At 39.8% G+C, this 72,089-nt stretch overlaps 1 protein-coding gene across 2 annotated transcripts; it reads left to right on the plus strand.

Moving 5' to 3' along the window:
• Positions 1 to 5,988: 5,988 nt before the first annotated feature.
• On the plus strand, positions 5,989 to 28,325 carry olfm1b (olfactomedin 1b). 2 transcript variants are annotated; one of them, XM_061263629.1, is made up of 6 exons: positions 5,989 to 6,435; positions 18,682 to 18,831; positions 19,600 to 19,755; positions 21,694 to 21,913; positions 25,815 to 25,921; positions 27,230 to 28,325. In XM_061263629.1, exons 1-6 carry the CDS (start codon positions 6,370 to 6,372, stop codon positions 27,902 to 27,904), a joined length of 1,374 nt encoding a protein of 457 aa, XP_061119613.1. In that variant the 5' UTR covers positions 5,989 to 6,369; the 3' UTR covers positions 27,905 to 28,325. The 2 variants fall into 2 exon arrangements, with proteins under 2 accessions (XP_061119613.1, XP_061119612.1); XM_061263628.1 differs by lacking the exon at positions 5,989 to 6,435 and adding an exon at positions 15,111 to 15,714.
• Positions 28,326 to 72,089: the final 43,764 nt, after the last annotated feature.

Here is a 72,089-nt window from a genome sequence, read left to right on the forward strand (position 1 = left end):
GCACGCCCGTAAGAGGAAAAATATGTGGTTCAGAGATAATGAGCAGCCATACTTGTCAGCGGAGGAGTCTGAAGTCAGGGGACTTAGATTTAGGGTTTTAAGGAGCAAGGTTAAAGTTCTGACTGAGAATACCCCAACCCTACAGGGGAGGGGCACAATGCCTGGCTAAAGAAAAAAAAAAAAAGGAAAACGGAAGGGATGTCAATACCGAAAGAAGATTAAGAGGCTTCAAGGGCCTTCCTGATTATAGCAACAGTTTGCACACATTAGCTTCTGGGATGGTGTGAGTGTTACTGTTCGACGCATACATAATCAGGTTGAGGTAAAGGCTGAATAAGCGGGTCTTTCCATGGCAGGTGAGGTGAGACTCTCTGATGATCTGACTTTGCTGCACTGCTCATTGAGCCCCTGTGGAGCCCGCTGAGATCCATCAACAGTGGAGAAATGGGTCAGCTGTGCCGAGCTTCGGTGTCCAGGGGTTCTGCTTCTACAGCAGGGGCTCAGACACGAGACGGAGGGTGAAGTCTGGGATCGGGAAGACTGCTGGATATTGATTGACACATGGGCCGGGTCTCGTTTCAATCGATGTGAAAAGAAAACACACTGGAACTGGAACTGGGGGGATAATGCTGTTATTCCGACCGTCTAATTGTATAATGGACGCCCAGCCATGAAGAATGAAAGGGAGAAAACTGCTAATACTATGTGGGGCCTGCAAACCAATTGAAAGCACTGTCAAAATTGGGAAATGTATTTTTAATCCCAGGATGACAATAAGGCCCCTAAAAGCATCCTCTGGAGCCATTTACAGTTCTACACATTTCCGGTATGCAATGTCCGTTCTCATCTCTCTACTGGAACTGAACAAATGTGATTTGTTATTTTTGTGTTTTCACTAAACAGAGCATTATGACAAATGTAAATCGTTGAAATATGCAACAAAACTACGTCAGCAGTTATCACTGATTACATCATGAAGCAATTGCTCAAATCATAATAAAACTTTGCGAAATAAAATTTGAAAACATTCACTGAGGTGGCTGTTTTATTCATCGAGAGGCAGCCCAATTGCTTTGAGTGCTCTGAATTGAATTTTCTGTCACATCCTATTGCAAACACAGCAACAGTAGGCTATTGTTTGTATTTGTAAAGCCTTATTGAACAAATTATCAGATGCAATCTATTCAGTGGCAGTCTTAGATGGCTACAGAGTGATATTCATGGAAGCATGTTTATTCATGTAGGTAAAGAGCCAGGCCTCATCACTGATGCATGGGAAAGGAGAACTTGCAACGTTTTGAAGCCTGCCTCTGTGTGTATCCATGTGACAATTGTAACATTTCCTTACAATCCCGCTCAACTAGCCCACTGAGCCCTTGTTACTGCTGAAGCTCGCATAGGCCACTGCGGCAATGTCAAGTATGAGTTAATGTCCGAGTTAGTGCTTTATTTGTCAAAACTTGCTTGACGAGTGAATTATGAGTTTGCAGTATTTCCATGGTGAGGAGCTGAGCAAGGACTCCAAGACATCCATTATATAAAACAATCCATCCATCCATCCATTATCTGAACCCGCTTATCCTGATCAGGGTCGCGGGCGGGGCTGGAGCCTATCCCAGCATACATTGGGCGAAAGGCAGGAATACACCCTGGACAGGTCGCCAGTCTATCGCAGGGTACACACACCATTCACTCACACACTCATACCTACGGGCAATTTAGACTCTCCAATCAGCCTAACGTGCATGTCTTTGGACTGTGGGAGGAAACCGGAGTACCCGGAGGAAACCCACGCAGACACGGGGAGAACATGCAAACTCCACACAGAGAGGCCCCGGCCGACGGGGATTCGAACCCAGGACCTCCTTGCTGTGAGGCGGCAGTGCTACCCACTGCACCATCCGTGCCGCCCTATATAAAACAATGAAGAAAGAAAATGCAGAAGATGAAGATGACCAAGGAAGTAGTGTCAGTCTGACACTTATTTTAAATACTTATTTTTAATAAGTAATTTTTATGAGGATCTTTGCCGTTATTTTTATTAGGAGAATCCTTATTTACAATTGTACCATATATTCATCTTTTTGCTCGTTGTAAGCCATTAAGGTTATAGTAGCCACCACAATTATTCGGTGGGCCTTGAAGTCCTCTGAGATGCCATCACTGCATTGCATGAACTGAGAATTGGAAGGTTCTAACTGACGCAAAAATTAGTTTGTGTCATAAATATGTTGTCTATAGAACCTTCTCGTTCTCAGCTCACGGTTATGGCACGGCCTCCACAGGGATAGCACACGAATTTGAAAAACATACGCACCCCTTTATCCTGCAGAGAATAGCTGCTGCCAGCACGCTTGCTCATTACGCATAGATCCTCTTTGATCCTTTCTAATGTAATGAAGTTCCTCTCCAATCGCTAGTTTATATCCGTGCACAATTCTGTCTCGTCAGAAAATATACAAGTAGTTTGCAATGCTCCATATTCTGCCCTTCCTTGGAGCTAGTGATAGTGATGGTCATAGCATAACCCTACTTTCAATTACAGTAGAGATTATAGTATCCACGTATTCAAGCAAGGCCCTGCGAATGTTGAATTTTCAACAACTTTATGATTTGCATGTAGGGTTAACTGGAAAGCCCTCCTGTTGATTAGTTTAGATTGCAATGCATAAGGAGATACTGCAGTACGCAGGGACCAAATTGCAAATTACTGAAAACTATTGTCTGTGTGTTTTCTTTCTAGAATTTCTGTTCTTTTGCCTCTGTACTTCAACACATTGGATTTGAACTGAAACAATGAATATGAGTCACCGAAGTACACACTGTCATCTTTAATTTGACTATCTTTTAACCTTACTTCTATAGCGAGTGATCCGTTTAGGAATGACATGTTGACAAAAGGCAATCAAAAGCCTAGACTCAAGACTGAAAACGTTCTCATACCTGCACACTTCATTTTGATCCCCTAAAATGCCCTCAAATTAAAGTTGACAGTCTATACTTAAGCTAACTCATATTCCTTATTTAATTACAAATCCGATGCTGGACCAAAAATAGTCCCACTGTCCAAATACTTATGGACTGCACTGTATAAAATATTTTTAGCAGATCAATAATCAATACTTTTATACAACTTATAGGTTATCCCTTACAGCATGATTGTTGCTCTCTGGTATAACATTGTGAAGAAAACAGACCAAGAAAACAGTGTTCTATGTTATAGACCAAGGACTATTACCAAAGGCCTATGGCATGATTGCCTAGGAAGATAAAATAAAATGAGCTTGTTAACAATAGCCTCGATGTATAATAAATGTATGTTACCATCTATTATACATCGAAACCATTTTCTCCAATGAATACATAAGGGAAATGTATGTTATGTTGAAGTTTCAACCCTTACTTTTGTAACAAACTGGGGGGGGGGGGGGGTTAAGTAACAATACAACAATGGTTACTTAATTTTTTTATGTGCTTATAGAACTGTCCACTTACAGGATTAATAGAGCAAAAACTGCACTATAGTGACTTGGCTAGAGGCAGCCAAGGAACTTTCATCCCAATCTTTTTCATAAACATAACCTTCAGCATTGTGTTGTAAATATAACTGCTGTGTTATCATATACTACTGTGCATTGTAACTATAAAGAAATGTTCAGTTGCCATATAGGTACTGAAGAGGGTTTATAGAATTTCATATTTTCATTTCAATATTGAAATTAGTCCATATACCAAAAACATAGATATGAAAAGGTTGGACAGTCAGTGAATAAACAATATTCAATAATGGCCACATGCATTAGTGCTGGATCTAATCTGGCACTGGCTAGTTATAAATCCAGCCAGTGAGGGCCATTCTGAGGCAAAAACCAAAACAACAACATTGCTCAATATTGGCAAGATCATGAAATTGTCACCGCTGAACAGAGTAAATTAATTTTGCGTAACTTTCATTGAAAATGAACAATATAAAAACAGAAGCATGCCTCTGCTGTTTCATGTTGCTTGGTAACCAGAGTTGATTAATATGCCTTTTGCGAGCTCCCATTTTAGAGTTACAGGGAGTACATGAGGCCATGAGCCTCCGAGCTGTTAATGCTTGATGGAATTGAGGCCGGGCATAGGCCCTCTGAAATATAACTGCACCAAAGCTGGGCTTGCAATCACTTGACAGGACCATTACATTTCTTCTAAATATAAAAATCCATGACATGGGCGATGAGTGGGGCTCGTAGTAATAAAGAATGCTCAGTGGGGTCGAGGTGAAAGTACAGGCGCTGCCTTGAAAACACACACGCAAGCATGTATGCACACCCACACACACACCCACACATGCACGCACGCATGCGCGCACGCACACGCACGCACGCACACACACACGCACAAGCATGCATGCACACCCACACATGCACGCACGCACGCACACACACGCACGCACGCACACACACACGCACAAGCATGCATGCACACCCACACATGCACGCATGCGCACACACACACACACATGCAAGCACGCACACCCTCACATTGTTAAAGGTCTTTTTAAGGTCTAAAAAGATCAGAGAAATTTAGAAAATCTACCAATCTAGTATTTATTCTTTGTTTGTTCATGCATTCATTCACTCATTCATTCTATAATTTAGTTTTGACAACTATGCAAATTAGCCAGGCATTGTGATGAAAAGATAAAAATGCTAATTAAATGTCATGGTCTTAATCTTGCCTCCACGTAGGTTTAAAAACATTTAGTGTTTCTAGTTTTTGCTTTTCATGGAGATTGTTGGGAAGCCTGAGGAACATACTTTCAAACCTCCAGTCATAAAATGTACCATGTCCCATTTACATTACATTATCACGTTTTTTTTAATTGGATCTAAGCAGAAAATAGGTATAATCAATTTCACTTGTACCTGCCCCTGTCTAGCGGTGTATAATTGATGTGCTCTTTTTGAGCCGTGATTGGAATTGGTTCTTAGTTACAGCAAGGTTAAGGGATAGGACTCCTTTAGCTGCCTTCTTTCCTTCAGAAGGTCTACCCTAACATTGGCTGTCACTTGCTTATTGTATGAGCCGGGTCACTTTCAGCACAGACTACTCTGTAGCTCTTATAAGGACATTCACATTACAACTGAAAGCATATCATACTGCCTCACTGTATAGAGTCTCCAGACAGAATAATGTGCATATTCCATTTGGTCAGCAATGGGAGGTAATTACCCAGGTCAATGTTTGACTCCTTGCATGTTTCTCTGGTTTTAGTCTGGGTATTCATTCCAGTCCATGTGTGCTGGGGTGACATCGACTCAGAAGGTAAGAGTCTGGCAGTCGGAGGGTTGCCGGTTTTATCCCCCGCCAGGGCTGTGTCAAAATGTCCCTGAGCAAGACACCAAACCCCTAAATGCTCCTGACGGGCTGGTCGGTGCCTTGCATGGGAGCCAATCACCGATGGTGTGTAAGTGTGTGAATGGGTGAATGAGAAGCATCAGTTGTACAGCGCTTTGGATAAAGGCAATATATAAATGCCAGCCATTTACCATTTACCATTCATATGGTAAACTGATGCTGCTGTTGATTTCATAGACCTGTGGATCTGTATTCCGTTTCAGCTTTATTGGCCATTCTCTCATGTCTTCTGGGGAAGTAAAAGAACTATTACTGCAAGTAGAATTGCATGTAAAATAACATCCTGGTAAGCATGTTGTTAAACATTAGCAAAACTAGTTAGAAGATTGCATTCTGGCAGGTTGGTAGGAGTTAGAACTGTAATAGTTTGCAATTTCACAATTGCAGAATTTAATATGCATGTAAAATAATTAGGGCTTAAACATTTGTAAAATTGTTGATTAAATAATAATAGCCTACCACTCATTTTGTCTCTCTGTCTCTTTCACTCTCTTCCCCCCCTCTCTCGCTCTCTCTCTCTCTCTTTTCCCTCTCTCTCTCTCTCGTTTGACCTGCTTGAATTTCCCACGCTTGCTCGATGTCACATCCGGTTTCAGAACCGTGGCTAGCTCCTGCTTTCCCAATTTTCCTCTCGCTTGTCTGTCTGCCCCCTTTGTGTAGCAAACTTTCGGTAATAGTAGAATAAACATTACGTGTTCCGTTCAATCGCAATCCTTTGCAAATGCCTATTGAAGTCCCGGTTTGTTGAAAGAGGAGAAACAGGCAAGACCAACGACGAAACTGAGATGCAATAAATATGCAAAGTGACGGCTCCGTAAAACAGATTTCTTGCTATCCTTTATTTGGTTGCTGAAGGCTGCAGAGTGGACTGCAACAAGACGAGGGTTCTCTGAACTGAAGAATATTGAGAGGGAGAAAGGGACAATCTGCATGTAAGAGTGTTGGTGAACACACCGGAGGCAAGAAATGCAGCCCGCAAGCAAGCTTTTGAGTCTTGTCCTCCTCGTCTTGATGGGAACAGAACTCACCCAAGTAGGTTTGCAATCGCCATTTTCCTCCCTTTAAAGCTACACCACCACTTATTAGCCTGCTATTAAAAAGATACGTGTGTGCAACGTTTAACATAGTCTTGGAATTGGCTAGATCCATATTTTAATCAGATCAGTGGCTACTACGTTATACACCGGTTGTATGTACTTGTAGTTGGATATTCGACGGGTGGAAAGAAAAACATCGAAGGAAACTGAATTATATAAATGCAGCATTTGCACAATTTAAAGCTATTTCGTAAGAACTTAAGGAATGGTAATGGATGTGTCTGATTGTAGCAATCTTGTCATACGTTTCTAAGATTTCAGATTGTAGGCGACACATGTTCATTAATCGAAAACCTAAGTTTGGTGTGTGCTGCTAAATTGATACGGTCAAAACACGGAATATATCAATTGATTATTTGCTGACAGCCTTGCATCGTTCGAGTGTAGCATTCGGTCTTTCTTTCTTAAACGCATTGACTACAATAATGTGTAGAGTAAAAATAAGTTACTGTCCTAGTACAGACCGACCACCATGGCATGCATACCTTTATGTTTAGCTATTGGAGTAAAACTTCATGTGGTGTGAAGAACTGAGTCAATATATATTTAGGTGAAAGTATTTTTAGCATCAATGTTTCACTCTTTTTTGATAAATATTTGTATAATTTGCCTCTTACATACAACTTGTGTCTCATTCTTTAAAGTAGGCATTTCACAACATGGTATAAAAAAAGTATATCATCTGAACAGTGTTAGAGTGACTTTGAGTACATAGCATATCTGTGCATGTCTCACTTCTGTGAAAATGGCACTAAAATGTCTATCTACGCACTCTCCCGCGCACACACACACACATGCACACACACACACACATGCACGCGCACATGTACACACACACATGCACACACACAGTCTTTGAAACATATTAGCTGAACTGTGTTGTTTTCAATATACTCATTAATATGGCTCCCTTTTTGATTTATTCTTTTTATATTTTTGATAATACTTCAGTAATTTTTACATGCTTTCATCTGCTGAGTTAAAATGTACTACTCCATGGGAATGGTTTGAGCAAATTCAATTGATTCAAAATAGAAAACATACATAGTTACCTACAGTACAACTGTTCTGACTGATGGTACACGTGTATTTTCCCAAGTGTCTCAAAGAAAGCAAGTCACTCAAGAGAAAGTGGGAGAAGTACTGCACGATTGCAGACAATACCAATGCTGGAGCTTTGGCATAGTTAAAGTAAAACAGGCTGTGTATTCATATTGAACATTTTCAGCACAGTAAATACAGCATATTCAGTTATGAAATGTATTTCATTTTCATTGGTTCTATTATTAATTTTGATCAACTTAAAACCTACAAAAATGCTCCACACAGTTGCCTGATGATTGAGCAAGAACAAATGCACACATCCCCCTTCTCAACCTACATAGCATAAGGTGCCAGAATCAAAGCTCCCACCTATTTTAACAACTTACAATGCCAACAAACTTAGATGGACTATGAAACAGCACAATACAGTTTAGGATTCTAGTTTCATATTTCTTCTCTAAAATATTCCTCTTTTTCCTGTTTCCAAATTCCTTGTATTGTGGCTTTCTTTACACAAAGTGTTGGGTGTGGTGTAAAAATATAAATAAATGTTAGAAGCATCAGTTTTCCACACATACTGCAGAGAGAAAAACAGATATTGGCAGAATGAATATAACAAAGAGTGGACAGATGTAGTGCAATATATACATAACCACAATACACAACTATGGTATAGAGATACTGTATGTATATGTGAATGCTTTTTTTATGTTTGCACTGCAATACAATCGTATTTGGATTTGAAGAAAACTTTTCAATCCAAATCTGTCTCCATTTCCGTCCTTGAGAAATGGTTGCCCTTCATTGGAAACTGCTTTGATGGTAAATATGAAATCGCAGCCACATTGATGGATTATGTGTTATGTTGCCCAGCTTTCATTGCATCATTATTTCATCGCATCATTATTTTATGTTTAATTTTAAGAGGAGATTTATAGCATGCTGGAGAAGCCACGGGGAAAGAGAAGCGAACTGAAAAGTAGTGCCTGATTATTTCACCGTATTTCAGCAGATGTCATTGTCATGCTTTCATCTCCAAAAAAGCAATAAATAACTCATGGCAAGCTCCAGAGAAGTCATGTGATTTGCATCCACGGCGTGTGCGTTTTAGAGCACTGCAGCCCAAAAGAAGTGCCGAGGCTGGATCCTCCACAATCGGAGAAATTGATACAAGCTGCTGTAGTGTTTTAGCTCAGTGTGGAGCTTCTTTGAGTATGCAGGTTTTGCAAGCGCTCACAAGTGTTGTCTAATTGAGTGTAGAGGAGCAGACCTTTCAAAAAAACAAGAATTTTAATGAGGCATCTGCACTGATGGACTTCAGAAGAGAAGCGGTCTGAGATGAATATTAATGGTTTTGGAATGGAGGGTTTTGGCAGAAGCGTCCTAAAGAGACTAAAGCCCACTGAATCATAGTCTTCAATCAAGACCTTGATAAGTAGAATTAGGTGTCATAGTGCACACACACCGGGCCTTTTTGGATAAGATTGGGCACCCCTGCTCTAGAGCTTACTTAATTAGAGAGAAATATGTTTGATCGATTTATGGCAGTTCAATTTCAGAGAGACAGGGTGCACACCAGTAAGATTCTTAAATTAGTTTGACATACTGAGGAATTTAATACTGTATGAAATGAAGTAATTTGCAGATGGAATTACATCAACATCTCCTGTTGCACATAGAATATGTGCATGTTATTCATGCCATGTTAGTACAAGGCAGATTCAGGCTGAGATATCATAGAAGTTATAAAATTGCACTATTCATCCATTTAATGACAGCAGTTTTGTAAATATTAGCCAGAAGAGATTAAATGTGCTTTCGTATTTACTGGAACTTGTGTCAGTGTCAGGCCAATTTATACCAGGGAGAGCTTAGGTGAAAGTCAATACACATTAAGTACTGCTGGGTTTGGGCTTGTGTTTTCTGTAGGTGTATCGTGTGATTAGGTTGACAATGCATCCTCCACGGGTCATCCTTTGACGGTTTTGATCATTATCAGTGTGCAGATTCATATATTTACATACAAAATTAATTCAGTTGAAATAACTCATTTATTTTAAGCCAGTAAATTCTTATTTGGGCCTTGCTGTTTCTGTTTCAAAAGAACATGTCACGTGTTAACCATGTAAGGGCTGATGTCCATCTAGCTGGATTATGAATAGGGATGGTCTTTCAAGTAATGATAATAACAACAATAATAATAATGTGTTGTTTAGCTGTGCCTTTTATCCAAAGTGACTTACAATTTATTTGACGAAGCAGAGAACAATCCCCCCTGGAGCAATTTGGGGTTAAGGGCCTTGCTCAAGGGCCCAACAGCTCCACAGATCTTATCATGGCTACATCGGCGCTCGAGCCACCACCCTTTCAGGTCCCAGTCAAGCACATTAGCCGCTAGGCTACATGCTGCCCCCCTTTCACTGGTGCAACAGAGCGAATCTCTGTGTTCAGAAATTGCATTCACAAACTTATTCATAATAATTCTATGACAATGACAGTCAGCCAGAAAAGAATGGTAGGGAAGACCTGTTTGTTAAAAATAATGCTTACATCTCAAACCAGGTGAACCCGGCCATGATCCCATGCAAGATCAGTTTGTAACCATTCTGAACTAATCTTGCCTCTAGAACACAGAAGTCATTCACACAGTGTCATTTGGACAGGCATTACATTTATCTCTACCATTACACTCCACCCCCCCCCCCCCACCCCCCCACCCCCACCCCCACACACACACACACACATACACATGCACATACTGTGCAAACACACACAAACACACACACACACAGAAGTAAAATCTAGGCATGCCCGTGCCACGTTCATCTACAAAAAGCTCAGTAATTCCTCATTCCTCTGCCTGCTGTGCAGCCTTCTACACTGCATCTGGTATACTGCATCTCCAGCCCTGCTTACATCTACTCACAGCAATTCATAAAACAACTGAAAACCACACATGTACATGCTTAAATATTGTTTATAATTTGCTTTGTTTGTTTCCAGTCAGTGTTGCTCAGTTGCTGGTGTTGGCCCCTGTAGCACCCCAAGGGCTCTCCCTCTGTGCACATTTCAGAGGGATCTGAGCAGAGCTGTTTAAAAATTTAACACCCCACTCTCTACTATACATCACACGCAGACCCAGGAAGGCACGCACACACGCACACACACGCACACACACAGCTTCTCCCACCTAGCCCCTTGATTTCCCCATTGCAGTAAATCAGTGACCATTCCTAGAAAATAAAAATAAATGTTTTCTGCGCAAGGACACGGGAAAGGATGCGGATTCATGCAAATGATCTCCTGTAATTCATCACATTTTGGAGGAGAAGGAAGAATAAACCCCCCCATGACACCATGACACCCTGTATTGTATGTAAGGATTTATATGTGCCACAAATAAAATAATTGGTTGGTCACCCTTCCGAAGATGGTGGAGGAGAAAATCTAGCAAGAATCTGTTACTTTTACTACAGAAAAGAGAACAGATTGGTGTATGTAGGCTTTCATGGGAATAAACTGTCAAAATCTGTACGTTAATCATTTCTCCCTACCCGATTCTAATAGCATCCTGTCACTTTATAAGGGCCACAATTGTGTATAGTTTTACAACAAAATAGCAAATATGACTGTGATCTTGCACAGATTGGTTGAGTAATCAAGTGGATATATATTGACCTTCCCCTCACTTCCCCCAAAGACAGATTGAAACCACTCTGCATAAGCACATTAAAGCACACACAGTTCTCTGTGTGTTTCTGCCCGTTGAGAATCCCGTTTGAGTCCACATATAAAATGCACATGGGAGAGGTGGTCATTGTGAGTGAGCTCTGCTGTCTGGGTCAGACAGTTTTCTGCACTCACAGTGGTGATGTGTGACCTTAGCAAAGGCCATTTCTAGACTAATAAATATAGCTCCCAGCTTCCAGTCCAAAAGGTCAGTGAGAGATAACAGAAATGAAAGGTTCGGTAACCGTGGGATCAAGCAGAGAGGTCAGAATATGAAGAAAGTAAGTACAGGGCTTTATCTTTTTATTTGATCGTGATTGAGTTCAAAATAGGCACATACACATTACACATCATTATTGGGAGAATTTGTATGGGAGAATTATGTGCGTACGGATGTTTAATATCAGATATTCATTCGGATACTGCCTGTTGGTATGCCCGTATGGTTGTTTTGATTGTATTGGATGTACAGTGGGCCCCAGAATTATTAGCTCTCTTGATAAAAATTAAGAGAAAAGGCTGTATTTAGTAGATAATAATCTGTTTATTATGTTAAAACATAGAGGCAAATGATATTCTTTTTTTTCAATACATTTATTCTCCTTTTTTTTATTAAGTAATCTCATCATGCGAAATCCCTTTGTTATCCATCGGCATGGGAAAAGATAAATAACTGTCAATTCAAGAGAGACAGATGGTAATTGACCATTACAAGTCTGGTAATAGGTTCAAAAGAAAAGATAAACTTACCACTTACCACTGTAAGGGCAATAATAAAGACATTTACAGTAAAACATGTGGAATGGTTACAAACTTGCCAGGAAATGGACACAGGGATGATGAGGAAGATGGTGAGGGAGGCCATAAACAACCCAAGGATCACGGTTTAAGAATTGTAGAGATTGGCTGCATCTTTGGATCACCAAGTCTCAACAGCCATAAGGAGCAACCTCCATGTCAAGAAACACTTTGGATGGGTTGCACAAAGAAAGCCCTTTCTGATCACAAGAAACAAAACCAAGCATCTGGAGTTTGCAAAATTTCATTGGAATTATGACTGGAGGAGAAACAGCATCAGTTTCTATCATTATCACCATCAGATGTTTTGCCACCAGTGGTACAGGGATACTAGTTAAGACGGCACAATGAATTCCACAAAGTACCAGGACATTTTGGCTGGAAACAAAGCACAATACACTGTTGGGAAATAAAGGCTATTTCAATAATGGTACTATTCTTTAGTTTACAGTATTTTTTGTGCATATTTATCAATAATTCTGGAGCCCACTGTATGTAGGCACTGTCTTCCTCTTATGGTCATGAGTTTACCAGCAGTCATTTCTCTCATTTGAAATAATAGAGGCAATTGTGTGTGTGTGTGCTTTTAAAAAAATGTTTAATTTGGTGATTATCAAATACTCAGGGAACATTCCATAAAACTGGTATTCTCCTGTGTCATAAATTTTATTGAGATTCTGAAAATGATATATATTGTCACTGGTCACTGAAATAAAAAAGAAATGAAGGGTAATAAATAATTTAAATGGTAATACTTGCTTCAGCTCATTACTTAGTTATGAGCAAACCTCCACAGTTCCACGACTGGTCAGGGTGAATGTACAACACAGAATGTGGCCTTATATTGCGATTGTCCTTTACTTCATTACCAAGGAAGAGGCAAAACTGTTGTTGAATTTATACCATGTATTTGCTAAAGCTGTGTAAGTTCAATATCACTTAATCAAGATATTAGGTTACGATGGTGAATCCAATTACCGTGGATAATTAGCCCTGCAGCGCATTAAATCCTCACAATCAGCTTTCCTGAAGGTACTGAGACTGATACTAACATGCTTGCACAGTACTATGCTGAGATTAATATTCATCCAAAAACAATGTCTTGTGGTTGAGTCCCTGTCTTGTCCTGTGCTCCATCCCACTGGAATTTTGTCACATGGGCGATGCAATAGTTATCTTATTATTGTATCACTATGTTGGCATATCGTGCCTCCAAACAACCCTGCTTCAGTGATGGCACTGTCCCTATTCTATTCGTGGCTGTATCTGCAGTTTCAATGTTAGTGTTAGCGCTACACAGTGGTTCCAGTAGCACCTACAGGCCAGACTGTCAGTTGCAGGAATGGTGCAGCTCAGCATGACTTTCTTACCTTACTTTGCTGCCTCACACGTGCATGAGCAATTAGACATTGACAGTCAAAGGCAAACAAACCTGACAGACACAATACACATGTAATAGGCACACACGTGTACATGGGCATATTCAACCCGCAGGGCTGAACGTGTGTTTGCATGGAAACACGGCTAAATTCTAGTATCAACTGCTCACATTGCAAATACCGAAAATTAGCTATACTTCAGACTCTGTGGAAAAAAACAACATAGTCCTTAACATTACCCATCTCTATACTGAAAGGATTTATTTTAACCCAGCTAGAGAAACAATGTAAAACACCGAGATGCTTTGTAAAATCCTACAGTTTTTGATATACTCTTTTAACAGTAACTTACCTAGTCCAGATCATTACATGATCATGCACGCGACTCTTTATTTAGTGCGATTATTTAAAACGGACTTTCGGAAGGCCCACTAATCGTAGCCTATTACAAGAAACGGTATGCGAAAATTGCTTGCGTGAACGGCTCTTTTATAGCAATAATAATAATAATAATAATCATCATCATCATCATCATCATCATCATACAAATAATACATTAATTCATACATAATAATGATACTCTAATATGCATGAAGAAACTACTGAGTAGGCCTCGATAGGAATATAACCGGAAGATAGCAGTAGGAAAGCGGGGAATATGATAGGCCTACTACTAGCTATACGTACACCAAATTTGACATTCAAGATTCAAGAGGTTTTTTTGTTACAGTACACCCATTCAATATAAGGCGTGTCGACGTATTTTACTGTGTTGCTAATAGATCGCACTATAACCAATCGCACTATATGCCTACTTATATGCATAGTATACTTGCAATACAAATTAATACGTTGATCTGCCGCCTATATGAAAATAATTCCAGGCTTCTTAATGAAAAAAAAATGTCAAGGGAAACGCGAAGCAAAGCAACAAATTGTAAAGTGCTTATACTTTCGGTGTGATTTTCCTCAGTTAATTAAAGTAGAACATATACATACAGTCTACGTTAAACTCATCGAATTAGATGGCCAGCGTGAACGTTTGACCACATTAGAATACAGCAATGGATTTTCAAGAGCAATACCACCAGTAGCGACACGGTGGCGATCGAGTCATTCTGTTAATCTTTAACACTCCTGCGGTAACAGCAGCCTCTGTTTACTAAGAACTGGCTCTTCCCTGACTTTTTCAATAAATCTCATCTTCAAGCTACAGATTGTGTCGGTTCTGTTGTAATTAGTGCTTACGTCTTAACATAATTGGAAGGATTAAAATATAGGTGATTTTTTCTTTTTCAAACACCATGTTTGTTTGCAAAATAAATAGGCCTAAATAGCATATTTCCCATAGCCTATTTATGTCGTCGTATTGATAGTCAGATTAAGGTTATTTTACAAACAGCGAATGATATGTATAGGTGGATACATCATAACCACGCGCAAATTTGTCAGGTATATAGACTCGTTTAATAATGACCAACAGTTCGCACGGGTTGTGACATGTCAGATGGCAATTAAGCACTCAGCTTCCAGAACGACCTTCGCAAACCTCCCCACCATTACACAAGGGATGAATCCGGGACAATAAAACGCAATTTAAGACTCACAGGCAACAGATCCCAAGCGGCACAGGAAGGGCGTCTCGTAAGCAAAGCGAACCTGACATCACATTGCGCTTCGTTACATAGATCCATAGAACCACCTCCCCCTATCTATTCCAAACAGCATTTCTACTGTCTCGCACTTTCTCGGTGAGCAAGAGAGGCGGATCTAGGGATTTCGCGAAATAGAAAAGACTGCCGCCAGATCCAGCAGAGCACAGCAGAACAGGGGATAGTAGACATTGAGCTAATACCCCCTCATACCCACTTCTCGTATACAGCTGCAGGGAAGCGTCACAGCTTCTCCAGACAACCACATCGGGATACTTTTGCTCTCCGTTACGAGACAGAATAAAAGCTCCTTCGGTCATATGCCAGAAATGCCCAACGCCAGACCGTCCGAACTGGGTGCACGGGTGCCGCAACAAGCTTTTCCCGGCAACATGGATTGCCATGAGTGTTCTCGGCTGGAATCTGTAGAATGAAGGTTTTTGACAGACGTAGAGCGCAGAGATGTCGGTGCCTTTACTCAAGATCGGGGTTGTGCTTAGCACAATGGCTATGATCACCAACTGGATGTCGCAGACGTTGCCCTCCTTGGTGGGACTCAACACCACCAAGCTCGCGGCAGCACCTGGAGGGATACCAGATCGAAGTACCGGAGTAAGTTTAGCTCTGTTGGGGTTTTGAACTATCGCGGATTTAAATCCACGCTATTTTCCTTTCGAATAATACTTTTACATTTGAGAATGTTATTATGTTATATCTATTTACAATTGTGTACCATCATCATCACCTCCTCCATGACCACTAGCCTACTACTACTACTAGGCTGCTACTACTAGGCTACTGACAGCAACAGTAATACTATAAGACCACCATCATTACCATCATCACCGTTACCATACGTTCACAAATTTTACGACCATGCGTAGTATTTTCAACTTCTAAAGTAATGCGGATTTTTTTCGATTGTTTCATTGAAAAAAAACGGTGACTTCGCTGTAGTTGTGCTGAGTAGGTTATTAAAATGGAAACACGGCTCAGTCCCATTGATCAGTCACAGAACGATATATTTCCCCTTGTTAGACCTGTACAGGAAGCATCCAGCTGTTCATCAAAGAAAAGAGGGCGGAAGAGCCCATTGTAATTGTAATTGTTGATCGATAGAAAAGGAAGGTATCGGCATCACATTATTTCTTCCTTTGTGAAATGTACTATATATAAGTATCAATGCATGCATTAGACTACAGCGGAGAATTATCCTTACTACACTTTCCATAAACATAATCCATGGGCATTTATGTTTTGGATCACATCGGCAGAGCTTTATAAGTCCGTGATTTCAAAGCATTGTAGTACCATATTTCAATTTGAAAATGTGCCCCACAAATTTATAGCATGCCCCTTGCAGCTTTTATATGTTTATAACCCACTTCATTGGTTTGGCTATGACTGCATAATAAAAAGTGTGCTATTTAAACTGTGGCATATGATAATTTTGGACATATACTGGGGAAAAAAAGAGTTAAGAGAAAATATGGCTGAGGCCAGTTCAGAATTGTGATAGATCACACAAACAAATACTCAATTATGAATTCTAGCATTTATTTTGTCATATTAGATCCAGTTCCATATTTGTCATAGCAAAGCCCACCTGGACTTTAGATTGGCCAGAATTAACAGATTTGTATAAGTGTCATTACATCTGATGTTGATATTTTAAAATGCTATTCTTAACAAAGTGCAAGTCTTCTGAGATAAATATAGAAGCCATGCTATACAATGGATGCATTCATCACAAATGTCAAAGTAGCTAGCCATTCTAATAATGGCATTATTTGGGATGAAGGGCAGAAAAGACACATAACAAAGAGATCTCGATAAAGAAGGACACTAATACACCGTTTTAGATACATTTCAGCAGGGGTTACTTGAAAATCAACACAAAGCGATTGAAAGGCAGCTTGTTTCCAATTATTTTTCTTTATGTGGTTAAAGACATCAATGTTGGGAATTCATCTGAAATGGCTGGGTATTTTTGAGAGCTCCTCTACACTGTGAGAGTGTGTCAAAGCTTTATTGCTTTGTAAATTCTATGCACTTATCAAGCAATCAATATGTATTAAGAAAATGGTCAAGATCCATTAAAGGCACACACATGTTATGGTAAGCCCCCATTATACCCTAATGCCTTAAAAGGATCCTCAGAGTGGTTTCTGCTTAGCATTTGTGGATGTTGCATTGGTGTCTAATATAAGGCCAGTACTTTTTTATGGATTACACTGGGTATACTTTGTTGCCATTCCTTCTTATGACAATTAAATTGTTAATTGTTTTGCGTATTAAATATTATTTTCAAAATGAATTCTTCATGCTTCTGTAAATACTATCACCATTGAATTAGTTTGAAAAGCAGTGATGTCATTGGGTCTCAGGGAGAGCTGGTAGTTACCCAGCAGAGTCAGACAGTCATAAAGTGGTTTGATTTGTTTTGAATCCAGATATATTTTCTGATTACATATTACAGGCTGTAATCACCATTCTACTTCATTCTATTTCACTTAATTACACAATGATGACTAAGGACATTTGTTGCTTGACTAAGGACTCTTTATTATTTTGAGTGGGTATTTCATGCTTAAGTCTCATGGAAGTCATTCTCTTTAATCCTACTGGCTGAAGGGTGTGGATGGGCCCTGACCTCAGAGCAAAGTCACCTTGTGACAGGAGACACAGGAATGGTACTATTACAGGGTTCAGCTGGTGTGGTGGTGAACTGAGCCATAAAACTGTTCATTTGTAAGGGCCACATAAATAATTATTTAACAGCACGGACAGCACATAGTGGTCCCTCGTGAGGATTGTGCAGCGGGGAGTAGAAGTATCCGTCCAGATTAACGGAAGCTCACAGCATCCCTGTCTGTCATCATTCATCCAATAGCTGACACCTGACGCCTGGCTGCCTGAATTATGGGACAATCAATATCACCCAGGAACAATAATCAAATTAATGGCAAGCATGACAATGTTCTCAAATCTGCCGAGACTCTGTTGGAGTATTTGGGGGTATCCACAGTCTAGATCTTGTGATTTTATCCAATTCAAAATGGCTTGAATAGCAATATCATATTCTATAGTTTATCTATTTATTTAGTTTGTAATGTGCTTTCCTGAAAAATCAATGGGAAAAAGTGGACTGTAATTGTTGCTGTGAAGGTGTACAGCAGGATATCAGGCACAGCTCAGAAGATATTAGATTCGACAAGCTGAGCCCTCAATACAATTATTTGGGGCAGAAATTGATTACTGGAGCTTGAACATACTGCAGTCTCAGCGGAGAGCCACAGTCCAGATGGCACTTTACGTAATCATACGTAATCGCCACGTAGACGTGACTCAAAGAAAAAAAAAAAATCATAAACAAATGGATTGTGCTTCACGCCAGCACAGCCTGAACTGCTGGTTAATACTTAACAAAATTTGATTCAATATCTTTTTTTTTTTTTAAACTAAATTGCTGTAGCATCCACAATTTTATTTTGGTTTCCTAGATTGGACGAGAGTAATGACTGTGTCTTGTGTCCCCCCACCTCCCTCCCCCTCTCCCTGTGATTCGCTCCCGCCCAGGTGCTGCCGGCCAACCCGGAGGAGTCCTGGCAGGTGTACAGCTCGGCCCAGGACAGTGAGGGCAGGTGTATCTGCACAGTGGTGGCACCGCAGCAGACCATGTGCTCACGAGACGCCAGGACCAAACAGCTGCGGCAGCTGCTGGAAAAAGTAACCACGACGACGGTCGCTACAGATACCGCCCTTCACAGTCCTCTGCGTCACTCGCCCCCGACACCAGCCTTGCACGCACCATGCGCCCGATTAAAGCCTGCAAGACACGCTCTTACAGTCCAACGCTTAGCCTGGCCCCTCCCCCTCACCCAACCATGCGTAATCGCCCTGGGAGAAGGAGAGGAATCACGCACTAATAGATTCCCATGATAATGGCTTCCAGAGGGGAACAGTTCAATCAGGCTGTTCACCGCATGTGTGACAGTATTAAGAAACTAAGGAAAATAAGCTCAGTTAGGAAGGCCCTTTCTCCTCATTGCCCTAGTTCAAACTACCTCGCTGTCCGCAGCGTGCCTGCAGTACCCACATTAAGGTGTTCCCAGTGATCACGTGCTCTCCATAAGATACAATACTTGGTGAAATGCAATCTGAAGACTAATTTTGACTAAGTATTATTCACCAAAGTGGCTACAACTTGATTTATAGTGTGTATCTATTCAATTTCCAATTCCATGAAGGTCAATGAGTGCACAGCACATTGTTGTACAATACCTTAACCAGCATATACAAGACTGCAAGTATGTAATATAATACATTATTCAACCCAAGAAAAGGGTTTGTGTTACTTGGTTGTAAAATACTGAAGGGCTGATAATTGCGGTGCTGATAAAAGCCATATTGTTTAGCTCAATTTGAGTTGAGGTAAATATACTGAAGCACATTTCAACACTTAAGTGACACACACCGCCCTGCTGTCTGCTCCAGGTCCAGAACATGACACAGTCCATCCAGGTTCTGGACCAGCGGACCCAGAGGGACCTACAGTATGTGGAGAAAATGGAGATTCAGCTGCGGGGTCTGGAGACCAAGTTCCGCCAGGTGGAGGAAAGCCACAAGCAGAACACTGCCAAACAATACAAGGTAAGCTCCTCTCGCCTCCATTCCTTCTCCCGAAGCCATTGACAGCAAGAATGCATGGAGTGGCTGGGCTTGGCTCTCATCAGCGTACCGTACTGTACTTAATATTCCCTTCCCCCCCAAATTCACCAAAAGGCAAATTGTGAGCCTTTTGTGCAGTAATCATATCAATGGCACAGTATAAAGAGCTAATGTCAACATTATGTAAGAATTACAGCCTTTAATCTGAGCTGCTTGACATTGTATATATCTGAAAAAAGAATTAACCATACTATATTATTATTACTATTATTATTATTATTATTATTAGATGAGTGGCAAAAATGTGCCAGTTCTGCATGAATCTGAATGTAAGAGTATTTAGGTGAATAACACTGGGAGCCTATGCGTTGTGAAGCTTGTTATTTCAAAGCTTTACCTGACTATAGGTTTGTTTGGCTCCCATTTAGTCCATTTAAATAGGTCATTCAACTAGAAATATTTCAGTCATTTACAAAGTTGGCCATTTTTGCCTCTTTGACTTAATCCTATTATGCTATACTATACTCTACCGTGCCATCCAGTTGCAGTAAAACAGCTTGGAATGGCTATTCCTACCATGTCATGTTGTACCCTCCTAAATCATCCTTCCTGGTAAAATAAATAGCAGTCTATTCATATTTATCCATGATTATATGGATACATATAGCAGGTTTTTATTATTGGTGTTTAGTGCTGACGTAGCATGAAAAATGTGCATTATATTGTGTGCAGAAATGTGCAAACCTGTTACAGTTTTGATTATAATACCTGTTCCAGTTTCTTTGGAACAGACACAGTACTCTACCATTAGAGCATTGGGACTGATATGTAATCCGTTGACTGCACCATAGCAGCCTTGCAATTTGGTCAACGTGTATGACACATTGGAAAATTCTAGATCTGGAGCTATGAGATAAACATATAACAGCAATTTTGTTTTTAGTAATGGGTTGGGTCCTGGCAGAGAGACTGAATATAACCGCATGTCTGAATCCCACAGCCTGAACTGTATACATTGAAACAGAACAACCGTATCAGATATAGTTGTATGATTTTGTAGGTCTGCCTTTGTTGATTATCGATTACTGATTGCTGGATGGTTTTGCACATCTTAACGTCTCAACACAATATAGAGCCTGTGTGTCCGTGGATATCTGTGCATGTCGTGAGACTCACCCAGCTTGTGCTTCTGGTATGTCACGCGGGCAGTGCATCCGGGGCTGTGGAGACTTGTTTATTCTGTGTGTGTATTAGATAGGCTAGTGAGCTAGATCCCTCAACAGTATCTCATTTTCTTGCTTGCAGGGCTAACTTTAAGAAATTTTATCAATGCTGCAGAGACTGAAGAGGCAGTTCTATCCAATGTTACCCTGAACTGGGCTACAGATTTTTACTTTTCGTCTTTCTTTCTTTTTTTCTTTTTTTTTTGGTTTGTTTTTTAGCATCATGCAATTTATTTGAATTTAGCACCTTAATCACTAAGGACCCAGCCCATCACTGCTCTCTTCCTGCATGTTAACCGTAGCGCCATTCCATAAATAGCTTTTAAAGCTTTTATTATTATTATTATTATTATTATTATTATTATTATTTTGTTTTGTCAGTGCATATTTGGTTACTAAAGAAAAACTACTAAAATGACAACAAAAGAAACACTTTGTTGTATGTGACATGAAGCATGTAACCCTAAGATGTTGCATTTTAAAAGATGAAAATAAAGAGATTTCCCAATTGTTTTTTGTGTACCGAGGACTCGTTTCATACTGCTTGTATTGTTTTGGATATCTGCTCTTGGGGCTGCGTAAGTTCTTAGGCACACCTGCATTCACTGTAGGGAGACAGTCAGTGTAGGGCAAGGAAGGTGTTTGGACAGCAATTTGCAACGCATGACACTGAACCAAGCTTATTTTAACCTTTCAGGCAATAAAAGCGAAAATGGAGGAACTTAGGCCATTGATACCAGTGTTGGAGGAGTACAAAGCCGATGCAAAATTGGTATTGCAGTTTAAAGAGGAAGTCCAGAATCTGACGTCAGTTCTAAACGAACTTCAGGAGGAGATGGGAGCCTATGACTACGAGGAGCTACAGAACAGAGTGTCAAATCTTGAGGAGAGGCTCCGTGCATGCATGCAAAAATTAGGTAGGCGCAGAGAACACCCTCATCCTATCCCAGACGGAGGGGCCAGACTGGAGCGAAAATCGCTCCCACCTCCAGACTCCTGCTGTCTCACACCTGCCGAACACCCGCAATCGAGCCACTGCATGCCACCTCACACACACAAAACACCTGTGATATATGTCACCCACCATCTGAGCTCATGATCATGTCACCTATCACACCTTTCTTCATTCACACCTGACCTGAAAATATCAATCACACCTTCCCATCACTCTTTTATTATATATGTATTTCAGTCAACATATATGCCTCCTCCATATTATTTACTTTATTTGTATTATGCTCTTTTGGCCTCACAATACCTGCATGACCATATTATTCAGCTTTCATCTTAAATTTCACAACAACATTTTTATTTTGTCTTTGTTTGATTTTCATGCATAAAACATCAATGTTTATCATGTACTGCTCTCCTTTGACTCAGACATCAATATGTTACATCCAGACAAATTCAATATCTAGGTATTGCATACGGAGACTTTGTCGAGCAAAGCAGGAGCTGTGATTTTAATATTTGTCACTTTATCTGCCCACATTGTATATTATTTTTAGGTAAATTCTCAGTAAGCTTACACTTCCTTTGCTTTTCTCACACTTGTGATACAACAGTAGCATAGAAAAGGACATTGAACAGTTTAATTAGAGGAATATGAAGAAGAATGAGGTACGTGCCATGTTCTCACTGGTTTTAAATTATGGCCACAGTTGCGTTTAATCCTCGTTTGAGGACATTTCACCGAGTCCTGCACAGGTATAGAGAGACACACACAGTGACATTCATATTTCTGTCCTGTACAGTACAGTAAGGTTACATCTTCTGTATGAAAAATTAAGGTAACTCAGGGAACATAACTGGAAAAGCTAAGAATCTGGTTCTCTAAATTGGCAATATTGTTCAGGATGAACTCTGCCTTTTCTTCATGTTGCAGTAAAAACAAATACGGCTGACAATGAGGACCATAGCCCAGCTCCACCTCAGAAAAATCACAAATCAACAATTGCTCTCATTTGACATATCTCCTGTTACACCCTTTATGGATCCCGAGCCCTTCAGCAGTGACTGATGTCCTCAGAACCTTTATTCCTCACCCGGGGCATCAATACAGGGAGATTGATGGCAGGAATCAAGCCAAGGTGTGCTCAGTTAGAGGAGACAGAGAGAGGTCAGTCTGCATTGGGGCGTCTCATTTCTGGGACATTTTTCCTCTCAAACAGCCCCACTCCTGGCACTCCGCTCCCCGCTGCGATTGGCTCAGTCCCCGTCGGGCCAAGCTGATTTCACAGCCTGGCTCTACCGAGGCACTGATTGAATAGCGGAGAGAGGCGTTTGGCTCGCACTCGTGTGTGAGGGGAGAGTGATGGCATGTGACGCACGCACAAAGGCCATTTATCAGCAGGGAGCGCGGCAGCTTGCTGTACAATAATCAAATAAATAAATAGCACTGGGCTTGCACAGCGATGGGCTTTCTGTGGAGACTGGCCAATCTGGGAGCCTGTGGCCAGGACAGACTGCTCTTCCTTCATGAATGATGGAGGAAAGGCAGAAATGGCCATCCATTATCCGGCCCTCTCTCCCATTGTTTCTGCAAGAGAAACCCTCCTGAAAGCCCAGCGCATTGAATTGACCCATCGACTGCTACACAGCTGCCCTAGTGGCTGATCAACATGGATGGATTAAAAAGAGAGTTTTCAGTATACGTGTAGTACAGCATTTTAATTTCAGGACAAGCTGGTATTTTATAAACTGGTGGGGGGGGGGGGGGGATTCAACAAATTATATTTGCAAATTTAAGAAATTCTATTTTGACAGAAAAATCAGGAGCAATTAAAATGTCCTATTTTATATGCTTTATCTACATTGGAAAATGCCCTCCGTTTAGGAGTAAATCCCCTCGCATTTGTAAAATGGCAGGGGCTGAAAAGCTTTGGCCATGTGCACAAAATGACATTTTTTTAAAGCTATTTTTGGTCAAATGTAATCCTGCTTAATTTTAGAATATGTGAATTGGTTTGTAAAGCCCTTACAAATTTGTTCAATTAATGCCAACACAAGATTACAGCTTCTGTCCTCTTCTAGGTCTAAAGAGTAGTCGCAATACAGTGATATAAAAATAGGACAGATTACTGCTTTCGGTAATCCCTGGGCTGCATGTGTAGTCTAGATACGCAACGTAAAGGGTCTAGCTTAATATCATTACAAACACAGTGCTGTTTTTCTGTTAACTTGCACTGTGCTTGATATGTTCTTATTGAGAGGTGTAACATAAATCACAGCACTTCATGTATCTCTACTCAAACACACCAGAGATGCTAAACTGTGCACTTAATTATTCTGAACTGCCTACAGTGAGCAAACCAGCTCCTCCAGTTGGGTAACAGTCCATGAGTGTTAAAAGAAAATGCAGAAAATATTCAAAATGTACAATTAATGCTATCCAACAAGAAGCAGAAAGAAACGCTGCATTCCCTTCCACTGTAGCAGTGAGTGGTCCTCTCTGGGCCATGGCACAGTTTTGGTGGAAAACCATATTTAATTTACTACTATCCTCAGAAGCAGTTTAGATACAAACAATGGTCTCAACGTCTGAGAATGAAGCATTGCTATAAGAGACAGATGCTCTGATCTATATCTGTGCCTGAAGATGGCACAGCCACTGCTGTTCACTGTGGTATGACTAAGACTCAGTTCTCAGTTCAGCAGCTCAGTTAAAAATACAAAAGAGGTGTAAAATCTATCAGCTTTTTTGTCACAATGAGGCATTTATAGGGGAATTGAAGGAGTTTGAAAGCAAGCAGGAGTTAAGGGGAGAAATCTAAAAAACAATTTAATTTACTGTCCCTGACTATCTGCCCTTTGTCAGTCAGCCATAGTGATACAGTGGTGATAGACTGCATGGAAAAATGGTGATGGTGGTGGTGGTGACTACAGACACACAGGCTGTGACTGAACGCACCTGACACATGGGTGGTAGGGATTCTCACCTCAACTCTCAAAGTGAACAATATGTTTTTTCTCTGAAAAACAGTGACCAACAATGCAGAACCTTGCAACAGCTCATCTCTTCAAGGTTAATGATTCACATACACCTCCCACGCAGATAGCCACCTTTAATAGCAGCCTATTAAAGTGCAATAGGGTAATTGTCCTCTTCGCACACCTATTAAAATTGCAATTAAGTAGCCATATTAGAGGTGTAGTTATGTGTTACACAATGTCTCAGGACAGTTAACACCTTGGAAAAGAGGACATTTTGTTTGCCCTACTAAACTTTACATCTTGTTAAGCTAATTGAGTGATAACTCACATTGTTTACCCAACTTCAGTGGTGGAAGACCTTATCAATTAGCAGCTCTGTGCACACGTTCTTTTGATTCGGTGGAATCTGCAGTTAGTGCAGAGGAGAGTAACTAATTATTGTCATAAAGGTGCTGTATGTGCGAAGGAGAGAAAGCTCCGTGTGCAAATCAGCACTTGACTGTCTTATTAAAAAGCACTGACATATTCCACAAATCTGCTCTTGTTCTGCCTCATCACTTCAAGCCTCCAAAATGGCGGCATCAAAACCTGAGAGGTTTTCTTCAGCAATGTCGAGCACTCTCTCCGGCACACCCATCTGTCCTTCATTCTGTCATTGTCCATGTCACATTAAATATTCATATACAGCATCTATACACTGGGCAGTACATCAATCATGAAATGTTTAAAGACATATATAAAACATACACAGTTAACACTTTTTTTTTGTCATAAAATTCATTGTGTGTGTGTGTGTCTGTTTGTGTGTGTGTATTTGAATGAGTATATGAACCCTCAACTGTATATTTTTGGAAAAGGAACATTTCCTATATTTAACCCTTGCAGCTTGCGGCAAGCTAACAGGGATAAGTGACCCTATCACTATTAAGACGTCTGGGTCGAGGTTTGGATCTTGGATGACCGACCCCCTGGCCCCAGAGGGAGATACCCGGGTAAGTCCTGGTTGCACACACATTTGCTCACTGCTCACATTCATCCTCAGGAGTGCATTACGCTTGCCACAAAATGCAAGATATCAATGCTTCGCATTTATCCATCAGTTGTTATAATTAAGCATGTGTGTCTTTAACCTAGATTTAGTGGTGTGGGAGGTAGATGTATGAATTTGAGGGTTATCCAGACAGGTCAATTGAGCAATGAGCACAATTAAAATGCCAAACATTTGCAAGACTGGATATCAACATAAGTGGGCACATCAGCAAAATGGTTCAGGTTGCATTCCCAGGTGCAGTGATGTGAAGCATTGTGCATCATTTAACCTGAATTCCTTATATGAAAATCTCAGCTGTATCAATGGATAAATATGTAAAATGAAATGTGATGCAAGTCACCCTGGATATCGGCATCTGCTATAGCATATCATGTAAAGTATTAGCAATGTTAATTGGGAAACTGTTAATCAAATGAATGGCACAGATTTAATTACGGCAACACATTAAAATGCAAATAGTGGGGGTAAATCTCTTTGGTGTCAGGCAGTCAAGCCATTAATGAAGGAACCAGAGTCTGGAAGGACATTAATATCACTGCATAGTCTGCAGTCTGCAGTTTGAGTGCTATAAGTTACATTGTGCAAATTAGCGTGCATACAATTCCAGTGAGCAGAACTGCACTTTTTATTGTCCATCCAATAGAAAGTTACATCACGTAAATTATGTACATGGACTGGAAAGTACTTATCCTACTATTTCACATACATAATCAAATAACTATCCATATCATTGTGATTTTATGTTTATATTGATTATTTTGTTTGACAGGCCCTTGCTCCCATTACGCGTAACAGAGCATGTTACAGGTTATTAGAAAGGTAGATTAAAGTTAAGTAAGTACAAAACTGCGGTCTCTCATGATCGTTCTTTTCCCATCCACCTAAAATATGGCTTCTGGTTAATTCTTCATCAAAGAAGTACTCAGAAGTGATCTTGAAAAGGAAAGACGAGGGACTATTTCAGGTTATCTGGAGGTCCCACTTACACCACAGGAAGTAAAGCGGACTGCCTTGAAGTAGCTGAACAAAAAGGCTTTTATCTTGAAAGGTCTTTATTGTGATCATGGCTCCCAGACAGCAGTGAAATGATCGCTGCCACCACCTTCTCTGTAAATTTACCATGAGTGGAAGGAACAATTTTCTGCAAGCTTAAAATCTTGGTCATCGCTATTATTGTTGTATTGTCATAAGGATTTTTTTTTTTTTACCATTCCCACTGACTTGCTTTTCCCTTGTGTACGTGCTCTAGGTGTGGTACATGGACGGCTACCATAACAATCGCTTTGTGCGTGAGTACAAATCCATGGGAGATTTCATGAACACGGACAATTTCACGTCGCACCGTCTCCCTCACCCCTGGTCTGGCACCGGTCAGGTGGTCTACAACGGCTCCATCTACTTCAACAAGTTCCAGAGCCACATCATCATCAAGTTCGACTTCAAGACCTCCTCTATCAGCAAGTCTCGCCAGCTGGACTACGCCGGCTTCAACAACATGTACCACTACGCCTGGGGCGGCCACTCAGACATCGACCTGATGGTGGACGAAGGTGGCTTATGGGCCGTGTACGCAACCAATCAGAACGCGGGGAATATCGTCATCAGCAAGCTGAACCCAAACACCCTGCAGATCATCAAGAGCTGGACCACTAACCACCCCAAGAGGAGTGCCGGGGAGGCCTTCATGATCTGCGGCACGCTGTATGTCACCAACGGCTACGCCGGGGGGACCAAGGTGTACTACGCCTTCCATACCAACTCCTCCACCTATGAGTACATAGACATTGCCTTCCAGAACAAGTACTCTCACATCTCCATGTTAGACTACAACCCCAAGGATAGAGCCCTGTACGCATGGAACAACGGTCACCAGGTGCTGTACAACGTCACGTTGTTCCACGTTATCCGCTCTGAAGAGCTCTAAGCACCCACTCAGAGACCTTCTGTGTATCACACAACACTTAAATGTAGTGGGATGATGCTCCAGAGAAGTGTAATAATGGAAAATAAATATCAGTCTTCAAAAACTATACGTGATGTACAAAAAAAAGAAAAAAGAATCACAAATATGGACCGATGCTGAAACGTCACACCTTTGTTTTTGTTTTTTTAAAGGAACACTAACAAACAGGATTGTTACAGCTACAGTGTGTACCGGGTATAACCTTCTCCTGGTGGTTGATCATTCACCGGCTTTGAGAGCGTATTGATAAACTCACATACTTTGTTTGCAGAGAGTGAAAGGGGGAAATGCGCTCTGGAATACACAATGAAGAACATAATCCAATCATATCCTTTTTATCGGTAGCAAATAAAAACAGGTCTTGAAAAAAAAAAAAAAAAAACGCCAACTCAAGAATTGAAGGCAATGACTGTTTGGAAGCACCCTGTTTATGATTCTTGTCTCTGTGGTTGTACGTGAAGCTCTTCTTTTTACTTGCTTTCTTTTGCATGGGCTTTTTATATGACCATAGTCTGCTCTTATGGATGTTTTTGCTGTAGGATGCTATAAAATCAAATGGGGCTAGTTAACGACTTGTGGGGCAAAGCTTTTTCTTGATTTAGTTGTCCTTTCAGTTTCTATGTTTTGTATCACCTTCCTGTTGGTACTGACTGTGCTGCTCTGTCTTTGTTAGATTGGCCTGTACAGAAAGAATCTATCTAGCTCATACGTATCTTTTGATCTGACAAAAAAAATGTATAAAACGGAGAACGTATCAAGCAAATTATCTTCGGGGCAATGATGTATCCGTTGGCTCCTCTTTCATAAATTAACTCACGAGTCTGCAATTTGTGTTCCTTAGCAGAGATAAATGGCTTACACTTTTGCGCTTACTTGGATGTGTGTTGTACCTGCCATGAGATAGTTCATGTTAATAAACAAAGGATCTTTCTTCGGAGCTCATCTGGAGTAAACTGGATCTTCTCCCACTGTGAACATGACAGGGTTTAGCACTCAATTTTATCATTATTCAGCGTGGAGTTGTCTGCCGTGGCTTGGCACAACTCTTATATCTACAGCCGTACATCTACAGTCAACACTTCCAGCCCTCTACAATAGGTAATTTATCAAATGGATGACAATGCCTGGCTGATGCAAAAATACAGCCTGTTTCACTCCAGCACAGGTTGAAAAGATAACTTTTCAACCTGAGACATTATCTTCAGTGCACATAACATTGAAATTTGAAAGAACTGACCAGTACATTATCCTTAACAAGAATGATGATGAAGATGATGATGATGGTAGATCATGTCATTCTATAAAACAATAATTCCATTGCTTTATAATCAAGTAATAGATTAAAGTCGTATTTATTTCGAATTCTATCACAAAGTAGCCAGAGGTGGCATTAGAGTAAATGGTCACTAAGTGGGTCATCTGTAATATGTTTGCCATTCTCCAATACCACAGCCAATAGTACACAGACTGCAATTGACAAGGTTAATCAAACACAACAGAGGACACGATGTTTCGAAGAGAGGATATATTTAACAGTCACCACAAGACTAATGATTTACTCTGATCTGGATTCATCTGAGGCCCTGGCCTCTCTGTTCAGATAAAAGACGGCTAACAGAGCCTATGTGTTATGCTGCTAACGGACACCGTCTCCTCCCTGGCATCTTCCTCTCAGCTAACGCCGTCCTTTTCTCGCTATCTGATGTTTCAATCAATGAATAAATGATGGCTTCTATTTTCAGTCAAAGCACAAAGCGTCCTCTGCGAGAAATCTTATCTCGGGCCTCGGTTGTGGGGGTGAGAGCGCTGCCCGGCGTCTGCGGCTGTGAATCACGAGCAGCACGGGGAACCTGGGAGCACCTGAGTCTCGGTGTCACACCAGGGCTCCGTGAAACAATGTTCCGCCGAACAGGGCTGGGTTCAATTTGCACAACGTGCTGTTTTTTTTTTTCTCTCCCCCGAAGCCACGCTTTGTTCCAAGGAGCTGAGTTGCCCTCAGTATCTTTATTAATTTATTTTTTTTGATCCTTGCCGTGCATCTTGGATCTGATTCTCGCAGAGTACGACTGAACTAAAACCACTAATGTAGGCGGGCGAGATAATGTAATTCCTCGCCCTGTTTACCAGCCACACAGTCCTGTAAGAACAGAGCTGTGAGCTGCGGTGTTTATAGCAGTAGAGGCTGTGAAGTAGGCATTAAATGTATAAAATCAATCAGTGGGCTCTTTTGGCACCAATTATTTAACAGCAGTAATTTCCTGAGAAAGCGAATTGGTGTTAATTGTTCTTTTTTATGGCAGGAGGATGTTAATGAATTCCCTAAATCGTATTTTTCAGGCCTGACAGTCGAGGGAAGAGGCCATTTTCTTTTAACCTTCCACCTGCGCCCCACCTCATAGCACAGCCTACATCTTTAATTGATGGAATGGACTTCCAGGATTTAATTGGAAAATCTAATCTAACTGAAAGCACAGTTACTTAAGGCATTTCAAATGGGGCAAGAGCTGGCATTGCAGCTCATGGATAAAATGAACTGAAAACTACAGTGCCCTTCACTTCCTCACACACACACTGACAAATACACTGACAAAAAGATTAGAAATATTGTCATTAGAATAGAGCTGTGATTTCATAGCAGCCACAATGCATAAGCTGTCCAGTTCACGGTTGTCAACAGCTAAACCATTGTTCATCTATGTCCATTTAAATAATGTTCATAGTTTTTTTAGTCCAGCTTGTGCATTCCAATTGGCCATTTGTATATTTAGCAGTGGTTACTTCTGCAAAGTTCCTCTGTGAACTCCAAAGGGAGACATACGGTGCAGTATACTATTATAATTTTTTTTTCAATGGTGAATACTACATTATGAATATTAGTATGAATATTAACTTCGGATTGAATATCTGAATATCAGGAGGGGAAGATGGATCGCCATCAATACTCTAAATCTCTCTGATCTCAGATGCATTCTTATGCAGGTTTGACTGAACAATGTGATAAATCACAATATACGGTTAGCAGGTGACAATATGGTGAGTCTAACTGTCACCCTGCCCCTCTCTGAGTTTGCAGAGCTTGACTTCTCATGACTTTCAATATATTGAAGTATAGGCAGTAACAAACATGAATAACTAAGGGGGTAATAATTTTGGTGAGAGGTTGGCGGGTAAATTCGTATCACTACCATTAATATGTACAATACAGGCTCTGTGGTGTATCTGGTCAGTGTTACCGCACAGCATATTTCATTTATTTCGCTAGGTTTTAAACGTGAAAGAGGTCTGATTACAATGATGATTACAGAAGTGTGTAATCATTGCACAGCGGTCAGTGACAGGCGTTGAGGCTAGCTATTGACACAGTTCAGTGGGCTGCACAATGCTTAGCACTGGACATACTGAAATACTATGAACAGCATTGACGGGCCAGTACGGGTTATGTACTTGAAGAAGATTTTCCAAACAGGCCAATGGGAATGTAATATACACTCATTGGACATTGTATTCGGTAGACCTGTACACCAGCTTCTTAATGCAAGTATTTAATCAGCCAATAATGTAGCAGCAAGTAAATGCATAAAAGCATGCAGACATGGTCAAGAGGTTCAGCTGTTCTTCAGAGCAAATGTCAGAATGTGGAAGAAATGTGATCTAAGTGACTTTGACCGTGGAATGATTATTTGTGCCAGACAGGGTGGTTTGAGTATCTCAGAAACTGCTCACCTCCTGAGATTTTCACACACAGCAGTCTCTAGAGTTTATCTAGAATTGTTCGAAAAGGAAAAAAACATCCAGTGAGCAGCAGTTCTGCAGGCAGAAATGTGTTAATGAGAGAGGTCAGAGGAGAAGGGCCAGAGCTGAGAGGAAGATGACATCGCTGCCTCAAACCTGGGTGTAGGCTAAAAAAAAAAGTCTAAGAAAAATACTGCAAATGTAATTTGTTCATTATTTAGTGGTACTGCACATGGGTGGTTCAATAATCAAGTATAATAATAAAGTATAATAATAATAATAATAATAATAATAATAATAATAATAATAGTCATTAATTAATTAATTAATTCATTCATTCATTCATTATCTTAACCCGCTTATCCTGAACAGGGTCGCAGGGGGGCTGGAGCCTATCCCAGCATACATTGGGTGAAAGGCAGGAATACACCCTGGACAGGTCGCCAGTCCATCGCAGGGCACACACACCATTCACTCACACACTCATACCCATTAGACTCTTCAATCAGAAAGATTAAAGCCACTGAAGTGACTGTAACCATTGGGAAAAGGTTTCAAAAGAAATTATGAAGAACAAAATGCTTCATACATATAGACAGTCCAAGAAAATAAATTCATATTCATATGTGTATATTCAGACACATAGTCAAATCTTAAATCTGAGACCTTGAAATTAAACCTTTATCGGAAATCGAAAGATCATATGTAGACTATAGCTTTGGAGTGGGGGCAATATACTTATCAAATGTATACGTGTGCCATACTGTGTGACAAAATGTTTGTGCCAAAAGTAATATCAATCAATTTAATTTATAATATTTCCTCCTTGAGATACGTAGACATAAGTAGGCTGGGATGTGGCTGGCGAGCAGGGTCTGGATTCATAATGTGTAAAGTGATAATGAGATGTAAGTAGAGCAAAATGAAGCAGGAGAGTGAGCTGGAGCCTCGGGCGAAAGCACTGCAGCTGGGATAGAGATAACCCCTATACCACCAGGAGGTCCAGGACTGAATTAAGACACAATCTCAATAACCTTGTACCTGGCAAAATACACTGGGGGATATCATTAGGATTTATCAAAGTACAATTCCTTATGCATTATGCTCCAAGAATTACATACATTTAATGTTCAGTGAAGCCATTTTTCCCTCGTGTCCCAAAGCTCAAATGAATGCACTTCAGTGTGCTTCCGTAGAGCTTGCAGCCAACATGTTTAATACAATAAATGACCATATTTGAGTGCTAGCATTCCTTCATAAACAATGTAAGACAGTAACTGGGGTTAATTTAAATGAGAATTATGAGAATCATTGCTCACCAGAAATATACTGTGTGTGTGTGTGTGTGTGTGTGCGTGTGTGTGTGCACAAGTGTGTGCGTGTGTGTGTGTGTTTATATGTGTGTGCCTATATTTGAAAAAGGCCATTCATTCACGATATGTCCCTGCCTCCACTATATTATGGCCTTGGATGAAAATGCACTTGGTGAAAATATACATATCTCAGACTGTGTTATACTCTTATATTCTTTTATTTTTATATTTACAAACAATGAAATGGAGTAGAAATGGACAGAAAAGATCATTGAAATGACATACATTCAGTGATGGAATGATGCTGAACAATGCTGTGGAAGAATAACTGATGGAGAAAAGGGAAAACAGTGCATGGTGGCCTGTAGCAAAATCTCTGCTAGAAGCAGGTGGCTCACTGCTACAGTATATACCAGAGAGTGGCTAATGAGGGAGAAGAGACAGGTTATTTACTGTACCAACTCAAAGATAATGAGATGCAAGGCTCTTGTCAAACAAAGGCATGATTCTGAGGGAACATGCATTGCGAGACAACAAAATAACCTTGTCATATAATTAACATTCTTAAACGACAAGTTTGGGAGTAGGCACATCTCGTTATGGCAACATAATCAAAGGGAGGTTTGATTTCCTACCTAGGGCTATATGTCATCATTAAACAGAAATCATTACATCCAAAGTAGAATCTATATATAGTCTAAAATGTTTCGATTGTTGACGATGTTCCTTTAAGAAAGTGATTGCCTCACTCTAGGAAATATGCACATTATGAAGCACATTTTGCCATCGTTTTTGCAATAAAGAAAGCAAAATAGAATATGCCTGCCTTAAATAATGGTCACAGTATGATTTTACTAGCAGTTCAAGAAAGGTACAGCAGATCTAAAACATTCCCCATTGGTATCATTGACAAGGAACCAACCATATTACAAAAAAAATAATGTGGTTGGTACCTTACGAACATCAATTATTAATAAAGCATTTATAATTGAATAATGTAGTGGGCCCCAGACATATTTTCACTCTTCGTTTACAATGCTGTAAACAAAACCAATATAGTTATTGACATATGCTTTATTTTCCAACATGTGTAAAGTAGTGTGATTTATTAATGATTCAATAGAATTTTTCAAATAAAAACCAATACACCCCTAATACACCTCTGTCAAAGATGAGAACCATACGTATTTTCCGATAATGTGTGATAAGGTTAGAGAACACCATTCCTCCATTCAGAATCATTGATATCCATGGGGGTGTGCTTATGGACCGCACGTTTCTACTGAAACCAGAAGGGTTTCTAAAGAAAGTTCCTTTAGACAGAGATGAAATGCATTAAAGTAAAATTGTACTGCCAATTTCGCTTTTAAAAATTAACAATAACGATAATTGTTAGGGGTGCAAATACTTCTGGCAGTACTGCTACCTGTGGTTTTCAGAAACAAAATTAAAACATTGAAACATGAGAGATGTATTGAAATGAAAGTATATAATATTATCCATGTTGTTTATTTTATGCAGCCCCTTTTCTGAAATTTGTAATGAACTTGAAAAAAGCATGGAAATGAGCTAATATACATATTTTGTCGACTTTATCTTTTCAATCAATACCTCATGATAATAGAAGTATGTACCTCTGAAATGATCTGGAAGACCAAAGATGCGTTTTTGGTGGAACATAACCATAAGCATTTATTCTGAACTGTTTCCATTCCAATATACATTATCCCCAAGTATTACTTCTGTAATATAAAAAACAAGTTTGCAAAACATTAGCATTCAAAATTACAATGGCATACAGCATCCCAATGGAATGTAAGGATTCCTCCATTCTTCCAGTGCACTCTGCCTGGCAATGTAATGTAATAAAGGAGCCTCATACTATTAAAAATGAAGTAAGTCTTTTATCCTTGCTGTGTTTACATGCAGAAGCGAAAACCAGAGAAAATTATGCATGCAGGCGTAACAAGGATTATGCTGTATTCCAAGATAATGAAGGCATTGTTCAAATAATTTCTCTCATGAATTAAACTTTCACAATACATGCAGTGAGCACTAGAATGAAAATGTTTATTTTTCTTGAACACTAGTGGCAGCTATAAAGTGGGTTATATACTCTGCACACCTGATGTTTCAGAACATCATTCATACGGATTGATTGCAAAAGGACATGACGATATTTGGTAATAAAATGTTCAAAAGAAGGAGTGGGTTAAATGAAATTATGAATGATTTAAAAATAACGAAAACAATACTACTACGACTACTAATAATAATAATAATGATTATTATTATTATTTTGATTACTTTTATTGTTATACTGCACATTGGTCACCAATGAACAATTTAACACAGCAGATATATTCCTGTATGGTTGCAGACGCCATTTCATAGCATCATAGCCAATGCACAGCTAAAACAATTTTTTTACCTTTTTTTACAAAGTTAAACGTATATGGTAATTTTATCACTTCCTTTGCTGATTAAAATATCTATGTATGATAAATCAATATATACCCTCAGGCACACATAAAGACACAAAAATCACTCACTTTAATTGTTCAATAATAAATAAATAAAATATCTGCTTGTAGTTGCATTTTAGAGCAGCATTTTAATCTAAATATGTATCTGCCAGGATTCTAAACCTCTTCTTCCACAGAAAATATTATTCAAATAAAGATTTTTATTGGTCCGAGAAGAGGAGTTTAATCAATTTAAGTGTACCGGGTTGGCAAATAAATTCAGTGCAAACACACCAGTGAAGAATCATAATAACTGAGAACATACTCTGATCGCTGCACGTCGTGCTAACCAAGTACAAAGTTTGACATCTGATATTTCTGCGCGGTACATTGTTGTCACGATAACAAAAACATTCTTGAACTGCAGATATTTGCTCTTTTTGGGACAAATGTGTATAGTTTTCAGAAGATACCGCAGAAGATACATCATGTTCCTCTCTGAGTTGCCACGACAGTGAGAGGGTGATACGAGGAACACTTGTGACGTATCAAATCTAATGCTGCACCTGTTGCTTGTAATGCACCAAGCCCCTTGTCGATTGATTGATTAACTTGCCGCTCTGCCTTCCTCACGCTCTCATAATTAATCCTCTCTCACAATTTATGTGGCGGAGCCTGGCGACTGTTCTGACATTGTCTGTGACAAAGTCTTGATATAGGACAATATGATACAGGCCATGGAGCAGCATTCACGGTCTATTTGTTGCTTTCTGTATGAGCATCCTGTAAGAACCTGAGCAGCGTGTAGCCTTAGGCTTACAGCAGGTACATCACTGGGACCCGGAAGGAGGTTCAAGCCCCAGTATGGCCAAGATCTGCAGAGCTCTTGGGCCTTATCCCCCACATTCTTATCCCCCTTATCCCCCACATTGTTCCACAGGGGATTGACCCCTGATTAGTCTAATCAACTGTAAGTCTTGTTGGATAAAAGCGTCAGCGAATTAACTGCAATGTAATGTCAGGCCCAGAACGGACAGCAGAAAAGACATCGGCACTGTTCTGAGCCATTGCTGGGAAAACACATGCAGCCAGACCTCCCTAATATTAATCTCAGAAAAGGTTACCTAAGACTTGACAAGAGTGACCTTAAACAAGAGGACAAATGAGAGCTGCTTGTGAACATTTGTCTGGACTGCCTTTGATCTGAAATGGGCGCCATGTTTTCAGTACCAATCGTTGTTTTTTCTCTTAAATCAGCTGAACAGCGTTCCTATCTTCTCAACTGGTGTGAGGATTGTGGTTGCGGTTATCAGACAGGACAAGGGTGAGAAATGCTGGGTCTTTATATTTTCCTTTCTTCATATTTTTCATATTCCTCATATTTCACACGGACGTTGAAAGAGGTTAATGAGCACACTGAACTCAAACGCATTCATATGAGCACAGGGAGTGGATAAAGAAACCTATCACGTAGAGAAATAAAATGAAATAAATCAGATAAATGAGGATGTGCTGAGGGTTATAATTCTGTGCTCATAAATGCCATGTCAGCAGGTGGGCTGCTGAAATGTTAATGTGGATGACTGTCAGCTTCTACTCTAGAATATACAATGATATTTATTTTAGTACACAATCACTGTAGTTTCAATATGAAAAATATGTATACATTTCAAGTTAGGATGAACCATATGATTCAGGTTCTCCTTTAATCTTTATCTTTCAAAACCATGTTTGTATAATTCAGTTTTTTGCCTTTTGTATAATTTGTCTCCAGCTACCATACAGTGACACCTTGTACTCCTCACTATATTTACCAGGAGTGGTTTATTTGAAAGGCTGAACAAGGACCTCCCTCCTCCTTGATAACTTTAATCCACAGGAATTTCCACCAGAATGTACATTTTAACAAATGTTCAATTATGTTCAGTGCATATTATGTTATCCATTAACTATTAAATTGCTGATGGGAATAGATGGCTTGATGGCAGTTCAGGTTTCTGCTGCAGTGTAGGCAAACAAACCAAAAATTGGAGTCTTCTTGTCAAACCAGGTAAATATATTTTTTGTACGCATCATTATACTGTATTTTTCATCCATAAAATTCAAATAAGGCATTCATTGCAAAATGGGTAGTTATGAGCTCACCAGCTACATTTTACCAATGAGGTGAGCCATAGAAAATAAATATAAATGATCAATACATACAGGAGAATACAGCATACAGAATGCAGGAAGTTTGTATTCCTGAAGTAATCAAGGATTTATTTCATTCCAAACAAAACTGTACAGGGTTAAGGTTCCATCCCTTCACACTGAAGACACACACACACACCCACACACAGTATATATGCAGTATAAACACAGTGAGCACTGTATTAGGTATTTATTAGACTTATTTTTTAGACTTCTACTGCTGTAGCATATCCTGTAGAGTTATTGAATTGTGTGTTCAGAGATGCTCTTCTGCATACCACTGTTGTAATGTGTGGTTATTTGCATTACTGTCACCTTCCTGTCAGCGTTGACCAGTCTGGCCATTCTCCTCTGACTTCTCTCATTAACAAGGCGTTTCTGTGTGCAGAACTTCAGCTTACTGGATTTATTTTTGTTGTTTGCACAATTCTCTGCAAACTCTAGAGACTAGTGTGCATGAAAATCCCAGCAGTTTCTGAGATACTATAACCACCCTGTCTGCCACCAACAATCATTCCACGGTTAAAGTCACTTTAACTCAAAAGTCACTCAAAGTCACTAAAGTTACAGCTAAAATCACTTTTTTTTCAACCCATTCTGATGGTTGAAGTGGACATTAACTGAAGCTCCTGACCCATATCTGCACAGTGTATGCATTGCACTGCTGCCACACAATTGGCTGATTAGATAATCACATTAATAAGTACAAATGTTCCTAATAAGGTACTCGGTGAGTTTATACTGTATACAGTGGCACTGTTACAGTATACACGTGTTTATGGCGGAAACTAGCTGTACTACCAAAGAACATAGAACCCCCAGCAACCCCCCCCCCCCCTCCCCCCAACCAATAGAATTGCGTTCTGGTTGTTCAAGGTGCTAAACATATGGGTATAGCTAAGAATATGACCCATTTGCAGCCTTCCAGACTTCCGCCCTTAGCTACATAGTAGATATTTTCTACTGAAACAGAGCAGGAACAGCCAGTGTCTGACCCCATCAGAGGAATGCTGCTACCCCCATACCTCCTTTAAAACAGGAGAAATCCCAGTGCCTTAACACAACCCTGAGGCACTATCGGGATTGTTAATAAAATGCCATTTTCTATCTCATAGACGCAATGCGGATGCCTTTGTTAAAAACCATGGGAAAGCCATTTCTATAGGAAGTGGGGGAAGAGCATGGCATCTGAATGGTACTGTAATAAGCTGGAAGACAGATGAATGTTTCCGCAGATGTGAGTGCCTAAGTGAGCCAGCTACATGCTAATCGCTTTCGCCTCATTTTTCTGTATCACAGAGATAATGGCTACACTGGCTGCCATTTGCATGAATTCTATGAATGTTCAAACTCATTTGAAAAGCAATACATTGCATTAGCATACTCATTAGTGTGGCACGTATTCCCAGGATCCTGACAGGTATAACTGACAGCTAATGCCACTCAAAATATTAATGAGGCATATCTAATTCCTTTATTGCAAATCAATCTGCAAACCTAATAAATATAATAATAAACTGTACAGTATAAAGTGCCTTTGATTGTCCATGCAATGCAATGACAGAAAACTCAATATATTTATTTATCCTACCTCTAAGCACATTAAAGTGAATGCAAGAGCATTTCTGCTGGCCATCCAGTTAAAGCAATGTGAGAGGACATAATGGGTACATAAACACCGTACTAAAGCATCAAGATCATTTCAGTCCTTCAGTTCTTCTGCTCAACCATTTGGATAAAAGCCTTTCATTGAATTTGCCTGCTTTTGAAACCTCTACTATATAATAGATTAGATCTATGACAGACATTTCAAATTTCAAATGGTTATGGTTTACAAATATTAAGTACATGCTTTACCCCAACATCCAGTGCTTTATCCATCCAAACTTTTACAGGTTATGAATTTAAGCATGTACTGAGTATGTTGTTATGTTTCTAATACAATCCTTATGAAAATGTTAGTGGTTGATGCAGCCATACATTTGTAATTTGTTTTCTTTATAAACGGATAGCGAGCTGTCTGTTGCATTTAGAATATACTGCAAGAAAGATAAAAACAGTGAATTGTCACTGTCATTAGTGTACTTAAACCACACATTAAGTAGTCTCTGAATGGTATAACATTAAACATGACACAATTCTTAAAAGCAAGATTACTTTTTATTAAACAATGTAACAGTTTCAAAATAATATTTTTAACCTCTTAAAAAAAAGGAAAGAGGCCCTATGCAAAAGTTTGGGAGCCGTGTCAGTTAGTACTTTGTAGTGCTTCCTTGAGCAACTATAACAGCTAATAAATAATAAATACTTAAATAAATGAAAAAATATATATTAAAAAAATAAATAAATAATAAATAAATAAATAAATAAATAAATATATATAAATAAATAGCCAGCTTAGAGTCTTTTAATTCTCGCTTTTCTGTCCTGCCATTCATCCCGGCAGAACACCTCTCGCTCAGAAATATTCTTCGGCCTCCTTGCATGTACGGCATGTTTGAGATCTCTAAACAGATCTGGGGACTGTCTGGGGACTGTAGTGGCCATTTCAAAACTTTCATACGTCCAAATGTGAATGGGGAAGAAATGTGATGTAAGTGACTTTGACCGTGGAATGATTGTTGGTGCCAGACAGGGTGGTTTGAGAATCTCAGAAACTGCTGATTTTCACACACAATAGTCTCTAGAGAGAATGGTGCGAAAACAAAACAAAACAGTGAGCAGCATTCTGCAGGCAGAAACAAAAGAAAGGAGAATGGGCAGACTGGTCAAAGCAGACAGGAAGGTGACTGTAGCGCAAATAACCACACATTACAACAGTGGTATGCAGAAAAACATCTCCGCATAAAGCCTCTAAGTAGATAGGCTACAGCAGCAGAAGACTTAATGAGTCTAAAAAATAAGTCCTAATAAAGTGCTCACTGAGTGTTTGATTTCATATTATGTGGTTACATTTGTGGTATAACATGATGCATATTTTTATTTGCTCTCCTGTGTTGCCGGCTGAGTGCAGTTTTTTTCTCATTATTTATTCAGTAGCCTACCTGACTTGGCTACAGAAGAATGCAGCTGGGTGCATGTCTTTGCAGTCCTGTCTTTTGTTTATAAATTCTGTAACTCGCAATCCAGAGGTTCAGTTAATGTTAATTAAATCATGTTTAATGAAAGCCTGTTTAATATCACCAATTATGTTTATTTGGCAATGGGGATATTGCATTAAGTAGTCATTGAAATTTTGTTAGGACTCAGCTTTTCTCAGTGGAATCAAAGTCAGGACAAAGCGGGAACTCACCCAAGTCAACAAAAATGAAAAGTGAAAGTTTATTGAATGTCACACCGGCACAGTGGGAAGATCACTAAAACAAAACGAGTTTGCAGTACAGCGACCTTCAACACACTGGTTGTATGGCCTGGCTTAAATACCCTCGGCCTTGACACAGATATCCCTCTTATCTGAGAGGTCCTATCTCTTTCCTACTGGATGAGGTTTTGTTCACCATCATCAGATGCATCACATATGCATACAGAAACCACCCATTCGTAGGCATCCCTTTACGATGAAAAGCCTGAAAAATGTAACATTGACGAGTAAGCTGAAGAAATAAAGACATATTTTTGAGGTGGCTGATCATGCTTAATTGGAAGAAATTTTGTTTACTTAACAAGCAGTAGATTGAGACTGGCAATAAAAACCGTTTAGCTGCACCTATTTTATGGTTGAAGGCTACTGCTTTCACTGTCATACTACCACTAAATCAATAAACACTTAAGCAGAGAGATAGAATAATGAACCAGTGGAAGGATAGGAAATGCACCAGGTATAACAGTAGCACACTCAGAGGCTCAGAGGCAGGAAATGGCACGTAATCCACTTGTGTGTCATCCATTTAAGAATCAGTGAGCACACACTGTATTGTAAAATAGCTAAGTACTGTAACTCTTAACTTTCTGAAGCTTTGTTCTAAAAGTGGCAAAATTTCTCCTTCGCATCTCAAGTCCACAATAAATTTACAAGACAATTTACGTCAGATACTCCTTGTCCGTGCCCTTTGCCTGTTGCTTTTTCCATTTTGTCTGCCTTTCTGCCTTCTCGTTACTAGTATGTCTTACCTGTTATCTGTTTCCTACCCAAGTTCTAGCCTTGATTTTTTTTACCCATTTCCCCTCCTGGTTTTCTGTGCATTAGTTTTTGGATCTTTGTTTGGCCTTGGACTCTGTACTTTCACTTGTTTGGACTGCCTGGTTAATGAACTCTACCTGTTTCACCCACTACGCCTCTGTTTACCATAGATATGCCTGTCTGCCTGATTTTTGGAACGACCTTTGCCTGTTTTTGGATTATGCTATGTGAAGCTACTGGTTATTCAGAGTAGAAATTATGTTCCTCTGGTGATTCTCAATGTTCAGTTAAAACGGCACTCTTAATGATTCCCTCTTGAGCCATCACTGTACCTGCCACTCATTGTAATCACTCATTCAGTGTTTAATGGCTTGACCACTGATATCCAATGTCTTCCCTCACCTGACTCATCATGCCTGAGTGACAGCATTTAACTGGCTTGCCAGGGGTGAGATCAATACTGCCCCACCCCCCATGTCAATTCACTTTCACCATCCTTTCCTGCTACACAGATGCAAACAGTCAAATGAAAAACAGGCTTGTAGTAGAACCGACAATATAATCCGTGGTAATCCTTTCCGTGGAAGTAGAATTGAATGCACTGCTGGCTCTGTGACAGGTTTTGATCAACAGGCTACTACGGTGTGAGCCACATGGCGAAAGAGAACGCCTTCAGAATTAGTCTGTGTCCAGCATTCAGAAAGCAGTGTAACACACCGTGATGAGCAATGAAGAGTAATATCAAAATGTGAATGCAACCAGAAGCATATTAAGGGACTCCAATATATTGAGGGAAATTAGCTAAATGTACAGTGATAACTGAAGTGTTCTGCAAGTGTGTTCTACTATAGAGCACGCTATAAGGCAAGCTTACATTTCGAGACCTAATTGTAGATGTTAGTTGACAGCTTACAGCAATCAAATGACTCCTTTCATTTGATTCATCAAATATGAACCTCACAGAAATATGCAAGCTTTTATATGCGATTCCCAATCATTTTTGATTTCACGGGTGGCAGCAATGGCATTCATTATGCATCACATGCAGAGCACCCAGCGTAGAGACACCAGAATACATTCACCGGCCAGAGTCGCCGCACGTTCCCTGCATGATTGATGCAGAGCACAACGGCAACATTGCATGCGATGAATAGTCAATGAGACCATCTGCTTCTTTCGGATCTGAAGATCAGCTCTGTATTCATAATCGCCCTGGCTTTGTGCGTTGCCCCCCCCCACCCCCCCTCCCCCCCCTCCCGCTCCCACCCCACCCACTTTTAAGGGTTTGTTTAAAAGCATTTGTTTACAGTCTGTTTTAGACTTGTGATTTATGCCCTTAGCTTTGAAGCTACGCGCATCCCCTCTGCAGCCTACCTGACTCTTTTATCGCGGTGTTGAGCAGCTGATTTGGCCCTGCGGTGATTAATGGCAAGCGCACGCAGATTAGTGAGTCCACAGGCGACTGCTATGTGATTTCAATGCTGAACATGGGAGAAGAACACAACACTACGTTGTGAATGGCTTTCTGGGGCCAGTGTTTGACGACAGAGTGGGGACAAAGGCACAGCCCTGAATACAGGGGCAACAGCTCCTGGAGTGCATAATGGGATGGTGCATAATGAACACAAAACGCGTGCACATACACACGCTTTTCCAAATGGCCTAATTTAGCTGTTTTTGGCAGTATTTGTATGCGTAAGTATGCTTCTATGAAAGCCGGAGACGCATTATAATCATTTAAATGTCACAGAGAAAGCTAATGTTATTGCAGAGTATCAGTGACTCGAAAGGCTCTCATGCTCTGGGTGCTTGTTAGGTTTTTGAATTTGTATTTTGAAATTTGAAACTTCCAACTGAAAGACTGACGGTTCAATTGTGCAGTGGAAGTGGGGAAAATGTATGTTATTCAAGATGCCCTTGTTTTGGTTATGTTAGCCTTTACAGTCAATGCAAAGAGTCCAAGGAAATATAAAAATGGCAGTGATGTGGGTACAGTAAGGTATTTTTAAAGCCTCTGTCCAGAGGCTTATCTGAGGCGCACAGTAGGGCTGTATCATTGGTTTCTATATTAACTTGAAACTATTACAGGTACTCCACATAAAATCAATTGAAAGGTCATTTTAAATAAAGCTTCTTAGAATGTTTTAGAATGAATCGATAAAATGCACTTAAAACAATGACGTTTATCAAACGCTTTCACTTTTCACTTACCTGCCAGAAATATAAGATAAAAAGATTAAGATTGGGTTTCATGGTAATTAAATCAACATTTTGAAAGCTGTAGAAATATACAATTGATTTGGCCATCAGAGCAGCGATATAATTCAGCATTTTGAAATAAGCGGCACAGCAATCTTTCATCCTGGTAAAATAATGAAAAATAATACATATTAATAGGAATATGATACTAATATGAGACATTGATTGACAGACATTGCTGATAATGTTGATCTCAAGCTTCCCTTTTTCTGAAACAAAACACTCAATTTCGTCCAGCTCTCTGCTTAGTGGGATAGGTATGAGGAAATAAACAGCATGGGGTGTTTAATTGGCTCAGACCGCTGGGTTGAAATGATTTTTGACAGAATCACCCCAGGGATTGCCCTCCATGTGATATCGCCCGCGGGGCAGTGAAGAATCCAATCAGCTTCATGTCAAAACATTCATTTGGAGTTAAAGGAAGGCATAAGAGCAGACAATGCATGGCTCCTAACACATCTAAGATGGAAAACAATGCATTGAATTCACATTGAGATTGAGATCTCATTATCTATGGGGACAAGTTGCTGTCCAATATATATATTTTTTCCCACTTTGCTTCGCTTTGAGTCCGAAGTTGTTTTCAAGGTGAGAGACTGTGTCCTTGATCAAGCTACTTAACATGGCCTACATCGGTAAACAGTCAGGTGTAGAAGGGCATAGCATGAAACTTGTGCTCGTTAATGTGGAAAACAAAATCCACCATGCTTATTTTGGTCTTCATTTTTCAAGGTGACCTTTAGCCCTAGGTTTTTTTGTTTGTTTGTTTGTTTGTTTTTTCTGAAAAAAAGTATTGGCCTCCCTAACAATTATTGTATTATTGTAAATAAAATCAAACAAAGTGAAATTGGCAACACATTTTACTTTAATTTAATCATTTAATTTCATGGGCGGCACGGATGGTGCAGTGGGTAGCACTGCCGCCTCACAGCAAGGAGGTCCTGGGTTCAAATCCCCGTCGGCCGGGGCCTCTCTGTGCGGAGTTTGCATGTTCTCCCCGTGTCTGCGTGGGTTTCCTCCGGGTACTCCGGTTTCCTCCCACAGTCCAAAGACATGCATGTTAGGCTGATTGGAGAGTCTTAAATTGCCCGTAGGTATGAGTGTGTGAGTGAATGGTGTGTGTGCCCTGTGATGGACTGGCGACCCGTCCAGGGTGTATTCCTGCCTTTCGCCCAATGTATGCTGGGATAGCCCCCCTGCGACCCTGTTCAGGATAAGCGGGTTCAGATAATGGATGGATGGATGGATTTAATTTCATCTTAGTCTAAAGGAACTATATTGTGTCATCACTTTCTGTTTCACTATAATATAGAAATGATATAACAAGCATGAAAAATCCCCAACCATCAGCACGGGAAAAGCCAAAGAACTTTCAATTCAGAAGACACAGATGGTAATTTACCATCACAAGTCGGGTAATGGGTACAAAAACATACATAAACGGTTAAACATACCACTTAGCACTGTAAGTGCAATAATAAAGAGGCGTAAAACATATGGAATGGTTGCAACCTTGCCAGGAAGAAGAAGCAAGTGATAGTAAGGAAGACGGTGAAGGAGTTAATACTGTAAGTAATCTAAGGATCACAGTTTAAGAATTATAGAGATTGATTGTGTCTTGTGGTCACCGAGTCTTAAAAAAACACGTAAGATGGCACCTCCATACCAGCAAACTCTTAGGAAGAGTGGCACGAAGATAGCACTTACTGAGCACAATAAACAAAACTTAAGTATCTTGAGTTTGCCAAACCTCATTGGAGTTATGACTGGTCAGATGAGACCAAAATTGAAAGTTTTTTCAATTCACACAAACCACAGACATGTTAGGCGGCAAAATGGAATGCATACGAGGAGAAGCACCGTATACTTACTCTCAAATATGGCGGTGGGCCATTCATGTTTTGGAGATGTTTTGCTGCCAGTGGTCCCGGAGCACCATTTAAGATAAGTGGCACAGTGAATTAAATAAAGTACCAGGAAATCTTGGCAGAAAATCTGGTTGCCTCTGTTTATAAGTCTTGGTCATAGGTAGATTGCCAAGTAGGACAATGACTCCAATAATACATCAAAATCCACACAGAAATGGTTGAGTATAAACAAGAACCATGTTCTGCAATGGCCACCTTAGACTTAAATCCCATGAAAAACCTGTGGTCTAAACTGAAGAGGAGGGTACCTCAAGGATATCAATGATTTTAAAACGTTCTACAGCAATGAGAGCCAATAATTGTGGAACCTGTTTTTTGAGGAAATAACTTTTTCTTGTAAGTGTAAGACTGAATTAATAAAGCGTTCTACTTCAAAGGTACAATAGGTAATTTTGGACTCCTAGTGGTCAAGAGAGGAATTGCAACAACAGACAAGCTGAAATCACAATACTGATTATGCTTCCCACAGTCCATGGATATAACGCTTAATATAAATCGTTATTATACAGTTCAGTGTACTCGTGCACTGTTTTGGAAAGCTGACAGTGACAAACGCTACAGAGCCTGCCGTCTTTTCGTAGTGTTCTAGTAAGAAAATGTTCGCCGAACAGGTGACTTTATGATATCTTGACTTTGGTGTGCTACACAACACTATTTATAGTTTTCACTTTAGCTAACCAACTATATTGTGAGCAAGCACGTTATTTGGCTGCGTAACTAGCTGGCTATAACTAAGATATGATAGTCTACCACAAACGATGCAACTGCAAGTTACAGTTTGAGAGAAATAAAGGTTTACGGATGTGTAAAGAGACAAAAGGAACGTGTAGCTGGCCAGATTCCATTCCAGATAAGCGAGCACTGAAACCCTGTATACTTTTGCTTATCTAAAACAATACCAGTTTGCTATAATAAGCAAGTCAGCGATTACTAGTTAACTTCCCAGATATCCACAAATATCCACCGGAAGCACAAAGCTTGTGCAATCACTACTACGTTCTTTTTGCCTATATTTTGTCGTAAGTGGATATTTGTTAATTCTTCAAGCTAACGATAGCTAGTTTTCTTGTTGCTACCGATAACAAACTGGTATTGTTTTATAACTAGAAATGTAGTCTTCGCTTGGATAATAAGCAATAGTACTCAGTGATTGCTTGTCTGGAGTGCAATTTGGGCAGCACACAAATGAACATGATCAGAATAAGCCCCCAGAATGCCATTGACTGTGGCAGTTGGAACCATTTTTCAACCAATGAGCTTTAATTGCTGCACAATGTTTTGATACATTTGTCGGCCTGACAAATGTATACTTTGAAACCCGAATTTAAGGACTATAAAGGCAGGCAGATGGTGAGTCAACATGGCAGTGAGCCTTTTCAATGATAGGAATGGATTTACAATGGTCTTGTAATGATGTTTTAACACACAAATCTTACCTATTGTACCTTTAAAAATGTTGGAAAATGCTTAAGTCAATAACTGAAATTATTAGTGTTTACAGCACTTTTTGTGAAGATTTATCAGGGCTGCCAATAATTCCGGAGCCCACTGTATCCAAGTTGATTTTATATCATGTTTAAGTGATTTTCAGGGGGTTGTTTCAGAGAGTACCTGAAAATCAATCATATTGTTTTTCTCATACTTCTCTCACAGTGCAGGATGAGCCATGGCCCATGCACATAAAGATGCACTTTACCAAAATGATTGAGTATTGTGTGTTGTCACTGCCGCACTCACCTTGGTGATGCTCATAGAGTTGGTCAGCGGGGGGGTTATATATTGATGCGGTCCCTCTGGATGAATGAACCTAGCCAGTAGCCTCAGAATTTGTCTGTGCACATCACCAATCTCGATCCTATCCAAGATGAAACAGGAACTGAAAACAGGACTCAGGGAGCTTAAACCCTTCAAATCACCGTGTCAGTTTAAACTAGCCCTTTTTGGGGAAATAAACTACATGAGAAAAATAAACATCACATTTGCAGAACACAAAGCAGATGCTTTGATGGTTTGGCCATTGATATTCTGAATATCAAGTAACTGGCTCTCAGAGACTGTCAGTGATGAGAAACAGAAAAAGTGAGTTGCCTTTGTATGATAAAAAGAAAAATCAAATCAACCAAGAATAAAATTACTAATGACACATCCAAGCAACTGAATAACATCCAAGTCAGTAGTGTTGCGTAAACCTTCTCTGTGTCAATAAAAAGGAAATAATGAGACCCAACCTGGAAATTTACTTAATTTTTTTCATAATACTTCCTAGTGATATAAACTAGGACAGCATGAAATACTAGAGGAGCCTAAATCAGTACAGCATTTGTTTATTTACTAAACAATTTTAAATGTCGTTGTTGTTACGTTGCTACTGTGCACTCACAAATATGGAATAGTGTACATCAAGGAGTCAGAGATCCCCTCTGAGTCAATGAAATGCAATGAAAATGGTCCCCATTCCCCTCTAGACAGTGCTAGACTGAACACATCTACTCCGATATATATGGGCTTAAACACAGTTCCCACTTGTGAGTGGCCTTTACACAGAAATCCAGTCCTTCCTGGACAGATTCTGGAGGCAATTTCTGAATACAAAACTGCATATGCAATTATGGCTCCATGAAGCAGAGACTGGTAGTGTGGCTCTACAATTACTCAGTGAAATCTCAACGGGAAGAGAGTAGTGAAGATGTGCCTCAAAGCAGTCCTGCATGATTCAGAAAACATGGTTATGTTTGTACCAATATTAATGCTACTCAGCCTTTTTGATGCAGTGCCGTAGCAGAAGTGTAAAAGAGGACAAAGACACACTTTCTATCCTTCCTTAAGCAACTCTTCAGAAGACGGCAGTAATGAGTCTTGAAAAAAGAGCATCTGTTCTTTCTATTTTTTGCCTCTGATTAACTTCCTTGAGCACAGCGTGTGCAGCAAGTGGACTCCACTCTCTCCTTATGGCAAGGCCCCAGAACCTACTGTGGGAGGTCAAATCTGTCCCACAATGCAGCAAGGCAGTGCCAAGTCCTAGCATTGGCCAGTCAAGACACGTTTTAGCACCACCCAGAGCAGAATGTCCTGAATGTGATTTTTTATCCCTACTGGTTATCCCAAATGTTCATTTGGCTTAAACAATCTGCTCTAACTCATCCATCTACATGATAGAGCATCTCTCTCTCCCTCCCTCTCTCTCTTTCTCTCTCTCTCTTTCTCTCTCTCTCTCTCTGCTTGTGGGGGTTGTTTGGTTTATTTCTTTTTTGTTGTTGGTTGGCTTTTTTTTTCCAGTTCTATAATTTCTGTTCCTGGAAAATGTCCCAATAAAGGTGTTTATGAGATAATAAATAATAAATGTTATAAGAGATGAGGCTATTTGCGTTGCGGATGACGACTGGGCCTACAGGATGTGTTTCTAAATGAAATCTTGTTGGAGTCTGCTTTCTTTTACTCAGTTTTGCTTTACTTATTTATTTGATTTATTAGTATTAGTATTGTCTCAGGCCTGGAGCTATGGTTTTATAGCTGCTGATTGCTTTTATTGTGTGTGTTTCTATTTAAATGATTCTTTGTTTTTGTCCCTCTTTAGTTTCTCTTAGAAACATCGAATTGAAGGGTTTGTTTATTTGTTTCTGTAAATAAATGTATTTTGCAATGTGTAAATAAACGGGACTTTTAAAATCTCTCTGTCTCGCTCACTCTCTTTCTCTCTCTCTCTCTCTCTCTCTCTCTCTCTCTCTCTCTCACACGCACACACACATATGCACGCACACACACACACATACACATACACATATGCACACATATACATATTATGGGTCAGGGGATAACCAAAAGATGTTGATGTTCTGAGCAACACAAATGAGCTGTTGTCTGAAATTTTCTATTTACACTGATGCAAAATGAAATAGTACTAGCACCTTAGTAATCAAACTCAACTTCTTTAGTTTTTCCCTAGGGCCCAGCAACTCACGGTCTGAGCTGCCTTGTATTCGGTCCATCTGTATGCAGTCCTGGGATCATGACCACAGTCCGTTTTAATCACTCATTAGGTCATAACTGCTGTCAACATTCTGGTACCAGAATTATGGTTAGAGAAAGACACACTCGGTAATCTCAATGTAGCCAGAAACACATCATGCATGGTTAGTTCATTTAATGTAAAACAACAACATATGTTTGCATACTGTAATTACATTGTATCACTTTTCTAGGTGAATGTGAGAGATGGAGAGCACGTCTGCTGTTGATGTTTTCTGTTTCAGGATGGTGGCATCTCTTCTTGGTACACATTAACTGCAGTGCTCTCCTGGAGCAGGGGCCGGTGAAGCAGAGGGGGTAATCTACCTATATCAGTTTGATACTTGCAGCTACTGTGATGTATTTCTCTGTGAAAAGTGTATGTTTTTATAGCCAATACTGTTTCCCTAGCAATCACCTTTCCTTCACTTTAATGTAAACCTAAGAGAAATGGAATTTATGTTGGTAACAAACAGTGCAAGCTCCTCTTGGGCTAAAGCACCATAGTGGCTTGACGTATATATGTGAAATACATACAGCAGAATAGCATGATGTGTGCCTCCATGAAGACTTTGCCAGGGGATTCAAACAGCATGAGACACACACATTTTGATATAAAACTTAAACTGCAAAAAAAAAGTAAACTGCAAAAAAGTATTTGTTTCAAAATAGTACCTTGCGTTTTGTAAATACATTTGTGATGCCCTCCTACAGAAAGAGAGTGATGTCTCTGTAGTAACAAATAGGTCCTGTATACACATTTCCGCTGGTAGGCTAGTTTTAAATGCATTACCATTCAAATTCATCATGAAAGTAAAGAGTTTCTGTCCCCAAGCAATGTTAGAAGCTGTGAGAATAACAATTGCATGATACTGTCATAAACTTGGAAGGGAGAGCATAATCTAATATACAAGAAATAAAAAGTACAAACTAGAACAGGATAGCTAAAGTCCTTGTACATTAAACAAATCATTTAATGTGTGAAAATGATTTGCCCCAGACATAAGCAAAATGTTTTGAGCCAACCAATAAAGGATTCTTGTACCAAAATGGGGGTAAAATATGCATAGATTACGATAGGAAACAGAAAACCAATACAAATGTTGGCTCACCTAATCCAAAATATAATATGGATACAGTAGACACAAGAGAGAAGTTCTGTAGAACTTAGTCTTGTTAGTAATTAACAAGGCAGCCTTGATCTTCACAAGAGACCCTGCACCATTACCTGCAGCTTTATTGATTTTGCAAGCTTTTGACAAGCAGAGCTTGCCAGCAAGCTATCTTAAGTCGCATCAAGTAGAACTTTAACTTACCCTTAACAGGTAATTTCCAGGTACTTTATTGATCTCGAGTTGCTGGCTACATTAAGCACATGTCTAATTCAATTACTTTTCTTGTTCTTGGCGATTTAAAAGTTACATTTGATCATTTTTGGAAGTAGACAGTCATGGGAATGGAACAAGCAACAAAGTCCTCTAATATACGACCAGCTAGGTATCACATTTATGTTGTTTTCATAAGAACATGCACTAAGGATGGATGAAATAAACACATATTTATTCAACATGTGTTTGAGTGTGAGAAACCAATTTGCCATTGGCAAAATTCATCAAATACACCTCAGGGAACTGCTTTGGGTGTGCTTGAAGTGTATTTTCTTGCTTTAAGCCACATATCAATTGTGAAGCTGACAGATTATGAGAAAATGTAGATAAATATCCTTCATTGCACACAAGAACTGTATGGCCCAATTAGAAACTTTCACTTAAACGGAAATAATATGACAGAGGGGCAGGGGCTAGAATGAGGGAAAAAAAATATGGGTGTGTATGTGTGGGCGGGGGGGGGTTGTAAAGTAGTCAAGTTGGCCAGTTGATCAGGGTCACAGCTCAGGGGAATAAACTGGTCAGGTGGTGGCTATGGTTGTCAAGATTGACATTTTATGGAGTGGAGATCAGGGTGGGAGCGTTATCAAAATATTACAAAGCCTTCACTATCAATCATATGCAATAATGAATTGAAACTATCGGGAATCTGAGTACCGCTTAATTTTACAGACCGTTAACTACCTAGTATTTACTGGGTAAATACCAGCCACCTATGTTTAATTACTAGGCAACTATTTTGAGGTAAGTGTTATGAAACGGGTTTTCATAATCCTTAAGAACTTTGTCTCATGGTACTTGCTGACTTTGTATAATAGTACTGACCTCTGGAATCAGTAGTTATCTAATAATTATGCAAGTAGCTGGTACACTCACTTCGACTTTTTTACACAAAATCTTGTAGATACTGGTGAGGAGCTTCAGTTAATGTTCACATCAACCATCAGAATGGAGAAAAAATGATCTGAGTGATCTCAGTGACTTTGTTTGTGGAATGATTATTGGTGCCAGACAGGGTGGTTTGAGTATTTCAGAAACTGCTGATCTCCGGGGATTTTCACGCACAGCAGTCTCTAGAGTTTTCAGAGAATGGTCACACAGTGGTACACAGGAACACATCTCTGAATTCACAACACGTCAAACAGGCTACAGCAGCAGAAGACTTAACAAGTCTAAAAAATAAGTCTAATAAATACCTAATAAAGTGCTCTCTGCGTGTGTATATATGGTCCTTGCCAGTATGCCAGAATCTAAAGCTGCTGGCATCCATGCCAGCAACTGGGCAATCATGAATGCATATTTTATGTTCTAATCATAAGCTAATGGAACTGGAACTGGAACATCAGCAAGCTCAAACTCAGGAGTGAACCTGTACGTTTGAGTTTTAAAAGATTATTCATTTCATGTTTATCTTTGATTAGTTTTGAGCACCAACGTGATGGTGAAGCACAGTTCCTGTTATTCTGGGGTCATTAAGTCTCTGTCATCTATGATACACAGTCACAACAGATCCAGTACTTGTAATAAAAGCGGTGTATTTTATTTATTTATTCATGAAGAATAACGAAGGCAAGCCTTTACAGACAAAGGAAATAGTTCATGATATAATGCAATTTACTCTTCATATAAAAACTTCAAATGAGTCAAAGACAAATGCATACAGTACAGTTTTTCAAATCCAAACGAGGAAATACATGAGGGCGATTGAAACACTGCCCATCCCAGCGCACAGGTGGCCTCTGAGCCAGTCTTTGGATATGCTGCGTGTTATTCACAGAGACAGGTGTGTGGCAGTCTGCCACATGGTTCAGAACCTGTCTCTTACCCTTGGGGTTCCGGGAGCAGCAATGCAGCCTGGCGGCCCCGTCAGCGATGCGACACCCATCTGCTCCTGAGACGCCGGAGACCGGAAACATCCGCACCCTCACCCACCTGTCTCTCACCACGGAGGGCTGCAGGAGAGAGAGGGCGGTAAACGGAAACACGCGGTGAAAGCTAACGGGCTCGTTAAGGACGGAACCGTAAATGGCGGACATATCTGCAATGCAGCAGGGTCAGCGTGGGGTAGGGGAGGGAGGAAAGTCTGTGCTTCATTTGCTGTCTCCCACTGCCAGACATTAACAACTCTCAATGGAAATGTTATTTCTGTTTTTCCTTGTGATTTCAGACGCTCTATTTTATCAGTATTACACACGCATTGTTGTCCTGGTAAATATGTCACTTAGCAAGCGTATGTTTTTGCCGGCCCAATTTACTTGGACATTTTCTTCTTTTTCTGTCACTTTCGAAAAAGCCTAAAATGGATAGCCTTTCACTGCACATCTTTAGCAAATGGCTATAATGTGCAAGGATTTAATAAGCCAAGGAACAGGACTGGGAAGCAAAATGGTCCATAACTGCAATGCAAGCAATACGTGCAACAGTGCAAAGCAGGCAATATAATGTAAATCTGGAAGTACCCCTGCTAGTCAATACCTTTCCTCAGCTATTTTCAGCCATTGCTCTTTAAAATGTCACTGGAAGGACTATTTTCCAAGGACCTGGGGTACCCTTCATGGCAGACCTAATTACAATGAGACTCTTATGAGAGAATGTAAAATCCTATTAATTTCCTCTGCCTTGTGCCATCTCATTTCCTCAGGATTTATTCAATGCCAGATGAACATTGTGATGCCCCTTTAGTTCTTGTTTTGATTGGTCCTGTCAGTGCAGCAGGGTGTGGATTTATATTACAGCACACAGATTGCATTAATTAATAATATGTAATTAGCCTTATATGGGATACCCAGCTTGAGGGTGACATATATCAGATTTGCATTTCAAATCCGTTGATATAAAAAAAAAAAAATACACTTTATTGCTTTCAGCACTGTCATTTTTTTGCTGTGCTTGTTGTGTTGCAAGTAATAAGTATCCAATTTCAGGGTCAATTGCGCATTTTTACTGGTAAAGATTAACGGAAAGCCCCTGCCCCTGTAGAGATGGAATAGCTCCGGTGAAAAAGATAGGTGTAAGATGATATTCATTCCATGGGATCTTGTGCAGTAAATCTCAATGCTGCATGGAGCATGAATTAACGTACAGACAAAAAAAACAGAGGAAGATACAGTGGCAGTGGTGGCCGGGAAGTGTGTCACCTCAGGTGTATGAAAACACCGTATCCCATCATACACCATCCCTGGGCTGCACCACTAACGACCGTCAGGGGAGTCCACTCCCGTCATTTACATCTGTCTCCTGACAGCGCGTCACTGAAAGGGAGCCATTAACAAGACATGTTTAAGCTTCCTCCACCCCCCTCTCCCACGTTCTCATCTCCCCCATGTCTCCAATATTATTCCCATGAAGAAAAAAATACACACTCTCCATGCTGAAATTAAAAGAACGATTTATAATACATCCAAGGGACGCGTTCTACTACACATATAAACGTATTTGTATGCCCACAAACACCGATGCATGCATTTATTTGGCTTGTAGGTATTGTGCACATTAAAGGCATGTGTTATTTATGACAAACAGATGAATAGAATAATTCATATGGGAAGTGGAGGACTCAGAAGGAGGTGGGGTGGGGGTGGGGGGGTACAGGAGCTACCTGTCAAATAAAACCAGTGAAGAAATATGAAAGGGGCTTTGGAGGGCATTTATATATTTATATAGATTTGTTATTTGTTTGTTATTTCTCATTTTGTGCATTCTGCGGGCAGGGAGATGGAATTATTAGACAAAGCTCCAGCGCATCAGGGGCTTAACAGCACAGACAGGGATCATCGTCGGAGCTTGTCACGGAAATTACTGCCTGCTCCCGGGATCCGGGCACCAGATGCATCTGCGTGAGATTGCTGGCGCCGGGCATTAAACTCAAACGTGATTAATGGCCTTCACAGCGAACAGTTATTACGCCAAAGGTAAATGGACAGGGATTTGGAACCAAAGGATAATGCTCACAATTGATGGAGAATTAATTTATACACTGTCCTATTTGCATTTGATGAGGGGTGTGTGTGTGTGTGTGTGTGTGTGTGTGTGTGTGTGAAATATGAATCTCAGTAAGGTGTAGTCAGACGGAGCAGGATGACAAATAACAGAGCTGAACGTGGTACACTGACGCCATCGGTCAAAGAGGGTCTCGCAACAACAGAGACGTTCATTTTAACTCCTGTTTGCGGATATGGAGAGGATCTTAGGAAGTGAAAATGAAAGTGGTTCCCCCAGTCTGAGGTGCAGCTTTCCCCCAGACCTCCCATAAAACCTGCCATTTAAGGTGAACACTGAATTTTCGCTGCGGAGATCAAATATTCATTCCGTGTTCCCTTTAAAAGAAAGCCTATTTTCAGATCAAGGAGGAGAGAGAATCAGAATTTTTTCTCATACTTATTAAATAATTTAGGGCTCCTGCCTGCACTCTCATTAAGACACAGCCAGCACAGTGAGTGGAGAAGAGAACATCCTGCCCGTGACAGAATGAGAAGATTTATATAAGAGCAGAAGAGCTCTCTCTCTCTCTCCCCCCTCTCTCTCTCTCTCTCCCCCCCTCTCTCTCTCTCTCTCTCTCTTTCTCTCACACTCTCTCTCCCTCCCTCCCTCTCCCTCCCTCTCCATCTCTCTCTCTCTCACCCTCTCTCTCGTTTGTATTAAAATGCATCAGTGGGATAAAAGATTTTTGGCACACTTCAAAACAAAGGGCTCCGCTGAGCTCAAGCTTTGAATTAGCTTCACTCTCGCTGCATCTCTGTCTGAAGGGTTTGCTCAGCATGGTGTCTGGGGGCAATGCAAGCGGGATCTCCAGTAGGATGTGAGAGTGTTATTGTGCCAGTCTACTCCCCTCCATCCTTATCAGGCTCCCCTCAGACTCACAGTACAGCAGAGCACAAATGAAAGCCTCCTCCACCCAGAAGCTCTCCACCTTACGACTCCTCTACCACGACCTACAGCACATCAAGGTCTGCCTTCCGATTGGTGGCTGACTCACGTCTATGCGTTCACCCAAGCCTCACAAAGATGGAGTATCTCGGTGTCAAAGCAAAGCTTTTTGCAGGCGCCACCTTCGTAAATCTTCATTCTGCGCCCCCTGCTGGTGCCACAGGGATACTACAGGAAGTGTGCTGCTGCAACGCTTACTTGACCAAGAAGACCCATCCAGACATCCCCCAACAGCTTGGAGTAACGTTTCTGACAGCCCCTCCGCTCACCACTGTCGGGTGGCCAAAATGTCCCATTACTCAGATACACAACAATATGTTCTCTGTATTATGTATCTTCTTAATTTCCGCGTTTTTGGACCTCCTCCCATGCACCTCCCATATAAAATCCTTGTGCTCATCTTGTGAAAAGCTGAGGACCAAATCGACAACACTGGAACATCACAGCTGCTCATTTACTTGCCATCCCAGATGTCACTGTGAAAAAAAAGCCAAACGTTTTTGATGTTTTATCGGTGTATATTCTGACAGCTTTGATACTTTTGTATATTTCTGTGACTAATTGAGGTGAAAAGTGTGTGAAAGGTTGAGGGTCAAAACCCTAGCTGTCCCAATCAAAATGAGATGGATGAAATGGACCACTGGATAGCTTCTCTAATGAAGACTAATGTTACAAGAAAGAGTTTTTTTGGTGAATTGACCATTTATTCAGACCATAGATTATTTTCAATGTATCTGCATTAAAATACTTTGAATAGACTTTTGCTGCATTTAAGATGTGTTGACCAGTACTAAATCTAAAAAAGTGTAACAGGATAGTCTCCTGTAAATAGGACAGTCTCCTGTGAAGAGATATTGCAAATTCAATATTTGCATTCATATATTCATTCCATTCAGTATTGCAAGGATGGCTTTACCAACGAGACTACAAAAATAACTCCATTGGTGGTAATCACACAGTACACGGGCTAACGTATGATTGTGTAATCAGAGCCGCCACAATCATACATTAGTTCATACTGTAGTACCCATTGATACAGTTGTATGAAGTTGTATGAAGTGCCTTGCTTAAGAGTGCAATGCCACTTTACAATGGCAGTGTCTTACCTAAGAATTGAACCTCTAGCCTTTAGGTTACAAGCCCAGTCAGTTCCCCAATCATTATACTTAGGGTCTGATGTAAACTACTGTCCAGATGTGGTCAACAGCTAGAAATATCCGTTGGCGGATTCCCAGTGTGAGTGCATTCATCTGCGACGCCGTAATGTAAGTTATATGTTCAAAGTTTACCAGGAAATCCTGAGAGGCCTGGTGCCAAATGTCATCCATTTTACCTGCCATGCCTACACTGTGGCTTGGCGTGTGGCATTTGGCCAAGCAATTTCCCCAAACCATACAAACTTGTGCAGAAAGTTGCACTACACACCACTTCTAAGGAATGTAATAATGCTGAAAAGTTCAGTATGACAAATAACACAGCACAGTCAGAACAATAAATAGCCACTGCATCAAAACAGTCACCAGAGAAGTTGTGGAGAAATTGACCATATAACAACCTGATGCAGACCAGAATATACTTTTTCTTTCAGTGACCACACAAATTCCTTGAGGGTTCTAGGGCTACCGACGCTAAGACAATCTGCACAAACTGAACAAAACTACTTCTGCATTTGATTCTCGGAGAGCTGTTCGTCTGAACTTTAAACTTTTTTTTGTTTGTTTCATCCACAAAATTCAATAAATGATTTGCACCATAATGCAGCACAGCAGTGGCATTGACAGAGTTCTGGAACAAAGGTCTCCTGCTCGCTCACACACACGTACGCATGCAAACACACACACATATACACAAAATCATAACTACTAGTAAGTGAACGTTAGCCAATGGCGATTTGATTAAAATGTGGAATCACGCAATATATTTCGCAATAGCACACATTTTGTTTATTTTTTCATTTGCTAGTGGCAGCGTCTCCAGTATTTCGATTGGCTGTCATTTTTACTGATCGCTATTTGCCCATAATAGCATATCTCAGCATCTGACTAGCTGTAGCATTAGCTTAATTTCTCCTATCTTCTCCTGTTTGATGTTGCTCAAAGTGGCAACCGAGGTTAAGTTAACTGTATGGTGGCCTAGCATTAGGATTCTTCTGGGCTTTAAGTTTAACATTTTTCAGCACACCAGCAAGTCACAGTTTATTTTTCCTTCTCAAGGCTCTTGGTGTCTTTTGGACATCATTCCTCCACCATAGCAACATCGTAATGTAAATTCATAGGTCAGGTCACACATGATTGACAGTTGTTTTAGCATATACAGTGGGGTCCCAAAGTATGAGACAACTAGTGAAAATATTTATATATTGCAAAAATCATTAAAATAATATTAAGCATAAGCATAACAATTTGAGTGAAAAGTTGAATCTCTGAAAAATTTACACAAATTTCAGAAGTATTTGGTATGTTCCACTTTTGCTTTAAGGCTGTCTAGGACTCCACAAATTTGTGCGAAACCGGATGATTAATGATATCCCAGCATTATTTGACAGTGTTCCAAAGAGCATCTTGTGTTGTTACTAAATGCTTGGCTTTTGTCAGTCTTTAAGTGCCCCCATGAATATTCAATGATGTTGAAGTCAAGTGATTGTGGATTGTGCAGCACTCCTTGCACTTCTTTGGTCTTCAAGTAGTTCTTGCATAGCTTTGAAGTAACTTTAATTTGTTTAAAATTTTTGCAGTTGATTGCCGCAATTTCATGAAAAATAACTCCCAGATTTTCAATGTGGTCTCAGACCTTTGGACCCCACTGTACACATAGGAAATGGGGGCACCTTAAGCTTTACTTTTATTATTTTGAGCAAATGTGACTTCCATAACTCATTGACGTCACAACTATACCCTCGTTTGCATATGTCCACCTTCAGCAGGCCCACCTTGCAGCAGAAATCCCAGTGTTCAGTTCACTGCGTTCAGTTCACGTAGTCTGTCTACTCTGTGTCAAGCTAGCCATCTAATTACCCAATCAGAACAGCAGTTCATTGATATTAATGAGCCTTAAAGTTTAATGAGCAAGTTTATCCAATATTGTTAACAGAGATATTCCATACTGTCCCAGAGTACTGATTTTTTAATGAAATTTGATTTATCTCTACCTCAGAAATGTGTATGGTTGGCTGGCCTCACTGCAGCTAAGAAGATGTTGCACAAAGATGGAAGCCACCAAACTCCCTGTCCAGGTCTCATTAGGTCATTCGCTTTCTCCAAATTGTCTACATGGAGACATTGATCTCTTGGATTCATGGAGCTAATTAGAGAAAGTTAGGGGGAACAAAAACTGTTAAATATTCTGTTTGAACATTTTTGTTGAATAAAAAAAAAAAAACATTTGATCACAAAAAAATGTTTTGACCCCAGCAGTTTGAATTGCCACAAAGTGATTGTAATAGAAAAATGTGACACTTTGTGTGTCACCTTATTGTTTCCCAAATGACTAGCCTTTTATCCATAAATATGAAAAATCTGTGAGAAATATCTCCTTTTAGAGCCTGAGGTAAGTGGAAGTTTGACACCTGTTTTGGAAAGTGCCACCAGAATCGTGCACAAAGAAAAAATAAAAATGGTTGTATAATTCCTTATATTTCATACAGCTACAGAGGGTGAAGCTAACCCCCACACAACACATTTTTATGCCCACAGGACTTTTGAAAACATAGCTTCATGTTTATTTCATGTTTACTGTTTAATCCCACCAAATTAGAAAAATAGAAAAATCATACAGTATCAAGATAAAAAAAGACAACTGGTTTTTAAGAGAGGTCAGACGCTGAATAGATTCAGATAGACCCCAAACATAAGATGAAGGTTAAAAGCACACAAGCCTGTCTACATACATTGATGACATCTATGCAAAGTTGATCTACCTAGTTAAATTCAAAATAACTAGCTTTATGGTAACCAACATATCCCATACTGTAAGTTACTTTTCTTTGGTAGTCATTACATCCTCACATCATTGCATGGGTAACATTCCCTGTGGTCTTCTTATTGCATTGTTCTAATTATACACAGTGACAATTAGGCAAAGTGTCATTTCTATTGGCAGCATAATTGGAAGTCTTATTAATGAGCACATGAGCAATATCTAGAGGTGGAGCAAAAATTGCTAAAAAATGTAAATTCAGTACTTCCATAAAAAGGTGGCAGTTGAGGAACATTTGCATTTTGTGCTGTGATTTGACACATTTATTGCCACAAGACGAACATTACTCATGGTTACAGCAAGTATCCTGGTAATACAGAGAAAAGCCACAACAGTGTCTGGTTAACTGAGGCAGAGTGTACTACTTTAGCTGCTTCATATGATAAAGGTATTGCATCCTCATGAAATGTATGCGCTAACTGAAAATCTTAGATGTGAAATTAGTTTCACGATCTTCTTTATTCATTAGTAAGAAATGCCTTGGGTGAGATGATGTGAGAACAGATGGGAGTAATTGCTCATGCAGGAAACAAAGTTGGCTTAATTGATAGGTAAAAAAAAGTAATCTTCCTTCTTTTCTATTGAGTTATTGTGTAAAGAAATTGGTACACAATACAGAGTTTATCAAAAAATCACTTTTCTTTTTTAATGGCATGTAGTATGTACACGTTTGGTCGTTTGGTGTATGTACAGTGGGCTATAAAAGGACTTAAACTTCTATAAGGTTCACCGGATATGCATGTAATTACATATAAAATAAAGTTGACGGTCTGCACTTTAACCTCATTTTCATTGTTTCATTTCAAATCCAGTGTTCTGGAGTTCTTACGGATTGCACTCCATGTTACAACATTACAATAACAGCCTTCCATGCATTCAGTGTGCCTTATGAAAGAAATGTTTCTTTCTGAGAACATGAAGGCTACTTTACATAAAATTACAATCAGACGAGTGTTGTGCAATATAAATAGCCCGGTCATTGAACTAGAGTATGGATTGCAAGCTTGAAATATCAGCAGTGGACCTGATTGAACGCTGCTTATATTACAAACTTAATGGTACTGTGAATCACTTTGATGCTCTTTCGCATTGCTCATGCATGATCTAAGGACCTCTAAAAATTACAGTTACTAATTGAAGTATCACAGAAAACGTATCTGACAATTACTCACTTTGCCAATGATCAAGGCTAAGCACAGTGAGATGGGCGGAGCACTGTATCTAAGGCAAGCACCGAGACCAAAATAAAAAGCGTCGATGAGTCTTATGGAATGCATACTAACAAGCCAAGTAAAAAAAATGTTTTGGTGGTTGGCTTTCAGCCTAATTTAGGAAAGCTATGTGGCTGAAGACAGGAAGTCTTTTTTCTTCCCTCGAATGTTAACTGACTAAAGTGGGAGCACCCTGAAGTGTTGTGGAGTTGTGTAGGGCTCTCATAGTCCACTTCCCACGTGGAAATGTGTCAGTGAGTGAAGCCAGATGACTGCTCCCAACAGAAACGCTTTTCAGCCATCACCTGTGCAGTGAACCGAACAGCAGCAAGATGGCAAATTGGCAGAATTGCCTATTGTTACTCCAACCGGCGGTGGAAAAGGGATTAAATCCTCCTCCATCTAACAAGCAAGCATGCCATTAACTTAAATTCAAATGTGAACAACAAAAATGATGAAACAAACAAAGAAACAAAGAACAAAATGCACTTTATTCTCTTGTGTCACAGGTTTAATTTCCTCTTTAATTGATGTATGTATTTCTTGGGCTGTGTAGAGTTATATCAGCGGTAATGTATCAGAAATATAATGGTTCAGTACCTTGGTTCAGTAACTTGTCTAGAGGCAGAATAACAATGATGTATTCTGGCATTCATGTCCCAGTAACACACCGCTATATATTTTCTCACTCGATCTCCTCACCAAATGTAAACAGAGATCTAGATTTGTATTAATACTACTAATACTTTCATCATCTAATCATATAATCACCATTAAGACTAAAAGGCAAGGATTCACCAACATCGAAATAAATTATCAGAGATACTGTGCAACAGTATCCACCTGGTTTCCTGCACAAATTTCTATTATGCAACAATGTCTGGCAAAAACCTCAATACTAGATATTTCAAACCTTTAAATTGGGGTAAATGACAGCTTAGAGAGCAGGTGTGAAGCAGATGACAGGTGTATTCATGAGCACTAATATTTAGTAGGCACAATGACACAAAAAACAAACCATACCTTTACAGCTTTGCAGTGCTCTATTAATTTAATCTGGATTATCTTCACATGGGCATTGCTGTCTACTGTATATATTGCTCTACTGCATATTGAGAGGGAAATAAACCATCTATGTGTAAACAACTTTCATTGAAGTCAGCGCTTAAGCTAATATATGTAACTGTGATTGCTAAATTATTTTGATTCTTTCACCCACAATGTTGACACCAAACAGCCAGGATGTTGACACCAAACAAGTATCCAGTATTTTTTCATCTCTGTTTTCATATGGGGAATTGCTGCTCCTCATTGTTGAGTAGATCATTAAGTGATTTACTTCAAAATCAATTTGCATGTTTAAAAGTTTAATTTGTGCAATTTAGATGACTAATTAAGATGATAAATGTTTCATAATGAGATGATTCTTTTACAAGATACTAGAGAAGAGACTATTAAGTGTGACCTCATGGTGCTAGAGGACTACAGGTTACAAAAAAATTCAAGAATGTATATGGGCCAAAATCCTACTACAATACATACAGGGTGGGGTAGGTCATTTCGAACCACACGTGATCGAGCTGCAATGGGCAAAATCCAAAAAGCCCAGCAGTAGCAAGACCATGTTCTCCATTCCCTAAACAAACAGTGTTTTTTCCACACCCACAGTTCAATAACTGACAGCTCAGATAAAACAAAAAAATGGAAGGAAAGCCCATTTTTAATGTCTTTCACATCTTATTTAATCACAGCCCAGTTTAGAAATCTTCACCCCAAACTGAAATGAAAAAAATACATTTTATTTGTACTATTGTTGTGTTTTTCAACCTCAGAAACTGCCATCATATGTAACTGCCACTAATTGACATTGTTCTAACTGCTCTCAGATGTAATCCAATCTCTGTATGGTACAATTACACCAAGGCTTTGTTCCAAAATAAAATGTGTCCTCTGTTTAATTCCAAACACAAAACCGCTTGTCAAATGATGTATCACCTTTACCAGACTGGTTATTTCATTAAAATGATTACTTTTGTTTGCAGTGTAATGCAATGCTTGAGGATTCATGCGTAACAAATAAGAATATTGGGCTGCCGAGGGTGCAACAGAAACAGAACCTCCTAAACATAACAAATAAGATGCTTCATCACAGGCTCTGTTCACAAGCAATAAATGCCCCATTCTTCAGTGATGACTTTGGAGCACATTATTCATCCCAAATCCAAGAAATACATAAAATACAGATTCCATTAATCACGGTTAAAGAGAAGCGATGTACGGCTGGAATATATACAGTATGCCGTATTAGTGGTGGAACCAAATTTTGTGGAATGTCTGTATTAGCTGCAGAATCAGCAGTACCTTGCCAGGTTAGGTTTAACACCCAAACTCTAAGAGGTGGCGAAGGCAATCCACCATGTCTGAGAGGAATTTCACTTTTCTATATTTTCGTATGAACAGAGACCAGCGTTGGCTTTAGAGTGAAGCACAATGTTAATCCAGGCCCAGTTGGAGTTATTGTAATCACTGCAGGTTTTTCTAATTACGACTTCATTTAGGCCAATCTGCTCCTCAGATCCCACCCCGACAACTGACAGTGCTGGCTGGTTATTGCGAAATTCGACAGAGAATACACAAATTCCCGAACTGCAGCAAGCATACTAAATAGATGGTGGAGGAGGAGAATGTTCTAGTGCATAGGAAAGCACCAGGGGCAAGTGCACGAGGAACCTGGTTAATTTTCTGCCTATATTTCCCCCCGGAAGTAAATATTCCAAAATGAATTCACAAATTGCTCAAAGTGATGCGTGTACACAAAAACATGGTGGGGTTTAACAAGCAGGCACACAGCCGCCCGTGTCGGGACCTGTCAAGGCTCTGCAATGCACACCCTTGATAAAAATGTATTGCGTTTTTATTTCATCCCTTTGGGTTAGTTTCCTTCATCGCCGATGAAGGCAATATAATGAAACGTTTATTTAAAAATGGGTTGAGACCTACAACTTCGTATCAGCATTGCTATTCCAGGAGTGTGCGCAAGCTGTTTGTTAGCCAAGGGCTCAAAGGAGGAAAGGACACACTGTATTGCCCACCCCCTGTCCATTTGCCTGGGTACTGTTGGCCATGTTGTTTTCAATGTCATACTCTAGTTCATTACCATAATTACAGTTATTAGCTAAATAGCTACTTAGTATGTAAAGCTGAGTATTATGAAGAACCCTTATTTTCAATGGTTCAGTTTCTGGACCAATATATATAAATACATATATGTATTTTTCGTCTTGAGGGGCACAATTAAGTGTACAGAACAAGAACATTCATGGGCAAAGGTAAGAACGGAATAAGAGGTTCTTAGTAATTTTTTTTTTCCGAGACAATTGTTTGAGGCAGAACAAATGTCAACATCTGGAAAAAGTGACATGGTGTTGGTACAGAGATGAGTGGGCTCATTATCTTCAGCGAGCTCAGAAACGTAATTAAATAAACACTCCACAGCCATCAATCTGAAAGCTGCCCCGTGTTGTCTCTACGACACAACAAGAAACCACGAGACAGCCTGGTATTAAATGCCTGGCGCAGGAAACTGCTTATCTAATACAAACTTTACTGTGTGTGAATTGACAATCAATTGAGTCTATTGATTGCATCCAATCCATTCCCACAAACATACAGCACATATGGCCAGGGATTCAGCAGAGAAATCTCAAAGTGCGCCTTCAACTGTTTTCAGAAGAGTCTGTGATTTTGGAGGAGAGAACGTCAAGGACCCAGAGTTCTTGGCCTGCAGACACAGAGCAGCATAATGATCCTTAAAAGATTGTGGTCATCAAAAAAAAAGATACTACTAAGACAGCCTTAGGTGGTGACCCTTAAAAATGAATCAATGAGAAGTACATTCTCAGGTCAGGACACAAAGATAGATGCCAGTGGGCAAGTTTATTCCCTTCCTTCTGCTCCTCAGGTTAACTGACAATGCTACATGGTGATTATAGAGCCTGCACAGTATAGATATGATCTTTCTTCAGTTATACACTGCAGCTGTGCATCTTGAGGTTGAAATCACATCTTATACACATGCATGTCTGCAACATGCAGCTCCAACTAGGATAAGTCACCATCATAATGTGCAGAGAAAGTATACACATCCTTTTATTTAAAAGGTGGAACTGATCTTTAAACTTTAAGCCTGAAATCTCATTAAATCTTATTATGATACTCTGTCTGATTATAAACAGATAATGCAGATAAGATATTTTGCAGACCTTACAATGCATCAGCAGGGACAGGGATAAATTGGTAATTTGATAAATATTTCAGTGGATTATATAAGAGCACAGTTGGTGTGAGAAGCAAACAGAGACCCCCTCACAGAACACTAACACCCTAGCACTTGAGCAACACTGTATTACACCCTGCCAATCTTGGTATTTTGCTCTTTTAAATGTCTCTTATGCATGATTAATCAGCTGAATGCAAATAATTCATCATCATGAATAACACACAAGGCAGACTGAATTTGTCTGCAATATTTTATGCTACACTCACCCTTTTGTATCTTCAAGTGCAGGGCAATGCAACCGGGGTCATGTGAACAATAAATTCAGCACAGGCTCATTTTTAAGTCCCCTGACAGCCAATGAGCACCAATGTCAAGCCTGAAATCTACAAGATGAAGTAACAGCTCCACCAGCCTCCCTCTTATAAATGCTCATGCCCCACTCCTGGCAGACACACAATACCATTTTAAAGCTTCGACAAATTAGCTTTAAATCTATCGACACAAAATTGATCGTAGTGCAACAGCACTACCGTTGCAGCACATAAAAAGAACAAAGACACACAGTGGATGCAGAAACTAGTTGATCCATATTGGTATGAAACTTCAGTAAACAACAGACAGTGTAATCAGTAATTCAGCGGTTTGAAGAATAGTGCCGTGTGAAGCTACTACGGCAGACACGCCGTTGATTTCCACAGAGAGAGCTGGAAATAGCTTAAATGAGCCGAGCGGAGCAGAGAGCTTTCTCTGTGAATATTTAATATCACACCCAGGCAGAAGAAGGGAAAGAAACACAGATGAACAAAGCCTGCGTGCATGGGCAGTGCAGGCATAGAAGAGGGCGAATGCGCACAGTGCATGGAGTGCCAGAAGCAGCCCGTTTTAAGCCTGGGAGCCGCGGTGCTATTGGAATGAGATTTCCTTTTCTCCGTCTGCGCGGGTCTCCGCGTCACTGCTCTGCTTTCCTCCTGGGCTCTGCCACAGGGCTCCCGGAGCAGCTCGCCTGTTCAGAGAGAGACAGACAGACCGGTCGGCCTTTAATGCTCACCGAGGCACGGGCGCTCTGAAGACCTGCTTCAAGGAAGGACGTGGCCCTCATCCTCTTTCCTTATCCCCTCATTTCTCAGATCAATAGAGGAGAAGAGACAGAGAGAGAGAGGGAAAGAGAGAATCATAATCATAAGACACTTTTTTGACTCTGGCTGGTATCTGTAGCAATGGAATCTGATGAAGATATGTACATAATCCCCCTGAGTACTTACTATGAAATATAGAGATGTCCTACAGGATGAGGTCAAATCCAGTGTAGTACAATAACCCTCTGCTAATACTGCCACTGACCCTTGGCTAAATAAATATGTACACCCGCAGAAACATGGATTACACTGTATCTTCATCATACATAAGCTGCTGATGGTAATGTTCAACTATCCGTGGTCAAGCTCGGTGTATTCGGCAAAACAAAACACTATTAGGAATACTGAATCCCCCAGAAGTACAAGTGGTGACTCTTCTAATTCCAAGCAGTCCCTTTGACAGAGGGAGGCTCAGCTGGTCACTCATCTGCCGATGGCCAAAAACAGCCAGAATGATGCCAAAGCAATTTCTCCTTCCAAAGCCACTTATATCCAACATTGTAAATTTGTACTGGGTATCAGCCATGACCATGAGGCTTTACAGTTAAATGGAAACTCGTGTAGTTCCAGGTGCCCTTATACAGAAATAGCATTGCAGGGATGAGATAATGCTCGAAAGCTTTGGCTACAGCTCCTCGCTGCTGTTCATTCGGGATTATGACAATGTTGTCCTGGGGGCAGTTCCAAATGGTTGTACAAGCTTCATGTAATATCACATGAACAGTTGCCTTGGCCAGTTTGTAGGACTGGGCAGTGATCAGCTGAATGTCCCCCTTTCCAACGTGTGCGAACTGCCAGCAGGCCACTCTGCAGGTGTTAATGATTTGTGCTGCATTGCAGGCACAGTGCAGCTCTTTTCCCAAGTCATTAAGCCTGTCAACATGCAAATACCGTAATACTGGGCCCTCACTGTCAAATACCAAGGACTTGGACTGTTGAGATGACAGCTATAACCTTGGTGCTTTCTGTTTGCTTCTTTGTACTTCCCATATTTCGTGTTTGGGTGTAGACAGCATAGACAGTCTGAGACTGAGAGTAGATGGGATTACCCTGAAAATGATCATACATATTAATATAATCCTCCACAAATCACACTTTTCAGATAACAGAGAATGCATAATGCTGTAATGCTGTAAGCCAGCTTTGGATGAAATGCATCCTTTCTAATTTTCTAATTAACCTTTCTGATTACTGTCTTAAACAGTGTCACCACAGTTAAATTGCAATTTAAAAGTTTGTATGTATTAGAAATTATTACAGACCAATCACCAGCATTGGCCATAATTTAGAAGATAGCAGGTCAAAGGACATTGAATTTGAAAGTTCAAACTAAGCCATTCTGCCCACGAGTCCCCTGAATGCAACCAGTAGCAACACTGGGCCAATCCAGGGACCCTGCACACGTAACTTATTTTAACTGAGCAGGTTATCAACTGTTCTCTTTAAGAGCATTACTTGGATTCATGACACAAACACATCCTAATTAATTCCCTTTAACTGAGTTTACTGTTATAAGACACATTGAGAGGAAAGTTAAGTTTCCCTTAACTATAAATGTACAGTAACTAGAGTAGAAGTGGTGGCAAAGCACTATTTTTGAGAAATATATGACAGCAGGAAACTGTCCGTAAAAGATAAAAAGCCCTGGACACTCTGAGTGACATGGAGCTGATGCAACAGCTCTGACAGGAAATCTAAAAATATAAAATATAAAAAAATATAAAATTTCTAATCAAAACTTGCATCAGACAGGGCCTTTATATTGTGTTCCAGTTTTGCAGGCAAGCAGCAGTGTCAAAACTGGCATATGCACAGTCCAAGAATTCCCCAAAAAATATGTAGGGATAGACAAAAAAAATAATATAATTCTACCTAGCTATATGTATGTACAGAACTTTCATATTTAACCTTTTTATGGTACTGAAAAATGAAAGTTATTATTCCAGAGTCCCACCATCTACTCCATTCTGATGAGAAGCTTCTCCCAACAGTCTGGGGTAGTTCAGATGTGCTATTTTCTTTCTTGCCCTGTCAATCAAAACATTTTCCAACAGTAGATATGGACTGGGTGGGACTATGGGCAATGTGCTGTATGAAATTAATGGGATTTGATAAAAAGGGCCAATACATGATAAGGGTATGTGCAGACAGTTTATTTAATACAGCGATACATAGAGTGTTTATGCAGTAGCATTGTGCACACTACAAATGTCCCCTTGGGGACAATAAAGAAAACCTTGAAAAGGGTCCAGGAAAGTAAGGATAGCCTCTGGTGTTTTCATAGCTCCATATATGATTCCATTAGCTAAGAAAAACTATTCCTTATATCAGCACCTTTATTAAAACTGTTTTATCTACCAGCCAGAGAAAACAATACACACGGATGCATGGTAGTCCGTTTTTTTATTATTATTATTATTATTATTATTATTATTATTATTACTATTGTTGTTGTTGTTGTTGTTAATAACATGTAGACAGGGAATTTTATTTGGTCATTGGGCTACAAAACGGAGACAAATGTTTCCTTTTGGAATCCTCTTCATATCAGATAATGTTCGTTTTTATTCTATTACTGTTAGAGAAAATGAGGCTATAAATCTATGGTGGTGTAATTCCCCCATGATTCAACGTTTTATTTTCTATTTTTTCATGTTTGTGATTCCTTTGTTGTTGTTGCTGGTTGGCAAAAAGGGATTCCTTTTTGTTGTTGTTTCTGTTGGCTGGTCTATTTCCTGTGGCCCTTTTAGAGCACTTCTCTCAAGGCCTGCTGTGGGTTGTGTGAAGCATGAGGCAATCTTCTTTGCATTGGGCAGAGTGGACTGACTGCACACAGTGGTTTCACATCTGTCCGGTCATCGCCAGTCAAAATAAATGAGACAAGAAATAAAATACCTACAGTCCTTAAAGTGCTTTACACCTGAAATTAAGTAATGAATGGAGTATATCTAATATACATAGAAAATATTCCATACTCACTTTATTACTGATGAAGAGGAGAAGGACTTATATATATATATATATATATATAAATCACTCAATGGTACTGTATTGTGATTGAGTGTTATTAAGAGAGAAACTGATTTTTTTTTTCTTCTTTGCCATGCTAGAATTGTTTTTTAATTTCCCTTGTTTTCCGCGATCAATTTATTTATTTAACAGCCGGTGGCAAAATAAATTGTATGGATTAAGATATGAGCTCTTGAATGAGAATAGCAGTGATACGGCATGCATGCACAGAAAAACGAGAGACTAGGAATGGCTGAAGCTTTACAATGCCTATGTGCTTTCTTCTCATAAAATAAATTTTACGTTACAACAAAATCAAAGATCTGCAGTAAGGGAGAGTAGCCTGAATTTCACATTAAGAATCTGCTTAATGACTGAAAATATCAGTTTGCCAGTATGAAGATAAATCTTTTTTATGATGCAGTTAGTTGCTTGTGGTTGATTAATTGCAGTGTTTTAATTACTCATAGAATGAAATTACTAGCTTCCCCATAAATGCGCATGATGTCTTATAGTGCTAGAAGACATGGCAAAAGCACAGACCTGTGTGTGTGTGTGTGTGTGTGTGTGTGTGTGTGTTTGTGTGTACCTGTATGTGTCTATGTACGTACGCGCACACGCATGTGTGTGAACGATGTCAAATGTATCTAATATAGTCTAGGCCTAGTACATTTACTACACGTCTCTCTCCACCGCCACACAACATGATCATTCTCTAACAGTTTGCATAATCTACATAAAATTGCCGCAAACCCGATTGTTACAGACATGATCACTCACGCCAAGTACAAATTTGCTCATTGTGATTCTATTGAGAAAAGAACACAACACAGCCCTGTTGAGTTACTGCGGAAGCACATTTATTGTTCCGATGAGAATCCCAATGCAGCTCTGAAGGGGGGGGTGCTTTATTTCACAAAGACGAGACGTGCTGATTAATCAGTGTCCAATGCAGAGCAGTCCCTTACCAAAGCAACAAAATACTGTATACTGCATCACTGGTATATTTCGTAGCTTTTCATGTTACCAGTACCATTTTGGAGAAACTCATTGTAAACAGGAATCCGATCACTATTGCGTTTGCAAATTGGGTGGTTTTATTTTATTATTATTCATAACTGAAATATTAGGCTGGATTCAATCAACGTTTGTCCTGGAAATGTCCTTCTTATAATTAAACATGTGTTAAAGCTTATTAATTTTTTCGTTAAAATATTTAGCAAGTTCAACAAAATGAATGAGTATGTGTAGGCACTGAAAATAAAGTCAAACAAACAGATTAATTTTGAGGCCAGAGCATTACAATCACAAATCACTGTACGCATGTACAGTACTTGTATATATTTAATAATAAGATCATTGCTGATACTTGCTGGCGTACAGAACCTGCACTTGTTACTGAAAGGTTGTGGGTTCAATTTTGAGCTGGGAAACTGCTGTTACACAACCTGTTACGTAAGTCCCTTCAATAAAATATCCAGCTGTATAAATGAAATGTACGTGAAAATGTAATGTGTGTAAATTCCAAGGGATTAGCATCTGCTAATGCTGAAATGTATGTAAATGAAGCATTATATCCTTTTGTGTCTAATACTACAATGTACAAGCAAAATTGTACCATGTAATCTAACTGTAAGATCCACACATGTTTAGACTGTAGAATATCCTATACTGTATTTTCTACTATATGCAGTATCACAAAATACAGTACAGTCATTAGGCCTCGTTCTCAGGAATAAGCGCACAGGAATTGAGCTATTGCCATGACATGAAGGCATTTCTCAAGTTATCAGTCTGTAATCCAGGCAGTTATACCACTGATGCAAAATATGTGCATTTGACAGAGGATATTGTATACTCTATAGTACATGTCTGGATGTTTTATTAGCACAGAAATGTATGTATGCTGGGGTGAAAGTCTGCAAAGATTCAGTCCAAGGTTGAATGACCTTAGTCCTATCCAATTTGCCCCCTTGTGGTTGTGTCATCGACGTCTCAAATTATTGTTGCGTTTATATTTATATCATACAAAAAACTACAAAACAGCCATGCATTCAACACCCCTTTGCATTTTACATACATTTTATGCTTTTTTTTTCATCCTTATACCCCTGTCATATGTGCACAGTTGAAGGTCTGTGTATGTTTCATAAATCCAACCTTGGCTTTTGTAAGAACAAAAGTAAGAAGAATTTAAGAAAAGTTTT

Source organism: Conger conger, chromosome 12, assembly GCF_963514075.1.
Source record: "Conger conger chromosome 12, fConCon1.1, whole genome shotgun sequence".
NCBI classification, from domain to species: Eukaryota; Metazoa; Chordata; class Actinopteri; order Anguilliformes; family Congridae; genus Conger; species Conger conger.

What these genes read in the sequence shown, in the direction of transcription:
- olfm1b (XM_061263628.1), top strand. Translation starts at nt 15,565, where the DNA reads ATGTCGGTGCCTTTACTCAAGATCGGGGTTGTGCTTAGCACAATGGCT. An exon ending in ACACTGCCAAACAATACAAG is followed by an intron (nt 19,756 to 21,693) that starts GTAAGCTCCTCT and finishes TTAACCTTTCAG; the next exon opens with GCAATAAAAGCGAAAATGGA. An exon ending in CCCCAGAGGGAGATACCCGG is followed by an intron (nt 25,922 to 27,229) that starts GTAAGTCCTGGT and finishes TACGTGCTCTAG; the next exon opens with GTGTGGTACATGGACGGCTA.